Source organism: Sorex fumeus, unplaced genomic scaffold (assembly GCF_029834395.1).
Source record: "Sorex fumeus unplaced genomic scaffold, SorFum_2.1 ptg000043l, whole genome shotgun sequence".
Lineage (NCBI taxonomy): Eukaryota > Metazoa > Chordata > Mammalia > Eulipotyphla > Soricidae > Sorex > Sorex fumeus.
The window spans coordinates 17,834,575-17,906,663 of NW_026606100.1; positions in this window are offsets into that span (position 1 = coordinate 17,834,575).

A 72,089-nucleotide genomic window follows, 5' to 3' on the forward strand; every position below is an offset into this window, starting at 1 on the left:
CAATTCATAAATATCTAGTTATTAAATTGATTGAATGGTTTATTTAGCAAGATTCAAGGAAGAGGGATTTAGGAGTTTGGACTGGCAAGGGTAAAAAGGTAAAAGGGTAAAAGGGTAAAAACAAAGGGTAAAAACTAGAGAACAGAGACAGTTTCAGAATAGAAAAGGTGTCACTTGGTGAGAGACAGTCAATATTCTACCATCAGATTCCAAGCAGTTATTGGGAGTGGGGTGTGGTGTGTGTGTGTGTTTGTGTGTGTGATATCTGTGTGTGTGTCTGTGTGAGGCAGAGAAAGCAAGAGAGAGAGAAACTGGAAGAAAAAATACTTCATTTTAGAGAGGAAGCGGTACATATATATTAGAAGGGAACTTAAAAAGGGGTGCTGCAGGACAATTTTTGTTTATGTCATAATTTTGCCCCAACAAGATCTTGGCATAGTTCTCATATGTAAATTGGTCTCTATGAAAAGCTTCAGTGGGTATATTGGGCATTCCCATTTGCATTAGGAAAGCAACGAAGCAATTCTTGTATAGTTTTCTGAGGATCATGAAAGTGCATGCTTTAGCAAGGGTGACTCACTTGATGAGTCAGTTGTTTAATGTTGGCTCTTTATAAGTCATCACTCAAATCAAATTCCAGTTCATGCTAGTGATTGGAGCCTCATTTCAGTCCAATTCAGGAAGAATCTTTCAACTCAGCTATACTGGCCACCTGCCAAATTTATCCTTTACTTTGGGAGAAGGTATTTGGCATCTGTATACATGGAATATGACATTCTTGGGAATGACAACTAAAGAAATTAAAAATTGTCAGTTTCATATTTCTGTATTGTTTCCAGACAAGCAAAATGTCTTAGTATCTTCATTATGATTCTCCCTGATTCCCAAACATTTAAAACAGCAGGGGTGGGGCTGGAGCAATAGCACAGCGGGTAGGGCATTTGCCTTGCACTCGGCTGACCTGGGTTCAATTCCCAGCATCCCATATGGTTCCTCGAGCACCGCCAGGAGTGATTCCTGAGTGCATGAACCAGTAACCCCTGTGCATCTCCGGTGTGACCCAAAAAGCAAAACAAACAAAAAACAAAAAAAAGCAGGGGTACAATAAAGCAGACATTAAGTCGAACAGTGAGCTATTCTGGTTTGCCCAGTAAACAAGAACTAGATGTTAAATAAATGTCAATATTCATCAAACTCTTTTTACATTCCCAGACTGCAGAATTCTACTTTCCATAAAATCTTTAGAAGTGAAATTGTAGCCATAGAACTTTTATTAATACAACTCTTCAAATTGTCTCTTTCGATTTTGAGCTCTAACATTTCCTGAAAGAATGTACTTATTTTAAACCTATGTATAAGGATCTAATTCTAGTAGACAAAGGCAAATATGGCCCACCAGGATTGTAAAGAAAGATTAAAAATGCTATCTTCATATATGTAATTTTTAGATACTACAGGCTCTTACATTTATATTAACAACTATCTCTGGTATGGGAATTAGTCCTTCTGAAAAAGAAAAGTAACACGAATTCCTATATTATGTTAGGAAGAAAAATCATTTTTCCTCTTCTTGCTCTGTGTAAGAGCTTTCTAAAGCATAATTATACTCCACCCCAGGCAAGATAGAGAAATTGACTGTTTTTAAAAGACTGTGAGGAAACCAGAAAGGGGAAGAGCAATAAGAAATGGCTGACAAGCTTGATTAAGATGAAAACAAAGCAAAGACTGCTGAGGAGAAAGGGACCTTTTCAGAGCAGTTCTGCTATTAGCACTCAGATACAGAAATGAAGAATTTACTCTGGATTCTGAGAAACTTTGGGAGCTCAAAATATTGTAACCTCTAGCAATATGGATAAACATTCATTGTTCTTTTCCCTGCCATTGTATTCTTCAATAACTGAAAACCTGAACCTGCTCACTGCTTCCAGTCCCTGTGGGCTGAGAGGTGGGCCCCACTCCTAATCAATCATGGAAGTCTCGTGACCTCCAACCTAGTAACGTGATTTGTTTCCTAGTAACATGATTTGTAGATTTATTGTTTGGATTGGGGGTGGGTGTGCAATCCAAACAGAACCAACAAAACTCTTCAACTTGCCTCTTTTGATTTTGAACTAACAGAAGCCCAAGAACATCTTTGTTTCTATTAAAAAATATATCCAGTAGAGTTTTCTATCCATTTTCCTTCAGATTTCTAAACTGAAGACTGACTGTTGGGTGCAGCAATCATTTTCACTTCATGGGTCAAGTGCCTCATAGTGTTAACAATGGGAAGAAAAGTAGAACCAGTGATAAACACACAAAGACACAAACATCCTTCCAATCCTTGTACCAAACTTCACCTAGTTTCCCTTAAACTTCGTGGTTATGTAAGCAAGCAAATGACTCGCTTTTTGAGTAGTCTGAGTTGAGTTTTTTCATACCTACAAGAAACCTGATTCAAACAAGTTATGTATTCTCATTTTCATCCTTGATATAATAAGAAACTGGTAAAAGAGAAAAAAGAGGGAGGAAAAGGATAAAGAAGTTTTCTACATCAGTGCTAAGCAGCAGGGATCCTGCAAATAATCTTCTGCTTGGAAAAGTTAGATGTATATTTTTGCAGCAAGTGTTTTTCTTTCCCCCAAGCTATTGTGGGAGAATCATTATCCCCAGAGAATTTTATTCTGCACATCTTATTACTCATCACATCATCTAGTACACTCTCAGTTTGAATGAACCCGTACTTTGAGAGAACCGCTCCAATTTTTTATCTTCAAATACACGGTAGATTGTTAATAACACCTCAGTTAATGAGTCATAGTAATGGAAAAACTTATAATGAGTAATCATGATAGCTTTATCATGCCAATAATTCTTATTTTTGAAGTCTCTCATCTATAATCTTTCTTTCCAGAAATAGCTAGTGTCAATTTTCTCATATGTGTGAACTCAACAAAGACTTCTATTATTATAAAATCTAAGTAATGAAGATTTAAATGTTGATTTTTTTTTAAAAACAGTCTATCAGGTTTTTGTATTTTTGTTGCTGTTGTTTTTTTAAAAATGAAAGTGGATAAAACAATTGACCAGTTCTTTTTTTTTTTTTTTTATAATTTATTTATTTATTGAATCACTGTGGGAAAAGTTACAGAGCTTTCGGGTTTAGGTCTCAGTCATGTAGATACCAAACACATTTCCCTTTACCAATACTCATTTTTAACCCCGAACCCCAATAGACCCCCACCTCCCACCCCTCCCAATTCTTGTGAGGCAGATGAGTTCTAGTTAATACTCTACTACTTTGACTAGATAGATTATTTCGATAGAAGATGCACAATTATTGTTTAGAGTTTACGACCCACCTCCCCCCAATCAGACATGCTGAAACAGCGTTGTGAAATGATTTGCTTTCTACAACGTGGTTTAAGAATAAAATCATGTCGCGCGGCCACGATAGCGGTCGCGCGGTTTTGAATTTCTGCTATTTTACTTATTGACCCTGGAAGAATTTCTATTAAAAGTTAGCTAGTTAAGAGATTGGTTTCTGTGCCCTGGAGTCGTGGCCGTGCCGGAGAGCCGCTCGTGGGGGGCAGCTGGCGACCTCGGTGGGGCGTGGGGGACGGCCCACAAAGCCCCCCTTCCCATGAGGTCCCCGCCGCTCCCCCGAGCCCGGCTCAAACCCGCTTTCCACCAACAATTGACCAGTTCTGAATAAAAGCAAATCCTTCCTTGGATTCTTGCTTTTATTCCAAGAACAATGAGTCATGAAACAAATGAGATTATGAATCACTATCCCCAATACAGAGCACATTTTCTAACAAGATTGCCTTCAGTTGCATTTTGTAATTTATATGAAAATAATTTTCTTAGACTAATTAAAAACACTAACTATAACCTATGTACTACTCTGAAGCACCTGTTTAATTGATGTAGAAGAATTTTTATTATTTTGGACTAACAGCCAACAAAAATCTGAGAAAAATATTCAAGCCTTAGTTCTTGATAAGCTGCTTACCATCTCTGGATCTATTTTCTCTGTGAACATAATGGAAAAAAATTATGCTTGAATCTTCAGTTGTCCATGAAAAATATCACATATCACTAGTGACTAGTTTGGTTTGATTTTTATGTTTGAGATAGTCACTTTGGGAGGGTGGAGAGATAGTTCAGTGGGTACAGCTCTTTCCTTGTTTACCATATTTAATCACTGCCACACCATGTGGTCCCTGGAGCGTTATCGGAAGTAATGCCAGAGCACAAAGGCAGGAGAATGTCGTGAGCACTGTCGGTATAGTCCCCACCCCCAAAAGATAGTGATTTTTAGTAAAGAATATGTATTTTATGTTTCTTTTAAAATGGCTTTTAAAAGAATAGTTTGGGTAACATGGTTATAACAGTATTAATATTTACGGTCTTGTGTACAAAGTTATAGCACTTTCGCCAAAGTGCCTAAGACCCTACCACTGTCCATATGTTACTTCTAATCTGTCTCTTCTTTCCTTCCCACTCCTTCCCCAACTGCTTGGTAATTTTGTAACCCAAGACCAAGGGATTTTTATTATCTTGTTTCTCTCTCTACCACAATTTAGTGAGATTATCTGGTGTTTGTCCTCCTCCTGACTTATTTTGTTTACTGTGATTCTCTTTGCTCCCATCCAAGTTGCAGCAAACTAGAATAGAGCTGCATAGTATTCCCTCACAAATATGTGCCACATATTTGCATACCATACATCGGATAAAGGACTAATGCCCTGTACATCAAGCATATCATAAAACTGAATCAACAAATCAAGAATTCCATCAGAAAATGGGCAGAGGAGATGAACCGACATTTTCCCAGAGGACATACAGATGGCCAGTAGGCATATGAAAGAATGTGTGTTGTCATTTACAGTTAGGAAAATGCAAATAAAATGACAATGAATCATATATCAATGCCAGCGAGAAAGACGTGTGTCACAAAGACTGGAAGCAATCAGCATTGGCAAGAATAGAGGGCAAAAGAAACCCCCATTCACTATAGGGAGGAATGTTGTCTAGAACAGCTCTATGAAAAACAGTACAGAGACTTCTAAATAAAATAAGAATAGAGTGCCTATATGACCTGCGACTCTATGTTTTTGGTATCGACCCCAAAGATGGTAATGTTTAAATATTGTATTCTATTCATGCAGGAGGTCTGGGCTCAATCCTTTGCACTGCCTAGACTTTCCATCTGGGAGTGACCACTGGGCCAGCATATCTCTAAATGCCATTGAGTATGACTCCAAAACCCCAAACCAAAGTAAACAACAAAAAAATTTTTTTAAACCCAGTAGTTTTCATGGGTTCTTTTCCTCTCCTGGATTATACTGAAGAATGAGAATCTATGATAGGATCTAGGAAAGAATATAAAATATAAAAGTATGGTATGTAGCAAGTGAGTTTATTCACAAGAGCACATGAGGTTCACCATGAAAATAGTAGTGGTTTAAAATAGGATATGAAAAAAATGGTAGAGAAATAAACACTCAAAATTTATTAACTTTATATCAAGCTATAATTTTACATCTATTTTTGCTAAACAGAACAAAACAAAATTCTATGCAAACACAAATAGTGCATCAGAGAAATAATAATATCCTACTTGATTTGTTGTGCAGAAATTGTTAAAAGTCTTTTTGGAGAGCAATTTGGAAAAAAACATTTCAATAACCAATAAATACTCTCTCTTTTCTACCCATGTGATTTTAAATCCTAGAAAAATAACTGTAGGCTATAATCCAGAACTATATTTACCAAGCTGTTTACTAAAGCTAAATTTATAACCAGACAAATTGGACACCTCTGAAATGTGCAAAAATTGAGATCTGTCGAAGGATGAAACTCATTTAAAGTGCCCATGATGTACCAGATATGATGCTGGATAGAGTGACGTACAAAAGTAAACAAGGAACATGAAGTTCTGCCCTGTACAAATACTGTAAGATTATATGAACAAAGAAAACTGGAACATGAAAATCATTTTTATTCATAAATCTACTCCTCAAAGAATTGGAAGAGGTTCATAACACAAAAATAGAATAAACAAACACAGAAACAGATAAACATTTTGTTAAAAAAATCAAGTTCAGGGAAAAATAAAATATATATATAGGGTCCTACTGGTCACTAAACTTATATAATATTTGATTCTGTTTCCCAGAAGGATGAGGAAAATATGAACGTATTAATGACAGATTTATCATGTTTTTAAAGAGAAAAAAGAAGAGTTCCTCAGGAGAAATGAGTTATTCCTTGCATTTTATAATGAAAAGTTTATATTCCATATTAAGCATATATGGAAGTATTCATACATGCTTAATATGGAATATTATTGGCATATGTTAGGAGTGGTCACGATCACGACCACCCTGTTGTTCGTCGATTGCCTCGAGCAGGTGCCAGTAACGTCTTCTTCGTCCTAGCCCTGAGATTTTTTTTTTTTAAAGTGCCATATTCAAGGCTTTTTCAGGGTTAGGAGAATGAGACCCATCATTGTTACTGGTATTTGGCATATTGGATATACCACGGGGAGTTTGCCAGACTCTGCCGTGTGGGCATGTTACATTTGGTAGCCTGCCAGTTTGACCAAATTAGGAATGAGATGATAAGATGTCGCGCTTCCGGGAGCTGAGTGTGATGATCTCTGGATCCTGGCCGTTGTTGGAGTTACACGGCAGTTGGTGGGTGTAACTGTCTAGTTACTGGCAGGTCCAGTCCCATACTGTGCAGGCTTGGAGATCTCAGTCCCGGGTCCCACACACCTGGGTTCCTCTGTCAGTTCTTTTATGCGTGAGGCTCATCCAAGTGTGTGGAGAGTGCTCCCAGCATGGCCTTGGCTGGGCCTCGATGATCTTCAGCTGTTGGGCCCTGGTGGAGACAGTCAGGCATAGGGTAGGAGACTCTGTCTTGTTCTCTCCCAGGAGTGGTAGATTTTAGAAATAAAATATAAAAGTATGGTATGTAGCATATATAAAAAATATAGGATAACAATTGTATGCCTTTTCCACATATGATCTAAAAAAATGAAACATTTCTTAGTGCTCTTATTCATAATTATTTTTCTGATTTGGTTTTTTATTTTAATTCTACATAAGCAGTATGTATATATACATTGAAATATAAATAATTGTTTTTAGTAGTCCATAACACTTAAATGAATGAGATGTATGGGACCTCCAGTTCATTCACTTTAATATAGATAAATAATATTTTAAGCTATGATTATGCCACAATTTATCCACAATTCTTCTATTGATAGACACTTCTTGTTGTTATAAATCTGCAACAAACTTTCTTACATGCATCTTCTTGTTTTATGAGTAAAGTCTTCTCTGGTACCATATCTAAAGTAGTTGGTTAGAGAGTATTTGCATGTTCTTATTAACTTGACATGCTTCTCCAAGTGGGCATAACCAACACATATGGAGAAAATCAACTGTGAAGATATTCAGTGCTAGTATAGCTATGGAGATAATGATGGTCTATTACCACCATCTCTCTCTTTCCCCTGCAGGGTTTATACTCAATGGACAAGAGAGATTGAAATGTCCAGTCTCCTTCAAGTTAGCAGTGGTTAGAGAACCGTGACTGATTAGTGCAGACCTCCTGCTGAATCTGCTAAATTCTTTTTTTTAAATTTTTTTATTTTATAAAGTAGTTCGCAATATTTGATTACGCTTAATTTTCAGACACCAACTCTACCACCATTACACCTTCCCACCACCACCATATTTCAGATGTTTCCATCCTGAACCCCAAACCCCAATCTCTGCCTCAGAGCAAATCAAAATAATATACTTTGTATTGGTTGTTATGGAAAAATGCTGAAAATACTACTAAAAAGTATCCTCAGAGGAAAGAGTGTGAAGATTGTTATATTTCACCCAGGATCCATTAAGCCCTTCTATAAGTGGTAATTAATATGTTGTTGGGGGCATGGTGCCACCAGCAGGTCAATCTGTACCTGTGAGACGAGTGCATCAGCAGCCTGATGGTGCCTTCAGACTTCCAGATACCCCAAAATTGCTGCTGTGCCTTTGGTCAGACCCCAACAACTTGGGGCCAAATTTATTAAGAAAGTAAACAGCCAAAAGTTAGGTATGTGGGAGACACACCCACACACCACCTCCGGCTCAGCTATATAATTGGAGATATGGACACTCTGGTTCCTGATCGAACTGCTTAATGGCCATAATCCCAAAGACTCAGAAACAAATCTCAGAACCCAGCGGCTTTGGGCAGAAATGCGTCTGGTTCCTGCAGTAGGTTACCTGCGCCGAGCCACCCCAGGTAGGAATAAGTTTTGTGCCTTGCCCTGTTTCTCCTGGTGGCTCGGTGGCCGCCTTCCTCCACAGGCCACTGGACAGTCAGGTTTGGGCCCACAATGGCGAGACATATGGGGCCTCACAGGATGGGGGTGGAGCCGGCCCTTTCCTCCCCATCCAAACAAGACCCGAGTCATCACCCACGAATGGCCTTTCTGGCTCCTGATCAAGCTGCTTAATAGTCATGATCCCAGAGACTCAGAAACAAATCTTGAAACCCAGCGGCTTTTGGTGGAAATGCGTCCCGACTCCTCAGTATGTTACTGTCTCCGCAGGCCACCCCGGGGTGGGGGGAAGGTTTTTGTCCCTCCACCTGCTCCCCCTTGGCAGCTTGGTGGCCGCCATCTGTCAAAGGCCATTGGACAGTAAGGTTTGGGTCCGCAGTGACCAGACACGAGAGGCTTCATGGGATGGGGATGGAGCTGGCCCTTTCCTCCCCACCCCAACGAGATCTCAGGTTGCCGCCTACGAATGGCCTCTCTGGCTCCTGATCAAGCTGCTTAACGGTCATGATCCCAGAGACTCAGGAACAAATCTCAAAACCCAGAAGGTTTTGGCAGAAATCCCTCCAGATTTAATTGCTAAAATTTCAAAATTCCAAAATCATGCGGCCACTACTGCAGCTGTGCAACATCATATGTTATTCATAATCAGCAATAGAAAACAAATTGTCTATAGTTGCCTTTGCAGCAGATCTGAGTGTTGGGGTAAAATCCCAAAAAATAATGGTGGGTCTGGTGTCGAAATAATGAATTTAATCAAAGTAGAGAGAGAGTTTTTGGTGGTGGAAAGTGGGCACTGGTGAAGGGACGGGTGTTTCATCATTGTATGACTGAGTCTTAATCCTGAATGCTTTGTAACTGCTCTGTGGGTGATTCAATAAATAAATTTATAAAAAAAAAAGAAAAAAATGTTTTTAAAGGTTGAGCCTCGTTTGCTTGTGTGTGTGCATGTATGTATCTTTAAAAAATTATTTCCCTCTAAGATTGGTTGTCTCCTTCTCTGAATTCCATCAAATGTGATGCAGTATTCTTGGAGTATGGGTAGAGTGTGTGATATAAAGTGTCCAAGAATAGGTTCACTTGTGGGTGAGGCTTGGCCTGAGCTTGTGGAGAGCAGCCGTGAATGTGGCAGCAGTTGATTTCTTAGGTTTTTCGCTGCCACTGCTGGGTCCATTGGAGGGGGGAGGGGTCTCACCCGCCCACCTCCCGGTTGCCCCAAATAAAACAGCCTGGCATGTCATGCTATGCTCCCTTCCTAGAGAGAAGGATATGCAAACTGGATGGTGGTTGATGATGAGATTATCTGTCACCAGCCAGAGGTGGTTTATGGGCATGACTGCTGAGACAGAGAATACAGTCAGAGAATCTCCATTCCTGGTCCATTGAACCCAGAGTTCTCAGTCACAACACCCCACATACCTGGATTTTCTGGGTGAGTCTGCTAAATCCATAAACAAATGAGTATTACAGGAGAGGTCCTAACCGTATGAAAGAAAAGTCCAAGATTGGAGAGCAAAATTTCTCAAGTCTAACCACTTATTGAGAGCAAAATTTCTCAAGTCTAACCACTTATTGAGAGCAAAATTTCTCAAGTCTAAACACTTATAGTAGAAAGAGTAAAAAACACTTGTGCTTCTGCACGACCACAAAAACTATCATTAAACAAAAAGACCAGGGACACTTAACCAAAGAAAATATGCAGAGGCCATATGAAAAGTGAGGCCATATGAAAAGAGGCCATATGAAAAGACATATGAAAAGTGCTCATTGTCAACATCTGTGAGGTATCACATTGCACCTGTGAGAATGACCAATACTGAAAAGGTCAGAATCAGGAAATGCTAGCAGGATTATAGAGCAAAAGGAAACCTCATTGCTGGTAGGAATGTAAATTGGTTCAGCCTTAACAGAAAACAATGTGGAAATTTCTTTAAAAATTAAAAATAGAGTTTCCATATGATATAGCATGATATAGCAATTACTATCTTAACTTTAGTTTCTATCCCAATAGATTCCAACAAATTTGTCAGAAATTGAAATTTAAAAAAGGTCTTCACCATTGCAGCACAGTTTAGAATAGCCAAAATCTAGATATAATCCAAGTGCCCCAAAACAGAGTAGAGAAAGATGTGCGATAGGTGAGATACACACACACACACACACACACACACACACACACACAATGGAATACTGCCTAACTATGAGAAAAGATGAAATATTTCATTTTACTACAATATAAATAGAACTGAAGATTGCCATTCTTGGTGCCATTAGTCAGAAGGAAAAAGACAAATACTATATTATATGATCTCACTCATTGTTATTGGAATTAACAATGTCCAGTGAAAACAAACTCTTAGGAAATGGCCACCACAAAACTGAGGTTCTCAGTGGAGAGAGTAGAGTTATGTGAACAATGGGAAGGTTATATGGACAATAGTGTAAAGATATTGCATTTTGGTGGTGGTTATAGTGCGAGGACCCTATAACCTCAAGATATATCATTCAGAACCTTTGTACCATTAATAACTCATGTTACTTAAATCAAAAATAAACTTATAAACTGTGTGAGAAGGGCCCAGAGAGAGTACAGCTGGTAGGGCACTTGCCCTGAACCCTGGTTAAATCTCCAGCACCCAGAGCCTGCCAGGAGTAATCCCTGAGTACAGAGCCAGGAGCAAGCCCGAAGCACTACTGGTTGTGCCCCACTCCCACCCTCCAGAAACTGAGAAACTATAAAATGATGACCTTTGGCAAATTTGGTCTAACTGATAGTCTAAAAGTTAAGAACACCACATTCCCACTATCCTCCCCCCTCCCCACCCATACAGAAAATTAGCATTTAGGGCTTCAGGGAGAATATTAGAGAATTTGGTAATGCAGAATCCCCAAGTATTTGCAGATATTTTATTTGTGATTGTTAAAGTCAATATTTTAATCTTCTTGAAGTATGGTGGTGTCTGAAATGTCAGTGTTTTTTTCCCTAAAGATGTTACTAAGAGCAATCAGTGGTAAAAGAGATTGATTGGAGGTTCAGGGAGTGGTCTGCTGCTCTGAGATGCTTCCATTTTTTTTTTTATTTATTTTTATTTTTTTTTGTTTCTTTCTTTTTTTTTTTACAGTTGTAGATTTACAATTTTTTGTGCTTGGGTTTCGATTATACAATGATCAGATACCCATCCCTCCACCAGTGCCCATTTTCCACCACCATGGATAATATCCCCCCACCCCCATCTCCCCATCCCCCCCTGCCTCTGTGGCAGGGCAATCCCCCGTGTTCTCTCTCTCCTTTTGGGTGTTGTGGTCTGCAAAAGAGGCATTGAGTGGCAAACATGTTCAGTCCATAGTCTACTTTCGACATGCATCTCCCCTCCTGGGAGGATCCTCCAAACACCCTTTATTTGGTGCTCCCTTCTCTATCTGAACTGCCCTTTCCTCTAGGATACCCGGCTCTCCTCTAAGTTATGGAGTAATCCTCCTGGTGCTGATCTCAGCTATTCTTGGGTATTAATCTCATACTTTGTTACTTTATATCCCCCAGATGAATGCAATCTTTCTATGTCTATCCCTCTCTTTCTGACTCATTTCGCTTAGCATGATACTTTCCATATTGTACCACTTGTATGTAAATTTCATGACTTCATCTTTTCTAACAGCTACAGAGTACTCCATTGTGTAGATGTACCAAAGTTTCTTTAACCAGTCATCTGTTCTTGGGCATTCAGGTTTCTTCCAGTTTCTGGCTATTGTAAAGAGTGCTGCAATGAACAAACAAGTGCAGATGTCACTTCGACTATACATTTTTGACTCTCTGGGATATATTCCCAGGAGTGGTATTGCTGCATCAAATGGGAGCTCAATTTCTAATTTTTTGAGAATCGTCTATGCTGCTTTCCAGAAGGGCTGAACCAGTCGACATTCCCACCAACAGTGAAGGAGTGTCCCTTTCTCGCCACATCCACGCCAGCATCGGTTGCTTTTGCTCTTTTGAATGTGGGCCAGTCTCTGAGGTGTGAGATGGTATCTCATTGTGGTTTTGATCTGCATCTCCCTGATGATTAATGATGTAGAGCATTTTCTCATGTGCTTTTTTGCCATTCGGATTTCTTTTCTAACAGCTACATAGTACTCCATTGTGTAAATGTACCAAAATTTCTTTAACCAGTCATCTGTTCTTGGGCACTCAGGTTTTTTCCAGATTCTGGCTATTGTAAAGAGTGCTGCAATGAACAAACAATTGCAGATGTCACTTCGACTATACCTTTTTGCCTCTCTGGGATATATTCCCAGGAGTGCTATAGCTGGGTCAAATGGCAGATCAAATTCTAATTTTTTGAGAGTCATCCATACTGTTTTCCAAAAGGGTTGGACCAGCCGGCATTCCCACCAGCAGTGAAGGAGGGTCCCTTTCTCGCCACATCCACGCCAGCACCGGTTGCTTTTGTTCTTGTGGATGTGGGCCAGTCTCTGTGGTGTGAAATGATATCTCATTGTGGTTTTGATCTGTAGATGCTTCCATTTTTAAGTTACAGTTAAAAAGTGGTATTTCATGGTGTTTCACTAATAAAAAATTTTTAAAAAGAAACAGGAAAAAAGTGGTATTTAATGCTTTTAATATCCATATTTGCAATCCTGGAATATTTAGATGATAATCTATTTTTTAAAACTATAAATAATTTAAGAATTATTATCTTTTGGTAGTGTTTTTGCCTTGCATGCGGCTAACCCGAGTTCAATCCCCAGCATCCCATATGGCCCCCAAGTACCATCAGGAGTAATTCCTAAGTGCAGAGCCAAGAGTAATCCCTAACATCACTGGGTGTGACCCAAAAGCAAAAAAAAAAAAAAATTTTAACTTATATCTCCTTATTTGGGCATAGTTGTGAGAATTTAAGCTCTTATCTGTGCTATATAAGTTTGTCATATCTACAATGTCATTTCTGCTGTAGCAAGAACTTTAAAAAGATTTCTGACAGCTGTGTACAATTATTAAGGAAGAACATTTGTTTAAAAAGCCTTTTTACTCAATTTCCTGCCCATTTGTAACCACCAGACATGACCTAAAAGGCTCTCTTCTTTAATTCTCTTTTCTTAAGATATTAGGAGGGAAGAAATTATGATCATTAGCAAAATCATTATTATTAATAGACTCTAACAGCCATTACAAAACACATTCCCTCACCTCTCTCAACTCCAATTTTAGATAGAATCAATAGACAACAAAGATTTGAAAGGATAAAGACTATGTGATTAGTTAAGTCTTCAATTTATTGTTTGTTCTCTCTTCAAGGTCTTTCAAATTATGATAAGCACCTAACTGTTATTTGTTCTTAAGAAACACTTGAATATTGAAAAACAGAAATAAAAACCATTTTCCATCCCTTCACCTTTTGGTAGAGAAAAAAATTTGGCTCTCTTATTTTTTAATTTCTCCTTTATATTGATTTATTATTATTAATTTATAATATTATAAAATTTTACTGGTGTAGTGTAGTACCATTACCTGTGTATAAGACTCACCACAGCTGCTTCCAAATTTCCAAAACTATCCCATCACCAAAAAGACCTCCTTTTCTCTCTGACAACTAACATAGTTTTCAGTGAGCCTAGAACAAAATTTTGTTAGTTTTTTTTCCCAGTTTTTAAATTTTTTTGCTTTAGTTATTTATATTCCACATATGAGCGGAACCATCTGGTAATTGTCCTTATTTTAATCTTTATTTTAAAAAACTGATATGGTGCTCAGTAGCCTGATATTCTCATCTGCATTTCTGGTAAAATCATTGGTAAAAATGATTTTCTTTCTGAATTCAAGATACCTACCTTCAGTTTCCACAGGATAAATGAGACAACTTTAATTGCATAGACATTTCTATTACTTATAAATAAGTAACTACCAGTGTTAGCATACGCCGGCTTACAATGAGAGCTAGCCATTTGTTACTCAAGTTGTTCCAGCTTCTGCTTTGTCATTCTTCTGATCTCTACAACTAAAGCCAAAATTTTATCTTTTCATGGCTGGATTGCTGAAGCAATCAGAAAATTACCTCCAATGCTTCCTCTCTAGTTGTTCAGTATTAACTATATTGTCTTTTCAAATCTAAATCTCCTGTAATCACATCTTTCCACAGCCCTATAATGTTTAGTTCTAAAAGTGTGGTCTGATGTTGGCAGTTTGGGCATTGGTACTTCGGCACCAACCTGCCTCTCCACTCCATTTTTTACTATTCTTAGTGTCATACTCCTCCCATTCACACTTAATGTCTAATCAAAATCTCCAAAATAGATATTGTTCATTCTCAGATTTTTAGTTTTCCACGTGCCCTCCTCTCAATGTGGCAAATGGACGTTCACTACAGTCTATATATAGTTCTAAGCATGGAGAGAGCCAAGAGGATTAAATGCCAGTCTCTGAATCTTTCACAAGCATTGCTACAGGAGACCAAAAGGATGACAAGAAAAAATGGCCATGTCACAATGGAAGAAGATAGTAAAGTAAGGCAGTCAGGGTCAAGGAATGCCACAAACCTCTAAAAGCTACATGCAAGGAAAAGACTCAGTTCTGGAGCTGCAGGAGGAAAAACACAATTCTGCTAATATTTAAGTTTCATACCTATAAATTCGGGCTGGAGTGATAGCACAGTGAGTAGGGTGTTTGCCTTGCACTTGGCCGACCCAGGTTCCATTCCTCTGCCCCTCCTGGAGAGCCCAGCAAGCTACTGAGAGTACTCCACCCTCACAGCAAAGCCTGGCAAGCTACTTGTGACGTATTTGATATGCCAAACACAGTAACAACAAGTCTCACAACTTGTTGTGAGACATTACTGGTGCCTGCTTAAGCAAATCGATGAATAATGGGAGGAGATTGCTACAGAGCTACCTATAGATTCATTTAGGATATTTCATCATTGCATGAGACTTCCTTTATTTATTTATCGTTAATTCTTACTGCATCCCAGCTTTAGAAACACTAATCTATTTTGTCTCTATTTGCTTTTCCTAGATATATCATCTTCCCTATGAATCTTCACAGCACTGTAGCACTGTCCTCCCGTTGTTCATCGATTTGCTCAAGCAGGCACCAGTAACATCTCACAACAAATTGTGAGATTTGTTGTTACTGTTTTTGGCATATTGAATACATCACGGGTAGCTTGCCAGGCTTTGCTGTGCGGGCGAGATACTCTCAGTAGCTTGCTGGACTCTCCAAAAGGAGCGGAGGAATCGAACCCAGGTTGACCGCGTGCAAGGCAAATGCCCTGCCCTCTGTGCTATCGCTCCAGCCCAAGAATCTTCATAGAACTAACAATTGGGTTTTATATGAGGAATCCATAATTGATCTTAGGATCTCACATAATTCAAAACTAACATAGTACAAGTGAACAGTCTAGTGGAAAAGATATCATCATTAATATATGATGATACAAATCTACTGCATAGTATAGATTTGCAGATTTGCTCTAATTCTGCTTTACATCATATCAACATGCTCCCAATATTTATATGAAGTTTTAGAATGGTGGACATTGATTTACCTTTTCCCCCAGGTATTATATGTTTCATCTCTCATTCTCAGGGCTGGAGCAATAGCACAGTGGTAGGGCGTTTGCCTTGCACGCAGCCAACATGGCCGACCCGAGTTCGATTCCTCCGCCCCTCTCAGAGAGTATCTTGCCTGCACGGCAGAGCCTGGCAAGCTATCTGTGACATATTCTATATGCCAAACACAGTAACAACAAAGTCTCCAATGGAGACGTTACTGGGCCCGCTCGAGCGAATCGATGAACAACGGGAGGACAGTGACAGTGATCTCTCATTCTCAAGTCTTAATTTCTGAACATTTTTAAATATTAACATTTGTAACAGCAAGATTAATAATGAATAATTATATTATTGTTATAGAAAAGGGTTTTTATAATGGTAAGTGTAAAAATAGTACCGAAGCAGACACATACATATAAGCAGCTCTGATAAAAAAAAAAAAGTTGCATATTTCTAACTAAAGTTACACAAACATTTTGCCACAGTTAAAACATAATTTACAAAAGAGGAGCTGTGAAGTTTTGACACACTTTTTAGATTTTGTAGGGGAAAACATGAATGTTATTGACTATTTTGTATTGTGTTCAATCTCAAATAAAATGTGGGCTCATTTATTCCTTTTACAACTCATTTGATAGTTATAATAGCATGTTTTGTTTATTCTAATTGTCCAATCTCCTTAGGTATACCTGAATCATCTTTATATTTTATATTCTTTATCTTAAGTATCTTAAGTATGGGCTGGAGCAATAGCACAGTGGGTAGGGCGTTTGCCTTGCATGTGGTCAACACGGCAGACCCAAGTTCGATTCCTCCACCCCTCTTGGAGAGCCTGGCAAGCTAGCAAGAGTATCTCGTCCACACGGCAAAGCCTGGCAAGATACTTGTGATGTATTCGATATGATAAACACAGTAACAAGTCTCACAATGTTACTGGGCCCACTTGAGCAAATCGATGAATAACGGGAGGGCAGTGACAGTGACAGTGATCTTAAGTATCTTCTACCATAAAACAAAACTATCCTCCCGTTGTTCATCGATTTGCTCGAGCAGGCCCAGTAACGTCTCCATTTTGAGCTAGCACAGTGGTAGGGTGTTTGCCTTGTGTGCAGCCAGCCCAGCTGAGCCAGGTTCAATTCCTCTGCCCCTCTCAGAAAGCCCGGCAGCTACCAAGAGTATCTCGCCCACACGGCAGAGCCTGGCAAGCTACCTGTGACATATTCAATATGCCAAACACAGTAACACAGTTCTACCATAGTATGATCATAATTATCATATTAGCACTGTAGCACTGTAGCACTGTCCTCCCATTGTTCATTGATTTGCTTGAGCGGGCCCAGTAACGTCTCCATCGTGAGACTTGTTGTTACTGTGTTTGACATATCGAATATGTCACGGGGAGCTTAGACTTTGCTGTGAGGGCGAGATACTCTCAGTAGCTTGCCAGGTCTCCAAGAGGGGTGGAGGAATCGAACCCGGCTCAGCCGGGCCGGCTGTGCGTAAGGCAAACGCCCTACTGCTGTGCTATCACTCCACCCAATTATCATATTACCATAGGCTAATTCATTTTCTGTTATTAATAATGTGACATGTACTTTTACCTCATTTACAGTTGCCAGGTGTTGTCTTTGCTTCTGCTTTTACTTTTCTAATCTTTCTGAATCACTTTGTTTAAAAGTATGGAAGCAAAACAGACATATTGACCTTAGTCATTATAAGTGTACATCTTGATCCACCTTCAAAAAGGAAAAAGATCATTTTGTACTTTGAAAACCAAAAATAACAGGTCAGTTAGTCATGTTCTTGTACCTGACATTTTCATAGTTAGATGAAATAGTAACTATTTCATGTTCAAAGTGGCAACACCAAGGGAGAGGGGGGGAGTAGGTGGTCTCTGCAGGTAGGGGTGGGAGGGAGTGCTCTGACCTTTGTGACTATAAAAAAGGAGAAAATTTCTAGTTTTCTCCAAGGTGTCACAGATCATTATAATTAGTAACCCTTTGTGCTTTTGATTTGTTCAGTTTTGTTTTTGCATGGCAATCTAAATTTACAGAACTACTGTTGCTATGATGTACAAAATTTCCACTACTATAATTAAGGCTTTTAGTCTACATACATACACTGTCAGTCATTGTCAATTTAAATAGTGTGACTACCTGTTGCATAAAGTCAATAAAAAAAAACCAAGACATCATTGTTAAATAAAATAGCAAGCTACTGCAATTTAGGCCTTTTAGTTGGGTAACCAACTATGCATTATTAAAACTACTTCCCATTTTCACATCTTAACCAAAACGTGACACTGTTAGCAATGTGTGGAAATGCTGAACTTATGTATTTGGTATTGCACAGGCACTTATGCAAAAGCAAGCAGGGGATTCACAGTGAGGACAGACAATCTGGTTTATAAAAATTATAAAATCATTATTTCAAAATATAAAAATGTCCATTTCGAGTCAGAAAGAGAGGGACAGACATAGAATTACTTCACTCATTTGTGGAATATAAAATAACATAACATGTGACCGACTCCCAAGGAAGTAGACACAGGGGCTAGGAATATTGCTCCACAGTTGGAAGCCTGTCTCCATGAGCTGGGGGAGAAGGCAGCAGGAATAGAGAAGGGATCGCTAAGTCAATGATGGTTGGAGGAATCTTTCGGAATGGGAGATGTGTGCTGAAAGTAGATGAAGGACTAAATGTGATAGCTTCTCAGTAACTATACTGCAAACCATAATGCCCCAAAGTAGAGAGAGTGTATGTGGGAAATTGTCTGCCATAGAGGAAGAGGGAGGGTTGGTAAGGGAGGGATCCTGGGGACATTGGTGGTGCAGAATGTACACTGGTAGAGGAATGGGTGTTTGATCATTGTATGACTGAAACTCAAACATGAATGTTTTGTAACTGTATCTCATGGTGATTCAATTTTTAAAAAATGTCCGTTTCTTGTCTACCACCATGAAAACACAACTATAAATGTTGTTCCTTATGGAAAACAAAAATAAAATATACAATAATAGATTTGAAAAGTTTTTCCTTTAAATATATTTGCGGCAGCGTCAAAGAAATAGCTAAGAGGATGAAGAACCTCCAGCTCCGGGCACATCTTTTTGATTCCACTGTTCTTCCTGCATTAACATATGCCTCAGAGACCTGGGCCCTACAAAAACAAGAGGAGAACGCTATTCGGGGTCTCCCAAAGGGGAATCAAAAGAGCTATGCTTGAAGTATCACGCTTCACTCAAGTGAGAGAATCAGGAGTTCCAATCTCCGTTGATGGCCAAGAATCAGGGATGCTGTCTTATTTGCCAAGGTGTAGAAAATCAGATGAGCTGGACACGTAATGAGATTTGGAGACGACCGCTGGACTAGAGCCATTACCAACTGGATTCCACAGGACGTCAAAAGACCATGTGGCTTCCCACCTACGAGATGGTCAGACTTCTTCTTCAAGACCCTGAATGATCAGTTTGAGGCTGTTCATGTTCCTAGAACGAGCAGACACCATGGGGCTACACTAGCATGCATCAAGGATGAATGGAGATGTTACTGGCGCCCGGTTGAGCAAATCGATGAGTAATGGGATGTCAAGTGATCAAGTGATATTTGTGGGGGCTGGAGTGATAGTACAGCAGGTAGGGCATTTGCCTTGCACATGGCCAACTTGGGTTCGATCCCATATGATCCCCCCAAGCACTGCCAGGGGTAATTCTTGAGTGTAGAGCAAGGAGTAACCCCTGAGCATCACTGGGTGTGACCCAAAAATAAATAAGTAAATAAAATTTAAAAAATTTTAAAGATAAATATTTTTGATGAGACAAGATTTTTATTTCTCTGTTCCTTACATAATTTTTTCAAGTAACATACTTCTCATTTTAAAAATGATTTTGATGCTGCATTTTTCTTTGACACAGTGTCACTTGCTGTCCGTGTAGCTGATAGTCTTAATAAACTGTTTTTGGAACATTATGTATCTTTGACTTCTCTTTGCCAAAAAATTGGGAGTAGGGGACAAGGAGAGATAGTTCAAGGGTTATGGCGCTTGCCTTGTGTGAGTCTGACCCTGGTGTTATTACCCAACATTACCTGTGTTCTCTTAAACATGATCAGGAGTGAGCCCTAAGCCCAGAACCAGTAGAAATCCTGAGCAATGAAGGTGTGGTCCAATACTTTACTCCAGCCCAAATTTGGTATGCTATAGCGCAACGGTAGGGCATTTGTCTTGTGCACAGCCAGCCCAGCCAAGCCAGGTTCAATTCCTTCGTCCCTCTTGGAGAGCTTGGCAAGCTACCGAGAGTATTCAATATGCCAAACACAGTAACAAGAAGTCTCACAATGGAGATGTTACTGGGCCTGCTCAAGCAAATCGATGAACAACGGAAGGACTCTTTAAGCTGAATGAAGAAATTATGAAAGAATTTGAGAGGGGAAAAGCTTGTGGTCTTACAGGACTCCTTCTCTTACAACTTCCACCTTCACCATTTGTACAGCACAATTTTCATCTTAGTAATATACTAGTGAACTAAAAAATAAAAGTTTCTGGTCTTACTGTATTTCCAAGAGACAAACAATAAGAAGCAATGAAGTAAGTGATAATTCAGTTTATGTAAGCACTTTGAAGAAAAGTAAAGCAAGGATAGAGAATAGAATTACAGTAGAAGGCAAAGTATGTTTGATCTTGTGATCTCTCATAGGCGATAGAGTAATGAATGAGTAGTGCGGTGGTCCCTGGAGACACTTGGAAGTGAAAATGATCCAAGCAGAAAAAAAAGCAAAAGGAAGCAATGTTTCTCACAGCCTCCACAAGTAATAGTGCGAGATGACCAATCAGCCAACATATATTTATTAAGCACCTACTGTGAAATGAAAGAAGTTAGCTCAAAATAAATGGAGGTCAAACCATTCGGAACTTAAAATGTAAATCGATCTGAAACTCCCAGCACTGGCAAATGCATCTGTGTAATCCCTGAGCTGGTCTTCACTGTGGCTTGGTCTGTAAGGGAAACTTACTTAAAGAAATATTCATTTTTACTAGTTTCAAGGGCTTTGAGGAACAGTGTTTGTCATTGTGGTTGTTTTCCTTAATAAAATCACGGTATCACTTTTATCCCATTGTTCATTGATTTGCTCAAGCGAGCACCAGTAATAAATATCACCGTTCGTCCCAGCCCTGAGATTTTAGCAGCCTCTCCTTACTCATCCTGGTCCCAACAGAGCAGTATTGGAGGCTCTTTCAGGGTCAGGGGAATGAGACCCATTATTGTTACTGTTTTGGGCCTATCAAATACACCGTGGGGAGCTTGCCAGGCTCTCCCATGCGGGTGGGATACTCTTGGTAGCTTGCCGGGCTCTCCAAGTGGGACGGAGAATGTATATAAGAGAATACAAGCAAGTATGTTAAAACCAAACACATGTGTGCTGCTTTAGGTACATCAGAGGGCTAGACTAGAAGAGGCCATGCGGCCTCTTATTTACTTAATAAAATGAGTATGGAAATTTAATAAATCATCTCTGGAGAGTTTCCTCTTTTAAAAAAAGTTTTTGAGACACACGTTCCCCTTCTCAAATTATATTTTTACTTGGAAAGTGATTCCTTCTCCTCTCTGCCCACTTTGTCATTTGTCTCTCACACTGCACTGTGGACTGGTTTCACTTCCACTAACTCAAACACACAGGGTTCTGTGGACAAGTAAATTTCCTCTCATGGGCAACCTCCAAGCAACTTTTCTTTTGCTGTAATCAATTGTTTTGAGGATACCAGTAAAACGAATTGTTCAGCGTTCCTACTCACAGTGCCAATAACTTTTTGTTTAAAATTGATTAAAAGAAGTCATTAGGAACAGTACATTCATTCTTACAACAGGAATGTTTACTGCTCACAAATCACTTTCTCCCCAGCAGGAAGGCTGTAATTTTCTTCACAGAAGGAAATCTGGGTCTGTTTCAGTACCAAGGGAATTTCTTTGAATTTGTCTCCAGCTGCCATTTGGAATTTGGAAAATCCCATTTTCATATTTCCTACATATGTGTTACTGGGCCCGCTCGAGCAAATTGTGTCTGGTTGGAGACTCTGAGCTTATTACCATAATTTTTGTCTGCTAGTTTCTGCTTCTGTTTTAATCTAGTTTTTTATTTGTTTTTATTTAGTTTTGCCATTATCAGTTCTTTACATACAAATATTCATGGAAAGACAATTATGGTAAGAAAAAAGTGAAAGCTTTCTCTTTAACCCACAGCTCTCACTTACATATTGTTAATAATTTGGAATATATCTATGCATAGACCTCTACACATAAACACACACAGTCATAGACACTAAAGAAAGCAATATATTTATTAGTGAGCAAAGTCTTTGCTTCTCAGTAAATGATAAGTTTTATGGTAATAATCCCACACATTTATCTCATTTTCATTAATAATCTCTTGGAGTGAGGCACTTTACTCAGTTTCCTTCATTTTAAACTCTGTCTTTGTTAAACATACTGTTTTCATTCCCTCATCGTCTGTGTTCCTGGAACTCCATTAGCCTAGTTCTTCTCCTTTCCCACATTTAGCTCAGGGGCTTGCAAATCTCTGTGGGGAACAAAACAGCGGTGGGACGGATTTGTGTTTAACTGTCTCTTGAGAGCCAACTACTAAAATTTCACGACTTTGAAAAAGCTGGGTTTTAAATTCACATTATTAAAAATTAAATTTACCAACTTTAAATTAATTAATGAAATTATCCTACAATAAGGACAAAAGAAACTGTTTCTACTGAAAACACAAACCCAAGACTGATGACAAAATTGAAGTTACCAAGGGATGGGGAGTAGATGAGAAGGGTTTGTGGACAGTGGTGGAGGAATGTTGGCATGTCAGTAGTAAACATGGTGTGGTAACTTTATACATCTATTCCTTATAAACATTTACACTCATGTAAACCAGTGTTACATTAACAAGTTAAAAAAAACTTTAGGGAGTGGAGGCACACCTGGCAATGCTTAGCGGTTACTCCTGGCTCTACACTCAGAAATTACTCCTGGTAGTTCTTAGAGAACCAGATGGGATGCTGGAGATTGAACCTAGGTGAGCCACGTGCAAGGAAAATGCCATACCCACTTTACTATCACTCTGACCCCATAAGTAAAAAAAATTTAAATAATAAGTTAAAATGAAAGTTAGCACACCATTTGGATAATGGTGAATACTATTTTTAAAAAATGACTGGAGGGGCTGGAGCAAGAGCACAGTGGGTAGGGCGTTTGCCTTACACGTGGCTGACCTGGGTTCAATTCCCAGAATTCCATATGGTTCCCTGAGCACTGCCAGGAGTAATTCCTGAGTGCATGATCCAGGAGTAACCCTTGTGCATCACCAGGTGTGACCCAAAAAGAAAAAAAAAAGGAACTGGAATAAGTACAAAATATAATAGTACATTTAGACAAATAAACAAAATAGTAAATGAGATAAATATCCCCAAATATAATAGTTAAGTAAGCTGATACATACAAAGGAGAAACACAATACTTTACTGACAAATAGCATCTAAGCTCATGGACACTAAACCAGAGCTTCAAGACACATTTAAAGAAATTTTTTTAAAAAGTAAACAAAAGACCAAAGAAAGATTACACTAACATACAGAATCCACATTAAAATGGTAATAAATAACTTTATTTCAATAATTTTACTATCAGTGTCCTGAACTCACCAAAGACACAGAACAGCTCGATGGATTAGAGAGCTAAACCCAATGTTTTACTACTTGCAAGGGTTACCTCTTAGCCATCATGATAAACAAAGACTCAAAATAAAAGGCTAGGAAAGCATCAGACAGGCAATCACTTACTTCCACATTCTTTCCAATGCACATGAGTTATTACCTAAAATTAATACATGCCGGGTCACAAACAAGTCTACATTAAATCAAGAAAATAGAAATCACACTGTTATTCGTCGATTGCCTCGAGGAGGCCCCAGTAATGTCTCCTTCATCCTAGCCCTGAGATTTTTTAAAAAGTGCCATATTTAAGGCTCTTTCAGAGTTAGGAGAATGAGACCCATCATTGTTACTGGTATTTGGCATATTGGGTATGCCACGGGGAGTTTGCCAGACTCTGCCGTATGGGCAGGTTACATTCAGTAGCCTGCCAGGTTGTCCAAGTAAGAATGAGATAATAAAATATATTCCAGGAGCTGGGTTTTATAGTCTCTGGGTCTTGGCTGTTGATGGAATTACATGGCGCCAGGGGGCCAGTTGGTGGGTGTGACCTCTGCCTACTGGAATTTGGAGGATCTGGGTGGAGGATGCTCAGCCCCAATCCGAACAGGCTTGGAGATCTCAGCCCCGGGACCTGCATGCCTTTGTTCCTCTGCCGGTACTTTCATGCGTATCACACTAAGTATTATAATTAACCATTTGTAGAAATTAATAATAAGTTGAAAAGCAGGAAATTCATACATGGAAAAATGCAAAAATATACTACTTAACAATCACAGGTCGAAGAGGAAATCAAAGGAGAAATCAAAGGAACACATGGGACACAGCAAAAACTGGGCTTTGAGGAAAATTAACAGCACTACAAGCTTCAGGTGGAAGAGACAGGATCCCTCCAGACAGAATATGAGAATAACCTCAAAACCAAAAGTTTACAAATATTACTAAAATACAAACAGAAAAAAATGATCAGGCACAAATAAATGACTAACCTAAAACCTATTATTCGTCGACTGCCTCGAGCAGGCCCCAGTAACGTCTCTTTCATCCTAGCCCTGAGATTATATTCAAGGCTCCTTAGGAGAATGAGACCCATCATTGTTACTGGTATTTGGCATATTTGGTATGCCACGGGGAGTTTGCCAGACTCTGCCCTGTGGGCAGGCTACATTCGATAGCCTGCAAGTTTGTCCAAAGTAGTAATGAGACAATAAGATGTCAAAAAAAAAAAGTTCTGATAAGATGTCGCGCGGCCGCGAATGCGGCCGCGCGGTTCCGGGATCTGGATTTTATAGTCTCTGAGTCTTGGCCACTGATGGGATTACACGGCGCCAGGGGGCCAGGTGGTGGGTGTGACCCCCGCCTACTGGAGTTTGGAGGATCTGGGTGGAAGATGCTCGACTCCAATTCGAGTAGGCTTGGAGGTCTAGGCCCCGGAACCCGCGTGGCTTTGTCCCTCTGCCAGTAACTTCATGTGTGCGGAGAGTGGTCTCAGCATGGTGGTGGCTGGTCCTGGAGGTCTTTGGCTGCCAGAGCCCTGGTCAGGGCGGGGAGGAAAGCTCAACCCGCTCCGCTCCAAGGGGCTCCGGGAAGGAACACCCAGGCGCGGGTGCAAAAGACTGCTCTGTTCTCGTCCGGGATCTGGATTTTATAGTCTCTGAGTCTTGGCCACTGATGGGATTACACGGCGCCAGGGGGCCAGGTGGTGGGTGTGACCCCCGCCTACTGGAGTTTGGAGGATCTGGGTGGAAGATGCTCGACTCCAATTCGAGTAGGCTTGGAGGTCTAGGCCCCGGAACCCGCGTGGCTTTGTCCCTCTGCCAGTAACTTCATGTGTGCGGAGAGTGGTCTCAGCATGGTGGTGGCTGGTCCTGGAGGTCTTTGGCTGCCAGAGCCCTGGTCAGGGCGGGGAGGAAAGCTCAACCCGCTCCGCTCCAAGGGGCTCCGGGAAGGAACACCCAGGCGCGGGTGCAAAAGACTGCTCTGTTCTCGTCCGGGATCTGGATTTTATAGTCTCTGAGTCTTGGCCACTGATGGGATTACACGGCGCCAGGGGGCCAGGTGGTGGGTGTGACCCCCGCCTACTGGACTTTGGAGGATCTGGGTGGAAGATGCTCGACTCCAATTCGAGTAGGCTTGGAGGTCTAGGCCCCGGAACCCGCGTGGCTTTGTCCCTCTGCCAGTAACTTCATGTGTGCGGAGAGTGGTCTCAGCATGGTGGTGGCTGGTCCTGGAGGTCTTTGGCTGCCAGAGCCCTGGTCAGGGCGGGGAGGAAAGCTCAACCCGCTCCGCTCCAAGGGGCTCCGGGAAGGAACACCCAGGCGCGGGTGCAAAAGACTGCTCTGTTCTCGTCCGGGATCTGGATTTTATAGTCTCTGAGTCTTGGCCACTGATGGGATTACACGGCGCCAGGGGGCCAGGTGGTGGGTGTGACCCCCGCCTACTGGACTTTGGAGGATCTGGGTGGAAGATGCTCGACTCCAATTCGAGTAGGCTCGGAGGTCTAGGCCCCGGAACCCGCGTGGCTTTGTCCCTCTGCCAGTACCTTCATGTGTGCGGAGAGTGGTCTCAGCATGGTGGTGGCTCGTCCTGGAGGTCTTTGGCTGCCAGAGCCCTGGTCAGGGCCGGGAGGAAAGCTCAACCTGCTCCCCTCCAAGGGGCTCCGGGAAGGAACACCCAGGCGCGGGGGCAAAAGACTGCTCTGTTCTCGTCCGGGATCTGGATTTTATAGTCTCTGAGTCTTGGCCACTGATGGGATTACACGGCGCCAGGGGGCCAGGTGGTGGGTGTGACCCCCGCCTACTGGAGTTTGGAGGATCTGGGTGGAAGATGCTCGACTCCAATTCGAGTAGGCTTGGAGGTCTAGGCCCCGGAACCCGCGTGGCTTTGTCCCTCTGCCAGTACCTTCATGTGTGCGGAGAGTGGTCTCAGCATGGTGGTGGCTGGTCCTGGAGGTCTTTGGCTGCCAGAGCCCAGGTCAGGGAGGGGAGGAAAGCTCAACCCGCTCCCCTCCAAGGGGCTCCGGAAGGAACACCCAGGCGCGGGTGCAAAAGACTGCTCTGTTCTCGTCCGGGATCTGGATTTTATAGTCTCTGAGTCTTGGCCACTGATGGGATTACACGGCGCCAGGGGGCCAGGTGGTGGGTGTGACCCCCGCCTACTGGAGTTTGGAGGATCTGGGTGGAAGATGCTCGACTCCAATTCGAGTAGGCTTGGAGGTCTAGGCCCCGGAACCCGCGTGGCTTTGTCCCTCTGCCAGTAACTTCATGTGTGCGGAGAGTGGTCTCAGCATGGTGGTGGCTGGTCCTGGAGGTCTTTGGCTGCCAGAGCCCTGGTCAGGGCGGGGAGGAAAGCTCAACCCGCTCCGCTCCAAGGGGCTCCGGGAAGGAACACCCAGGCGCGGGTGCAAAAGACTGCTCTGTTCTCGTCCGGGATCTGGATTTTATAGTCTCTGAGTCTTGGCCACTGATGGGATTACACGGCGCCAGGGGGCCAGGTGGTGGGTGTGACCCCCGCCTACTGGAGTTTGGAGGATCTGGGTGGAAGATGCTCGACTCCAATTCGAGTAGGCTTGGAGGTCTAGGCCCCGGAACCCGCGTGGCTTTGTCCCTCTGCCAGTAACTTCATGTGTGCGGAGAGTGGTCTCAGCATGGTGGTGGCTGGTCCTGGAGGTCTTTGGCTGCCAGAGCCCTGGTCAGGGCGGGGAGGAAAGCTCAACCCGCTCCGCTCCAAGGGGCTCCGGGAAGGAACACCCAGGCGCGGGTGCAAAAGACTGCTCTGTTCTCGTCCGGGATCTGGATTTTATAGTCTCTGAGTCTTGGCCACTGATGGGATTACACGGCGCCAGGGGGCCAGGTGGTGGGTGTGACCCCCGCCTACTGGACTTTGGAGGATCTGGGTGGAAGATGCTCGACTCCAATTCGAGTAGGCTCGGAGGTCTAGGCCCCGGAACCCGCGTGGCTTTGTCCCTCTGCCAGTACCTTCATGTGTGCGGAGAGTGGTCTCAGCATGGTGGTGGCTCGTCCTGGAGGTCTTTGGCTGCCAGAGCCCTGGTCAGGGCCGGGAGGAAAGCTCAACCTGCTCCCCTCCAAGGGGATCCGGGAAGGAACACCCAGGCGCGGGGGCAAAAGACTGCTCTGTTCTCGTCCGGGATCTGGATTTTATAGTCTCTGAGTCTTGGCCACTGATGGGATTACACGGCGCCAGGGGGCCAGGTGGTGGGTGTGACCCCCGCCTACTGGAGTTTGGAGGATCTGGGTGGAAGATGCTCGACTCCAATTCGAGTAGGCTTGGAGGTCTAGGCCCCGGAACCCGCGTGGCTTTGTCCCTCTGCCAGTACCTTCATGTGTGCGGAGAGTGGTCTCAGCATGGTGGTGGCTGGTCCTGGAGGTCTTTGGCTGCCAGAGCCCAGGTCAGGGAGGGGAGGAAAGCTCAACCCGCTCCCCTCCAAGGGGCTCCGGGAAGGAACACCCAGGCGCGGGTGCAAAAGACTGCTCTGTTCTCGTCCGGGATCTGGATTTTATAGTCTCTGAGTCTTGGCCACTGATGGGATTACACGGCGCCAGGGGGCCAGGTGGTGGGTGTGACCCCCGCCTACTGGAGTTTGGAGGATCTGGGTGGAAGATGCTCGACTCCAATTCGAGTAGGCTTGGAGGTCTAGGCCCCGGAACCCGCGTGGCTTTGTCCCTCTGCCAGTAACTTCATGTGTGCGGAGAGTGGTCTCAGCATGGTGGTGGCTGGTCCTGGAGGTCTTTGGCTGCCAGAGCCCTGGTCAGGGCGGGGAGGAAAGCTCAACCCGCTCCGCTCCAAGGGGCTCCGGGAAGGAACACCCAGGCGCGGGTGCAAAAGACTGCTCTGTTCTCGTCCGGGATCTGGATTTTATAGTCTCTGAGTCTTGGCCACTGATGGGATTACACGGCGCCAGGGGGCCAGGTGGTGGGTGTGACCCCCGCCTACTGGAGTTTGGAGGATCTGGGTGGAAGATGCTCGACTCCAATTCGAGTAGGCTTGGAGGTCTAGGCCCCGGAACCCGCGTGGCTTTGTCCCTCTGCCAGTAACTTCATGTGTGCGGAGAGTGGTCTCAGCATGGTGGTGGCTGGTCCTGGAGGTCTTTGGCTGCCAGAGCCCTGGTCAGGGCGGGGAGGAAAGCTCAACCCGCTCCGCTCCAAGGGGCTCCGGGAAGGATCACCCAGGCGCGGGTGCAAAAGACTGCTCTGTTCTCGTCCGGGATCTGGATTTTATAGTCTCTGAGTCTTGGCCACTGATGGGATTACACGGCGCCAGGGGGCCAGGTGGTGGGTGTGACCCCCGCCTACTGGACTTTGGAGGATCTGGGTGGAAGATGCTCGACTCCAATTCGAGTAGGCTCGGAGGTCTAGGCCCCGGAACCCGCGTGGCTTTGTCCCTCTGCCAGTACCTTCATGTGTGCGGAGAGTGGTCTCAGCATGGTGGTGGCTCGTCCTGGAGGTCTTTGGCTGCCAGAGCCCTGGTCAGGGCGGGGAGGAAAGCTCAACCCGCTCCGCTCCAAGGGGCTCCGGGAAGGAACACCCAGGCGCGGGTGCAAAAGACTGCTCTGTTCTCGTCCGGGATCTGGATTTTATAGTCTCTGAGTCTTGGCCACTGATGGGATTACACGGCGCCAGGGGGCCAGGTGGTGGGTGTGACCCCCGCCTACTGGACTTTGGAGGATCTGGGTGGAAGATGCTCGACTCCAATTCGAGTAGGCTCGGAGGTCTAGGCCCCGGAACCCGCGTGGCTTTGTCCCTCTGCCAGTACCTTCATGTGTGCGGAGAGTGGTCTCAGCATGGTGGTGGCTCGTCCTGGAGGTCTTTGGCTGCCAGAGCCCTGGTCAGGGCCGGGAGGAAAGCTCAACCTGCTCCCCTCCAAGGGGCTCCGGGAAGGAACACCCAGGCGCGGGTGCAAAAGACTGCTCTGTTCTCGTCCGGGATCTGGATTTTATAGTCTCTGAGTCTTGGCCACTGATGGGATTACACGGCGCCAGGGGGCCAGGTGGTGGGTGTGACCCCCGCCTACTGGAGTTTGGAGGATCTGGGTGGAAGATGCTCGACTCCAATTCGAGTAGGCTTGGAGGTCTAGGCCCCGGAACCCGCGTGGCTTTGTCCCTCTGCCAGTAACTTCATGTGTGCGGAGAGTGGTCTCAGCATGGTGGTGGCTGGTCCTGGAGGTCTTTGGCTGCCAGAGCCCTGGTCAGGGCGGGGAGGAAAGCTCAACCCGCTCCGCTCCAAGGGGCTCCGGGAAGGAACACCCAGGCGCGGGTGCAAAAGACTGCTCTGTTCTCGTCCGGGATCTGGATTTTATAGTCTCTGAGTCTTGGCCACTGATGGGATTACACGGCGCCAGGGGGCCAGGTGGTGGGTGTGACCCCCGCCTACGGGAGTTTGGAGGATCTGGGTGGAAGATGCTCGACTCCAATTCGAGTAGGCTTGGAGGTCTAGGCCCCGGAACCCGCGTGGCTTTGTCCCTCTGCCAGTAACTTCATGTGTGCGGAGAGTGGTCTCAGCATGGTGGTGGCTGGTCCTGGAGGTCTTTGGCTGCCAGAGCCCTGGTCAGGGCGGGGAGGAAAGCTCAACCCGCTCCGCTCCAAGGGGCTCCGGGAAGGAACACCCAGGCGCGGGTGCAAAAGACTGCTCTGTTCTCGTCCGGGATCTGGATTTTATAGTCTCTGAGTCTTGGCCACTGATGGGATTACACGGCGCCAGGGGGCCAGGTGTTGGGTGTGACCCCCGCCTACTGGAGTTTGGAGGATCTGGGTGGAAGATGCTCGACTCCAATTCGAGTAGGCTTGGAGGTCTAGGCCCCGGAACCCGCGTGGCTTTGTCCCTCTGCCAGTAACTTCATGTGTGCGGAGAGTGGTCTCAGCATGGTGGTGGCTGGTCCTGGAGGTCTTTGGCTGCCAGAGCCCTGGTCAGGGCGGGGAGGAAAGCTCAACCCGCTCCGCTCCAAGGGGCTCCGGGAAGGAACACCCAGGCGCGGGTGCAAAAGACTGCTCTGTTCTCGTCCGGGATCTGGATTTTATAGTCTCTGAGTCTTGGCCACTGATGGGATTACACGGCGCCAGGGGGCCAGGTGGTGGGTGTGACCCCCGCCTACTGGAGTTTGGAGGATCTGGGTGGAAGATGCTCGACTCCAATTCGAGTAGGCTTGGAGGTCTAGGCCCCGGAACCCGCGTGGCTTTGTCCCTCTGCCAGTAACTTCATGTGTGCGGAGAGTGGTCTCAGCATGGTGGTGGCTGGTCCTGGAGGTCTTTGGCTGCCAGAGCCCTGGTCAGGGCGGGGAGGAAAGCTCAACCCGCTCCGCTCCAAGGGGCTCCGGGAAGGAACACCCAGGCGCGGGTGCAAAAGACTGCTCTGTTCTCGTCCGGGATCTGGATTTTATAGTCTCTGAGTCTTGGCCACTGATGGGATTACACGGCGCCAGGGGGCCAGGTGGTGGGTGTGACCCCCGCCTACTGGAGTTTGGAGGATCTGGGTGGAAGATGCTCGACTCCAATTCGAGTAGGCTTGGAGGTCTAGGCCCCGGAACCCGCGTGGCTTTGTCCCTCTGCCAGTAACTTCATGTGTGCGGAGAGTGGTCTCAGCATGGTGGTGGCTGGTCCTGGAGGTCTTTGGCTGCCAGAGCCCTGGTCAGGGCGGGGAGGAAAGCTCAACCCGCTCCGCTCCAAGGGGCTCCGGGAAGGAACACCCAGGCGCGGGTGCAAAAGACTGCTCTGTTCTCGTCCGGGATCTGGATTTTATAGTCTCTGAGTCTTGGCCACTGATGGGATTACACGGCGCCAGGGGGCCAGGTGGTGGGTGTGACCCCCGCCTACTGGACTTTGGAGGATCTGGGTGGAAGATGCTCGACTCCAATTCGAGTAGGCTCGGAGGTCTAGGCCCCGGAACCCGCGTGGCTTTGTCCCTCTGCCAGTACCTTCATGTGTGCGGAGAGTGGTCTCAGCATGGTGGTGGCTCGTCCTGGAGGTCTTTGGCTGCCAGAGCCCTGGTCAGGGCCGGGAGGAAAGCTCAACCTGCTCCCCTCCAAGGGGCTCCGGGAAGGAACACCCAGGCGCGGGGGCAAAAGACTGCTCTGTTCTCGTCCGGGATCTGGATTTTATAGTCTCTGAGTCTTGGCCACTGATGGGATTACACGGCGCCAGGGGGCCAGGTGGTGGGTGTGACCCCCGCCTACTGGAGTTTGGAGGATCTGGGTGGAAGATGCTCGACTCCAATTCGAGTAGGCTTGGAGGTCTAGGCCCCGGAACCCGCGTGGCTTTGTCCCTCTGCCAGTACCTTCATGTGTGCGGAGAGTGGTCTCAGCATGGTGGTGGCTGGTCCTGGAGGTCTTTGGCTGCCAGAGCCCAGGTCAGGGAGGGGAGGAAAGCTCAACCCGCTCCCCTCCAAGGGGCTCCGGGAAGGAACACCCAGGCGCGGGTGCAAAAGACTGCTCTGTTCTCGTCCGGGATCTGGATTTTATAGTCTCTGAGTCTTGGCCACTGATGGGATTACACGGCGCCAGGGGGCCAGGTGGTGGGTGTGACCCCCGCCTACTGGAGTTTGGAGGATCTGGGTGGAAGATGCTCGACTCCAATTCGAGTAGGCTTGGAGGTCTAGGCCCCGGAACCCGCGTGGCTTTGTCCCTCTGCCAGTAACTTCATGTGTGCGGAGAGTGGTCTCAGCATGGTGGTGGCTGGTCCTGGAGGTCTTTGGCTGCCAGAGCCCTGGTCAGGGCGGGGAGGAAAGCTCAACCCGCTCCGCTCCAAGGGGCTCCGGGAAGGAACACCCAGGCGCGGGTGCAAAAGACTGCTCTGTTCTCGTCCGGGATCTGGATTTTATAGTCTCTGAGTCTTGGCCACTGATGGGATTACACGGCGCCAGGGGGCCAGGTGGTGGGTGTGACCCCCGCCTACTGGAGTTTGGAGGATCTGGGTGGAAGATGCTCGACTCCAATTCGAGTAGGCTTGGAGGTCTAGGCCCCGGAACCCGCGTGGCTTTGTCCCTCTGCCAGTAACTTCATGTGTGCGGAGAGTGGTCTCAGCATGGTGGTGGCTGGTCCTGGAGGTCTTTGGCTGCCAGAGCCCTGGTCAGGGCGGGGAGGAAAGCTCAACCCGCTCCGCTCCAAGGGGCTCCGGGAAGGATCACCCAGGCGCGGGTGCAAAAGACTGCTCTGTTCTCGTCCGGGATCTGGATTTTATAGTCTCTGAGTCTTGGCCACTGATGGGATTACAAGGCGCCAGGGGGCCAGGTGGTGGGTGTGACCCCCGCCTACTGGACTTTGGAGGATCTGGGTGGAAGATGCTCGACTCCAATTCGAGTAGGCTCGGAGGTCTAGGCCCCGGAACCCGCGTGGCTTTGTCCCTCTGCCAGTACCTTCATGTGTGCGGAGAGTGGTCTCAGCATGGTGGTGGCTCGTCCTGGAGGTCTTTGGCTGCCAGAGCCCTGGTCAGGGCGGGGAGGAAAGCTCAACCCGCTCCGCTCCAAGGGGCTCCGGGAAGGAACACCCAGGCGCGGGTGCAAAAGACTGCTCTGTTCTCGTCCGGGATCTGGATTTTATAGTCTCTGAGTCTTGGCCACTGATGGGATTACACGGCGCCAGGGGGCCAGGTGGTGGGTGTGACCCCCGCCTACTGGACTTTGGAGGATCTGGGTGGAAGATGCTCGACTCCAATTCGAGTAGGCTCGGAGGTCTAGGCCCCGGAACCCGCGTGGCTTTGTCCCTCTGCCAGTACCTTCATGTGTGCGGAGAGTGGTCTCAGCATGGTGGTGGCTCGTCCTGGAGGTCTTTGGCTGCCAGAGCCCTGGTCAGGGCCGGGAGGAAAGCTCAACCTGCTCCCCTCCAAGGGGCTCCGGGAAGGAACACCCAGGCGCGGGTGCAAAAGACTGCTCTGTTCTCGTCCGGGATCTGGATTTTATAGTCTCTGAGTCTTGGCCACTGATGGGATTACACGGCGCCAGGGGGCCAGGTGGTGGGTGTGACCCCCGCCTACTGGAGTTTGGAGGATCTGGGTGGAAGATGCTCGACTCCAATTCGAGTAGGCTTGGAGGTCTAGGCCCCGGAACCCGCGTGGCTTTGTCCCTCTGCCAGTAACTTCATGTGTGCGGAGAGTGGTCTCAGCATGGTGGTGGCTGGTCCTGGAGGTCTTTGGCTGCCAGAGCCCTGGTCAGGGCGGGGAGGAAAGCTCAACCCGCTCCGCTCCAAGGGGCTCCGGGAAGGAACACCCAGGCGCGGGTGCAAAAGACTGCTCTGTTCTCGTCCGGGATCTGGATTTTATAGTCTCTGAGTCTTGGCCACTGATGGGATTACACGGCGCCAGGGGGCCAGGTGGTGGGTGTGACCCCCGCCTACGGGAGTTTGGAGGATCTGGGTGGAAGATGCTCGACTCCAATTCGAGTAGGCTTGGAGGTCTAGGCCCCGGAACCCGCGTGGCTTTGTCCCTCTGCCAGTAACTTCATGTGTGCGGAGAGTGGTCTCAGCATGGTGGTGGCTGGTCCTGGAGGTCTTTGGCTGCCAGAGCCCTGGTCAGGGCGGGGAGGAAAGCTCAACCCGCTCCGCTCCAAGGGGCTCCGGGAAGGAACACCCAGGCGCGGGTGCAAAAGACTGCTCTGTTCTCGTCCGGGATCTGGATTTTATAGTCTCTGAGTCTTGGCCACTGATGGGATTACACGGCGCCAGGGGGCCAGGTGGTGGGTGTGACCCCCGCCTACTGGAGTTTGGAGGATCTGGGTGGAAGATGCTCGACTCCAATTCGAGTAGGCTTGGAGGTCTAGGCCCCGGAACCCGCGTGGCTTTGTCCCTCTGCCAGTAACTTCATGTGTGCGGAGAGTGGTCTCAGCATGGTGGTGGCTGGTCCTGGAGGTCTTTGGCTGCCAGAGCCCTGGTCAGGGCGGGGAGGAAAGCTCAACCCGCTCCGCTCCAAGGGGCTCCGGGAAGGAACACCCAGGCGCGGGTGCAAAAGACTGCTCTGTTCTCGTCCGGGATCTGGATTTTATAGTCTCTGAGTCTTGGCCACTGATGGGATTACACGGCGCCAGGGGGCCAGGTGGTGGGTGTGACCCCCGCCTACTGGAGTTTGGAGGATCTGGGTGGAAGATGCTCGACTCCAATTCGAGTAGGCTTGGAGGTCTAGGCCCCGGAACCCGCGTGGCTTTGTCCCTCTGCCAGTAACTTCATGTGTGCGGAGAGTGGTCTCAGCATGGTGGTGGCTGGTCCTGGAGGTCTTTGGCTGCCAGAGCCCTGGTCAGGGCGGGGAGGAAAGCTCAACCCGCTCCGCTCCAAGGGGCTCCGGGAAGGAACACCCAGGCGCGGGTGCAAAAGACTGCTCTGTTCTCGTCCGGGATCTGGATTTTATAGTCTCTGAGTCTTGGCCACTGATGGGATTACAAGGCGCCAGGGGGCCAGGTGGTGGGTGTGACCCCCGCCTACTGGAGTTTGGAGGATCTGGGTGGAAGATGCTCGACTCCAATTCGAGTAGGCTTGGAGGTCTAGGCCCCGGAACCCGCGTGGCTTTGTCCCTCTGCCAGTAACTTCATGTGTGCGGAGAGTGGTCTCAGCATGGTGGTGGCTGGTCCTGGAGGTCTTTGGCTGCCAGAGCCCTGGTCAGGGCGGGGAGGAAAGCTCAACCCGCTCCGCTCCAAGGGGCTCCGGGAAGGAACACCCAGGCGCGGGTGCAAAAGACTGCTCTGTTCTCGTCCGGGATCTGGATTTTATAGTCTCTGAGTCTTGGCCACTGATGGGATTACACGGCGCCAGGGGGCCAGGTGGTGGGTGTGACCCCCGCCTACTGGAGTTTGGAGGATCTGGGTGGAAGATGCTCGACTCCAATTCGAGTAGGCTCGGAGGTCTAGGCCCCGGAACCCGCGTGGCTTTGTCCCTCTGCCAGTACCTTCATGTGTGCGGAGAGTGGTCTCAGCATGGTGGTGGCTCGTCCTGGAGGTCTTTGGCTGCCAGAGCCCTGGTCAGGGCCGGGAGGAAAGCTCAACCTGCTCCCCTCCAAGGGGCTCCGGGAAGGAACACCCAGGCGCGGGGGCAAAAGACTGCTCTGTTCTCGTCCGGGATCTGGATTTTATAGTCTCTGAGTCTTGGCCACTGATGGGATTACACGGCGCCAGGGGGCCAGGTGGTGGGTGTGACCCCCGCCTACTGGAGTTTGGAGGATCTGGGTGGAAGATGCTCGACTCCAATTCGAGTAGGCTTGGAGGTCTAGGCCCCGGAACCCGCGTGGCTTTGTCCCTCTGCCAGTAACTTCATGTGTGCGGAGAGTGGTCTCAGCATGGTGGTGGCTGGTCCTGGAGGTCTTTGGCTGCCAGAGCCCTGGTCAGGGCGGGGAGGAAAGCTCAACCCGCTCCGCTCCAAGGGGCTCCGGGAAGGAACACCCAGGCGCGGGTGCAAAAGACTGCTCTGTTCTCGTCCGGGATCTGGATTTTATAGTCTCTGAGTCTTGGCCACTGATGGGATTACACGGCGCCAGGGGGCCAGGTGGTGGGTGTGACCCCCGCCTACTGGACTTTGGAGGATCTGGGTGGAAGATGCTCGACTCCAATTCGAGTAGGCTCGGAGGTCTAGGCCCCGGAACCCGCGTGGCTTTGTCCCTCTGCCAGTACCTTCATGTGTGCGGAGAGTGGTCTCAGCATGGTGGTGGCTCGTCCTGGAGGTCTTTGGCTGCCAGAGCCCTGGTCAGGGCCGGGAGGAAAGCTCAACCTGCTCCCCTCTAAGGGGCTCCGGGAAGGAACACCCAGGCGCGGGGGCAAAAGACTGCTCTGTTCTCGTCCGGGATCTGGATTTTATAGTCTCTGAGTCTTGGCCACTGATGGGATTACACGGCGCCAGGGGGCCAGGTGGTGGGTGTGACCCCCGCCTACTGGAGTTTGGAGGATCTGGGTGGAAGATGCTCGACTCCAATTCGAGTAGGCTTGGAGGTCTAGGCCCCGGAACCCGCGTGGCTTTGTCCCTCTGCCAGTACCTTCATGTGTGCGGAGAGTGGTCTCAGCATGGTGGTGGCTGGTCCTGGAGGTCTTTGGCTGCCAGAGCCCAGGTCAGGGAGGGGAAGAAAGCTCAACCCGCTCCCCTCCAAGGGGCTCCGGGAAGGAACACCCAGGCGCGGGTGCAAAAGACTGCTCTGTTCTCGTCCGGGATCTGGATTTTATAGTCTCTGAGTCTTGGCCACTGATGGGATTACACGGCGCCAGGGGGCCAGGTGGTGGGTGTGACCCCCGCCTACTGGAGTTTGGAGGATCTGGGTGGAAGATGCTCGACTCCAATTCGAGTAGGCTTGGAGGTCTAGGCCCCGGAACCCGCGTGGCTTTGTCCCTCTGCCAGTAACTTCATGTGTGCGGAGAGTGGTCTCAGCATGGTGGTGGCTGGTCCTGGAGGTCTTTGGCTGCCAGAGCCCTGGTCAGGGCGGGGAGGAAAGCTCAACCCGCTCCGCTCCAAGGGGCTCCGGGAAGGAACACCCAGGCGCGGGTGCAAAAGACTGCTCTGTTCTCGTCCGGGATCTGGATTTTATAGTCTCTGAGTCTTGGCCACTGATGGGATTACACGGCGCCAGGGGGCCAGGTGGTGGGTGTGACCCCCGCCTACTGGAGTTTGGAGGATCTGGGTGGAAGATGCTCGACTCCAATTCGAGTAGGTTTGGAGGTCTAGGCCCCGGAACCCGCGTGGCTTTGTCCCTCTGCCAGTAACTTCATGTGTGCGGAGAGTGGTCTCAGCATGGTGGTGGCTGGTCCTGGAGGTCTTTGGCTGCCAGAGCCCTGGTCAGGGCGGGGAGGAAAGCTCAACCCGCTCCGCTCCAAGGGGCTCCGGGAAGGAACACCCAGGCGCGGGTGCAAAAGACTGCTCTGTTCTCGTCCGGGATCTGGATTTTATAGTCTCTGAGTCTTGGCCACTGATGGGATTACACGGCGCCAGGGGGCCAGGTGGTGGGTGTGACCCCCGCCTACTGGACTTTGGAGGATCTGGGTGGAAGATGCTCGACTCCAATTCTAGTAGGCTCGGAGGTCTAGGCCCCGGAACCCGCGTGGCTTTGTCCCTCTGCCAGTACCTTCATGTGTGCGGAGAGTGGTCTCAGCATGGTGGTGGCTCGTCCTGGAGGTCTTTGGCTGCCAGAGCCCTGGTCAGGGCGGGGAGGAAAGCTCAACCCGCTCTGCTCCAAGGGGCTCCGGGAAGGAACACCCAGGCGCGGGTGCAAAAGACTGCTCTGTTCTCGTCCGGGATCTGGATTTTATAGTCTCTGAGTCTTGGCCACTGATGGGATTACACGGCGCCAGGGGGCCAGGTGGTGGGTGTGACCCCCGCCTACTGGACTTTGGAGGATCTGGGTGGAAGATGCTCGACTCCAATTCGAGTAGGCTTGGAGGTCTAGGCCCCGGAACCCGCGTGGCTTTGTCCCTCTGCCAGTACCTTCATGTGTGCGGAGAGTGGTCTCAGCATGGTGGTGGCTCGTCCTGGAGGTCTTTGGCTGCCAGAGCCCTGGTCAGGGCCGGGAGGAAAGCTCAACCTGCTCCCCTCCAAGGGGCTCCGGGAAGGAACACCCAGGCGCGGGGGCAAAAGACTGCTCTGTTCTCGTCCGGGATCTGGATTTTATAGTCTCTGAGTCTTGGCCACTGATGCGATTACACGGCGCCAGGGGGCCAGGTGGTGGGTGTGACCCCCGCCTACTGGAGTTTGGAGGATCTGGGTGGAAGATGCTCGACTCCAATTCGAGTAGGCTTGGAGGTCTAGGCCCCGGAACCCGCGTGGCTTTGTCCCTCTGCCAGTACCTTCATGTGTGCGGAGAGTGGTCTCAGCATGGTGGTGGCTGGTCCTGGAGGTCTTTGGCTGCCAGAGCCCTGGTCAGGGCGGGGAGGAAAGCTCAACCCGCTCCGCTCCAAGGGGCTCCGGGAAGGAACACCCAGGCGCAGGTGCAAAAGACTGCTCTGTTCTCGTCCGGGATCTGGATTTTATAGTCTCTGAGTCTTGGCCACTGATGGGATTACACGGCGCCAGGGGGCCAGGTGGTGGGTGTGACCCCCGCCTACTGGAGTTTGGAGGATCTGGGTGGAAGATGCTCGACTCCAATTCGAGTAGGCTTGGAGGTCTAGGCCCCGGAACCCGCGTGGCTTTGTCCCTCTGCCAGTAACTTCATGTGTGCGGAGAGTGGTCTCAGCATGGTGGTGGCTGGTCCTGGAGGTCTTTGGCTGCCAGAGCCCTGGTCAGGGCGGGGAGGAAAGCTCAACCCGCTCCGCTCCAAGGGGCTCCGGGAAGGAACACCCAGGCGCGGGTGCAAAAGACTGCTCTGTTCTCGTCCGGGATCTGGATTTTATAGTCTCTGAGTCTTGGCCACTGATGGGATTACACGGCGCCAGGGGGCCAGGTGGTGGGTGTGACCCCCGCCTACTGGAGTTTGGAGGATCTGGGTGGAAGATGCTCGACTCCAATTCGAGTAGGCTTGGAGGTCTAGGCCCCGGAACCCGCGTGGCTTTGTCCCTCTGCCAGTACCTTCATGTGTGCGGAGAGTGGTCTCAGCATGGTGGTGGCTCGTCCTGGAGGTCTTTGGCTGCCAGAGCCCTGGTCAGGGCCGGGAGGAAAGCTCAACCTGCTCCCCTCCAAGGGGCTCCGGGAAGGAACACCCAGGCGCGGGGGCAAAAGACTGCTCTGTTCTCGTCCGGGATCTGGATTTTATAGTCTCTGAGTCTTGGCCACTGATGGGATTACACGGCGCCAGGGGGCCAGGTGGTGGGTGTGACCCCCGCCTACTGGAGTTTGGAGGATCTGGGTGGAAGATGCTCGACTCCAATTCGAGTAGGCTTGGAGGTCTAGGCCCCGGAACCCGCGTGGCTTTGTCCCTCTGCCAGTACCTTCATGTGTGCGGAGAGTGGTCTCAGCATGGTGGTGGCTGGTCCTGGAGGTCTTTGGCTGCCAGAGCCCAGGTCAGGGAGGGGAGGAAAGCTCAACCCGCTCCCCTCCAAGTGGCTCCGGGAAGGAACACCCAGGCGCGGGTGCAAAAGACTGCTCTGTTCTCGTCCGGGATCTGGATTTTATAGTCTCTGAGTCTTGGCCACTGATGGGATTACACGGCGCCAGGGGGCCAGGTGGTGGGTGTGACCCCCGCCTACTGGAGTTTGGAGGATCTGGGTGGAAGATGCTCGACTCCAATTCGAGTAGGCTCGGAGGTCTAGGCCCCGGAACCCGTGTGGCTTTGTCCCTCTGCCAGTACCTTCATGTGTGCGGAGAGTGGTCTCAGCATGGTGGTGGCTGGTCCTGGAGGTCTTTGGCTGCCAGAGCCCTGGTCAGGGCCGGGAGGAAAGCTCAACCCGCTCCCCTCCAAGGGGCTCCGGGAAGGAACACCCAGGCGCGGGTGCAAAAGACTGCTCTGTTCTCGTCCGGGATCTGGATTTTATAGTCTCTGAGTCTTGGCCACTGATGGGATTACACGGCGCCAGGGGGCCAGGTGGTGGGTGTGACCCCCGCCTACTGGAGTTTGGAGGATCTGGGTGGAAGATGCTCGACTCCAATTCGAGTAGGCTCGGAGGTCTAGGCCCCGGAACCCGCGTGGCTATGTCCCTCTGCCAGTCCTTCATGTGTGCGGAGAGTGGTCTCAGCATGGTGGTGGCTGGTCCTGGAGGTCTTTGGCTGCCAGAGCCCTGGTCAGGGCCGGGAGGAAAGCTCAACCCGCTCCCCTCCAAGGGGCTCCGGGAAGGAACACCCAGGCGCGGGTGCAAAAGACTGCTCTGTTCTCGTCCGGGATCTGGATTTTATAGTCTCTGAGTCTTGGCCACTGATGGGATTACACGGCGCCAGGGGGCCAGGTGGTGTGTGTGACCCCCGCCTACTGGAGTTTGGAGGATCTGGGTGGAAGATGCTCGACTCCAATTCGAGTAGGCTCGGAGGTCTAGGCCCCGGAACCCGCGTGGCTTTGTCCCTCTGCCAGTACCTTCATGTGTGCGGAGAGTGGTCTCAGCATGGTGGTGGCTGGTCCTGGAGGTCTTTGCCTGCCAGAGCCCTGGTCAGGGCCGGGAGGAAAGCTCAACCCGCTCCCCTCCAAGGAGCTCCGGGAAGGAACACCCAGGCGCGGGGGCAAAAGACTGCTCTGTTCTCGTCCGGGATCTGGATTTATAGTCTCTGAGTCTTGGTCACTGATGGGATTACACGGCGCCAGGGGGCCAGGTGGTGGGTGTGACCCCCGCCTACTGGAGTTTGGAGGATCTGGGTGGAAGATGCTCGACTCCAATTCGAGTAGGCTTGGAGGTCTAGGCCCCGGAACCCGCGTGGCTTTGTCCCTCTGCCAGTACCTTCATGTGTGCGGAGAGTGGTCTCAGCATGGTGGTGGCTGGTCCTGGAGGTCTTTGGCTGCCAGAGCCCTGGTCAGGGCGGGAAGGAAAGCTCAACCCGCTCCCCTCCAAGGGGCACCGGGAATGAACACCCAGGCGCGGGGGCAAAAGACTGCTCTGTTCTCGTCCGGGATGTGGATTTTATAGTCTCTGAGTCTTGGCCACTGATGGGATTACACGGCGCCAGGGGGCCAGGTGGTGGGTGTGACCCCCCCTACTGGAGTTTGTAGGATCTGGGTGGAAGATGCTCGACTCCAATTCGAGTAGGCTTGGAGGTCTAGGCCCCGGAACCCGCGTGGCTTTGTTCCTCTGCCAGTACCTTCATGTGTGCGGAGAGTGGTCTCAGCATGGTGGTGGCTGGTCCTGGAGGTCTTTGGCTGCCAGAGCCCTGGTCACGGCGGGGAGGAAAGCTCAACCCGCTCCCCTCCAAGGGGCTCCGGGAAGGAACACCCAGGCGCGGGTGCAAAAGACTGCTCTGTTCTCGTCCGGGATCTGGATTTTATAGTCTCTGAGTCTTGGCCACTGATGGGATTACACGGCGCCAGGGGGCCAGGTGGTGGGTGTGACCCCCGCCTACTGGAGTTTCGAGGATCTGGGTGGAAGATGCTCGACTCCAATTCGAGTAGGCTCGGAGGTCTAGGCCCCGGAACCCGCGTGGCTTTGTCCCTCTGCCAGTACCTTCATGTGTGCGGAGAGTGGTCTCAGCATGGTGGTGGCTCGTCCTGGAGGTCTTTGGCTGCCAGAGCCCTGGTCAGGGCGGGGAGGAAAGCTCAACCTGCTCCCCTCTAAGGGGCTCCGGGTAGGAACACCCAGGCGCGGGGGCAAAAGACTGCTCTGTTCTCGTCCGGGATCTGGATTTTATAGTCTCTGAGTCTTGGCCACTGATGGGACTACACGGCGCCAGGGGGCCAGGTGGTGGGTGTGACCCCTGCCTACTGGAGTTTGGAGGATCTGGGTGGAAGATGCCGACTCCAATTCCAGTAGGCTTGGAGGTCTAGGCCCCGGAACCCGCGTGGCTTTGTCCCTCTGCCAGTACCTTCATGTGTGCGGAGAGTGGTCTCAGCATGGTGGTGGCTGGTCCTGGAGGTCTTTGGCTGCCAGAGCCCTGGTCAGGGCGGGGAGGAAAGCTCAACCCGCTCCCCTCCAAGGGGCTCCGGGAAGGAACACCCAGGCGCGGGTTCAAAAGACTGCTCTGTTCTCGTCCGGGATCTGGATTTTATAGTCTCTGAGTCTTGGCCACTGATGGGATTACACGGCGCCAGGGGGCCAGGTGGTGGGTGTGACCCCCGCCTACGGGAGTTTGGAGGATCTGGGTGGAAGATGCTCGACTCCAATTCGAGTAGGCTCGGAGGTCTAGGCCCCGGAACCCGCGTGGCTTTGTCCCTCTGCCAGTACCTTCATGTGTGCGGAGAGTGGTCTCAGCATGGTGGTGGCTGGTCCTGGAGGTCTTTGGCTGCCAGAGCCCTGGTCAGGGCCGGGAGGAAAGCTCAACACGCTCCCCTCCAAGGGGCTCGGGGAAGGAACACCCAGGCGCGGGGGCAAAAGACTGCTCTGTTCTCGTCCGGGATCTGGATTTTATAGTCTCTGAGTCTTGGCCACTGATGGCATTACACGGCGCCAGGGGGCCAGGTGGTGGGTGTGATCCCCGCCTACTGGACTTTGGAGAATCTGGGTGGAAGATGCTCGACTCCAATTCGAGTAGGCTCGGAGGTCTAGGCCCCGGAACCCGCGTGGCTTTGTCCCTCTGCCAGTACCTTCATGTTTGCGGAGAGTGGTCTCAGCATGGTGGTGGCTCGTCCTGGAGGTCTTTGGCTGCCAGAGCCCTGGTCAGGGCCGGGAGGAAAGCTCAACCTGCTCCCCTCCAAGGGGTTCCGGGAAGGAACACCCAGGCGCGGGGGCAAAAGACTGCTCTGTTCTCGTCCGGGATCTGGATTTTATAGTCTCTGAGTCTTGGCCACTGATGGGATTACACGGCGCCAGAGGGCCAGGTGGTGGGTGTGACCCCCGCCTACTGGAGTTTGGAGGATCTGGGTGGAAGATGCTCGACTCCAATTCAAGTAGGCTTGGAGGTCTAGGCCCTGGAACCCGCGTGGCTTTGTCCCTCTGCCAGTACCTTCATGTGTGCGGAGAGTGGTCTCAGCATGGTGGTGGCTGGTCCTGGAGGTCTTTGGCTGCCAGAGCCCTGGTCAGGGCGGGGAGGAAAGCTCAACCCGCTCCCCTCCAAGGGGCTCCGGGAAGGAACACCCAGGCGCGGGTGCAAAAGACTGCTCTGTTCTCGTCCGTGATCTGGATTTTATAGTCTCTGAGTCTTGGCCACTGATGGGATTACACGGCGCCAGGGGGCCAGGTGGTGGGTGTGACCCCCGCCTACTGGAGTTTGGAGGATCTGGGTGGAAGATGCTCGACTCCAATTCGAGTAGGCTCGGAGGTCTAGGCCCCGGAACCCGCGTGGCTTTGTCCCTCTGCCAGTACCTTCATGTGTGCGGAGAGTGGTCTCAGCATGGTGGTGGCTCGTCCTGGAGGTCTTTGGCTGCCAGAGCCCTGGTCAGGGCGGGGAGGAAAGCTCAACCTGCTCCCCTCTAAGGGGCTCCGGGAAGGAACACCCAGGCGCGGGGGCAAAAGACTGCTCTGTTCTCGTCCGGGATCTGGATTTTATAGTCTCTGAGTCTTGGCCACTGATGGGACTACACGGCGCCAGGGGGCCAGGTGGTGGGTGTGACCCCTGCCTACTGGAGTTTGGAGGATCTGGGTGGAAGATGCCGACTCCAATTCGAGTAGGCTTGGAGGTCTAGGCCCCGGAACCCGCGTGGCTTTGTCCCTCTGCCAGTACCTTCATGTGTGCGGAGAGTGGTCTCAGCATGGTGGTGGCTGGTCCTGGAGGTCTTTGGCTGCCAGAGCCCTGGTCAGGGCGGGGAGGAAAGCTCAACCCGCTCCCCTCCAAGGGGCTCCGGGAAGGAACACCCAGGCGCGGGTGCATAAGACTGCTCTGTTCTCGTCCGGGATCTGGATTTTATAGTCTCTGAGTCTTGGCCACTGATGGGATTACACGGCGCCAGGGGGCCAGGTGGTGGGTGTGACCCCCGCCTACTGGAGTTTGGAGGATCTGGGTGGAAGATGCTCGACTCCAATTCGAGTAGGCTCGGAGGTCTAGGCCCCGGAACCCGCGTGGCTTTGTCCCTCTGCCAGTACCTTCATGTGTGCGGAGAGTGGTCTCAGCATGGTGGTGGCTCGTCCTGGAGGTCTTTGGCTGCCCGAGCCCTGGTCAGGGCGGGGAGGAAAGCTCAACCTGCTCCCCTCTAAGGGGCTCCGGGAAGGAACACCCAGGCGCGGGGGCAAAAGACTGCTCTGTTCTCGTCCGGGATCTGGATTTTCTAGTCTCTGAGTCTTGGCCACTGATGGGACTACACGGCGCCAGGGGGCCAGGTGGTGGGTATGACCCCTGCCTACTGGAGTTTGGAGGATCTGGGTGGAAGATGCCGACTCCAATTCCAGTAGGCTTGGAGGTCTAGGCCCCGGAACCCGCGTGGCTTTGTTCCTCTGCCAGTACCTTCATGTGTGCGGAGAGTGGTCTCAGCATGGTGGTGGCTGGTCCTGGAGGTCTTTGGCTGCCAGAGCCCTGGTCAGGGCGGGGAGGAAAGCTCAACCCGCTCCCCTCCAAGGGGCTCCGGGAAGGAACACCCAGGCGCGGGTGCAAAAGACTGCTCTGTTCTCGTCCGGGATCTGGATTTTATAGTCTCTGAGTCTTGGCCACTGATGGGATTACACGGCGCCAGGGGGCCAGGTGGTGGGTGTGACCCCCGCCTACGGGAGTTTGGAGGATCTGGGTGGAAGATGCTCGACTCCAATTCGAGTAGGCTCGGAGGTCTAGGCCCCGGAACCCGCGTGGCTTTGTCCCTCTGCCAGTACCTTCATGTGTGCGGAGAGTGGTCTCAGCATGGTGGTGGCTGGTCCTGGAGGTCTTTGGCTGCCAGATCCCTGGTCAGTTCCGGGAGGAAAGCTCAACACGCTCCCCTCCAAGGGGCTCGGGGAAGGAACACCCAGGCGCGGGGGCAAAAGACTGCTCTGTTCTCGTCCGGGATCTGGATTTTATAGTCTCTGAGTCTTGGCCACTGATGGCATTACACGGCGCCAGGGGGCCAGGTGGTGGGTGTGATCCCTGCCTACTGGACTTTGGAGGATCTGGGTGGAAGATGCTCGACTCCAATTCGAGTAGGCTCGGAGGTCTAGGCCCCGGAACCCGCGTGGCTTTGTCCCTCTGCCAGTACCTTCATGTTTGCGGAGAGTGGTCTCAGCATGGTGGTGGCTCGTCCTGGAGGTCTTTGGCTGCCAGAGCCCTGGTCAGGGCCGGGAGGAAAGCTCAACCTGCTCCCCTCCAAGGGGCTCCGGGAAGGAACACCCAGGCGCGGGGGCAAAAGACTGCTCTGTTCTCGTCCGGGATCTGGATTTTATAGTCTCTGAGTCTTGGCCACTGATGGGATTACACGGCGCCAGGGGGCCAGGTGGTGGGTGTGACCCCCCCTACTGGAGTTTGTAGGATCTGGGTGGAAGATGCTCGACTCCAATTCGAGTAGGCTTGGAGGTCTAGGCCCCGGAACCCGCGTGGCTTTGTTCCTCTGCCAGTACCTTCATGTGTGCGGAGAGTGGTCTCAGCATGGTGGTGGCTGGTCCTGGAGGTCTTTGGCTGCCAGAGCCCTGGTCAGGGCGGGGAGGAAAGCTCAACCCGCTCCCCTCCAAGGGGCTCCGGGAAGGAACACCCAGGCGCGGGTGCAAAAGACTGCTCTGTTCTCGTCCGGGATCTGGATTTTATAGTCTCTGAGTCTTGGCCACTGATGGGATTACACGGCGCCAGGGGGCCAGGTGGTGGGTGTGACCCCCGCCTACTGGAGTTTCGAGGATCTGGGTGGAAGATGCTCGACTCCAATTCGAGTAGGCTCGGAGGTCTAGGCCCCGGAACCCGCGTGGCTTTGTCCCTCTGCCAGTACCTTCATGTGTGCGGAGAGTGGTCTCAGCATGGTGGTGGCTCGTCCTGGAGGTCTTTGGCTGCCAGAGCCCTGGTCAGGGCGGGGAGGAAAGCTCAACCTGCTCCCCTCTAAGGGGCTCCGGGTAGGAACACCCAGGCGCGGGGGCAAAAGACTGCTCTGTTCTCGTCCGGGATCTGGATTTTATAGTCTCTGAGTCTTGGCCACTGATGGGACTACACGGCGCCAGGGGGCCAGGTGGTGGGTGTGACCCCTGCCTACTGGAGTTTGGAGGATCTGGGTGGAAGATGCCGACTCCAATTCGAGTAGGCTTGGAGGTCTAGGCCCCGGAACCCGCGTGGCTTTGTCCCTCTGCCAGTACCTTCATGTGTGCGGAGAGTGGTCTCAGCATGGTGGTGGCTGGTCCTGGAGGTCTTTGGCTGCCAGAGCCCTGGTCAGGGCGGGGAGGAAAGCTCAACCCGCTCCCCTCCAAGGGGCTCCGGGAAGGAACACCCAGGCGCGGGTGCAAAAGACTGCTCTGTTCTCGTCCGGGATCTGGATTTTATAGTCTCTGAGTCTTGGCCACTGATGGGATTACACGGCGCCAGGGGGCCAGGTGGTGGGTGTGACCCCCGCCTACGGGAGTTTGGAGGATCTGGGTGGAAGATGCTCGACTCCAATTCGAGTAGGCTCGGAGGTCTAGGCCCCGGAACCCGCGTGGCTTTGTCCCTCTGCCAGTACCTTCATGTGTGCGGAGAGTGGTCTCAGCATGGTGGTGGCTGGTCCTGGAGGTCTTTGGCTGCCAGAGCCCTGGTCAGGGCCGGGAGGAAAGCTCAACACGCTCCCCTCCAAGGGGCTCGGGGAAGGAACACCCAGGCGCGGGGGCAAAAGACTGCTCTGTTCTCGTCCGTGATCTGGATTTTATAGTCTCTGAGTCTTGGCCACTGATGGCATTACACGGCGCCAGGGGGCCAGGTGGTGGGTGTGATCCCCGCCTACTGGACTTTGGAGAATCTGGGTGGAAGATGCTCGACTCCAATTCGAGTAGGCTCGGAGGTCTAGGCCCCGGAACCCGCGTGGCTTTGTCCCTCTGCCAGTACCTTCATGTTTGCGGAGAGTGGTCTCAGCATGGTGGTGGCTCGTCCTGGAGGTCTTTGGCTGCCAGAGCCCTGGTCAGGGCCGGGAGGAAAGCTCAACCTGCTCTCCTCCAAGGGGCTCCGGGAAGGAACACCCAGGCGCGGGGGCAAAAGACTGCTCTGTTCTCGTCCGGGATCTGGATTTTATAGTCTCTGAGTCTTGGCCACTGATGGGATTACACGGCGCCAGGGGGCCAGGTGGTGGGTGTGACCCCCGCCTACTGGAGTTTGGAGGATCTGGGTGGAAGATGCTCGACTCCAATTCAAGTAGGCTTGGAGGTCTAGGCCCCGGAACCCGCGTGGCTTTGTCCCTCTGCCAGTACCTTCATGTGTGCGGAGAGTGGTCTCAGCATGGTGGTGGCTGGTCCTGGAGGTCTTTGGCTGCCAGAGCCCTGATCAGGGCGGGGAGGAAAGCTCAACCCGCTCCCCTCCAAGGGGCTGCGGGAAGGAACACCCAGGCGCGGGGGCAAAAGACTGCTCTGTTCTCGTCCAGGATCTGGATTTTATAGTCTCTGAGTCTTGGCCACTGATGGGATCACACGGCGCCAGGGGGCCAGGTGGTGGGTGTGACCCCCGCCTACTGGAATTTGGAGGATCTGGGTGGAAGATGCTCGACTCCAATTCGAGTAGGCTTGGAGGTCTAGGCCCCGGAACCCGCCTGGCTTTGTCCCTCTGCCAGTACCTTCATGTGTGCGGAGAGTGGTCTCAGCATGGTGGTGGCGGGTCCTGGAGGTCTTTGGCTGCCAGAGCCCTGGTCAGGGCGGGGAGGAAAGCTCAACCCGCTCCCCTCCAAGGGGCTCCAGGAAGGAACACCCAGGCGCGGGGGCAAAAGACTGCTCTGTTCTCGTCCGGGATCTGGATTTTATAGTCTCTGAGTCTTGGCCACTGATGGGATTCCACGGCGCCAGGGGGCCAGGTGGTGGGTGTGACCCCCGCCTACTGGAGTTTGGAGGATCTGGGTGGAAGATGCTCGACTCCAATTCGAGTAGGCTTGGAGGTCTAGGCCCCGGAACCCGCGTGGCTTTGTCCCTCTGCCAGTACCTTCATGTGTGCGGAGAGTGGTCTCAGCATGGTGGTGGCTGGTCCTGGAGGTCTTTGGCTGCCAGAGCCCTGGTCAGGGCGGGGAGGAAAGCTCAACCCGCTCCCCTCCAAGGGGCTCCGGGAAGGAACACCCAGGCGCGAGGGCAAAAGACTGCACTGTTCTCGTCCGGGATCTGGATTTTATAGTCTCTGAGTCTTGGCCACTGAGGGGATTCCACGGCGCCAGGGGGCCAGGTGGTGGGTGTGACCCCCGCCTACTGGAGTTTGGAGGATCTGGGTGGAAGATGCTCGACTCCAATTCGAGTAGGCTTGGAGGTCTAGGCCCCGGAACCCGCGTGGCTTTGTCCCTCTGCCAGTACCTTCATGTGTGCGGAGAGTGGTCTCAGCATGGTGGTGGCTGGTCCTGGAGGTCTTTGGCTGCCAGAGCCCTGGTCAGGGCGGGGAGGAAAGCTCAACCCGCTCCCCTCCAAGGGGCTCCGGGAAGGAACACCCAGGCGCGGGGGCAAAAGACTGCTCTGTTCTCGTCCGGGATCTGGATTTTATAGTCTCTGAGTCTTGGTCACTGATGGGATTCCACGGCACCAGGGGGCCCGGTGGTGGGTGTGACCCCCGCCTACTGGAGTTTGCAGGATCTGGGTGGAAGATGCTCGACTCCAATTCGAGTAGGCTTGGAGGTCTAGGCCCCGGAACCCGCGTGGCTTTGTCCCTGTGCCAGTACCTTCATGTGTGCGGAGAGTGGTCTCAGCATGGTGGTGGCTGGTCCTGGAGGTCTTTGGCTGCCAGAGCCCTGGTCAGGGCGGGGAGGAAAGCTCAACCCGCTCCCCTCCAAGGGGCTCCGGGAAGGAACACCCAGGCGCGGGGGCAAAAGACTGCTCTGTTCTCGTCCGGGATCTGGATTTTATAGTCTCTGAGTCTTGTCCACTGATGGGATTACACGGCGCCAGGGGGCCAGGTGGTGGGTGTGACCCCCGCCTACTGGAGTTTGGAGGATCTGGGTGGAAGATGCTCGACTCCAATTCGAGTAGGCTTGGAGGTCTAGGCCCCGGAACCCGCGTGGCTTTGTCCCTCTGCCAGTACCTTCATGTGTGCGGAGAGTGGTCTCAGCATGGTGGTGGCTGGTCCTGGAGGTCTTTGGCTGCCAGAGCCCTGGTCAGGGCGGGGAGAAAAGCTCAACCCGCTCCCCTCCAAGGGGCTCCGGGAAGGAACACCCAGGAGCGGGGGCAAAAGACTGCTCTGTTCTCGTCCGGGATCTGGATTTTATAGTCTCTGAGTCTTGGCCACTGATGGGATTACACGGCGCCAGGGGGCCAGGTGGTGGTTGTGACCCCCGCCTACTGGAGTTTGGAGGATCTGGATGGAAGATGCTCGACTCCAATTCGAGTAGGCTTGGAGGTCTAGGCCCCGGAACCCGCGTGGCTTTGTCCCTCTGCCAGTACCTTCATGTGTGCGGAGAGTGGTCTCAGCATGGTGGTGGCTGGTCCTGGAGGTCTTTGGCTGCCAGAGCCCTGGTCAGGGCGGGGAGGAAAGCTCAACCCGCTCCCCTCCAAGGGGCTCCGGGAAGGAACACCCAGGCGCGGGGGCAAAAGACTGCTCTGTTCTCGTCCGGGATCTGGATTTTATAGTCTCTGAGTCTTGGCCACTGATGGGATTACATGGCGCCAGGGGGCCAGGTGGTGGGTGTGACCCCCGCCTACTGGAGTTTGGAGGATCTGGGTGGAAGATGCTCGACTCCAATTCGAGTAGGCTTGGAGGTCTAGGCCCCGGAACCCGCGTGGCTTTGTCCCTCTGCCAGTACCTTCATGTGTGCGGAGAGTGGTCTCAGCATGGTGGTGGCTGGTCCTGGAGGTCTTTGGCTGCCAGAGCCCTGGTCAGGGCGGGTAGGAAAGCTCAACCCGCTCCCCTCCAAGGGGCTCCGGGAAGGAACACCCAGGCGCGGGGGCAAAAGACTGCTCTGTTCTCGTCCGGGATCTGGATTTTATAGTCTCTGAGTCTTGGCCACTGATGGGATTACATGGCGCCAGGGGGCCAGGTGGTGGGTGTGACCCCCGCCTACTGGAGTTTGGAGGATCTGGGTGGAAGATGCTCGACTCCAATTCGAGTAGGCTTGGAGGTCTAGGCCCCGGAACCCGCGTGGCTTTGTCCCACTGCCAGTACCTTCATGTGTGCGGAGAGTGGTCTCAGCATGGTGGTGGCTGGTCCAGGAGGTCTTTGGCTGCCAGCGCCCTGGTCAGGGCGGGGAGGAAAGCTCAACCCGCTCCCCTCCAAGGGGCTCCGGGAAGGAACACCCAGGCGCGGGGGCAAAAGACTGCTCTGTTCTCGTCCGGGATCTGGATTTTATAGTCTCTGAGTCTTGGCCACTGATGGAATTACACGGCGCCAGGGGGCCAGGTGGTGGGTGTGACCCCCGCCTACTGGAGTTTGGAGGATCTGGGTGGAAGATGCTCGACTCCAATTCGAGTAGGCGTGGAGGTCTAGGCCCCGGAACCCGCGTGGCTTTGTCCCTCTGCCATTACCTTCATGTGTGCGGAGAGTGGTCTCAGCATGGTGGTGGCTGGTCCTGGAGGTCTTTGGCTGCCAGAGCCCTGGTCAGGGCAGGGAGGAAAGCTCAACCCGCGCCCCTCCAAGGGGCTCCGGGAAGGAACACCCAGGCGCGGGGGCAAAAGACTGCTCTGTTCTCGTCTGGGATCTGGATTTTATAGTCTCTGAGTCTTGGCCACTGATGGGATTACACGGCGCCAGGGGGCCAGGTGGTGGGTGTGACCCCCGCCTACTGGAGTTTGGAGGATCTGGGTGGAAGATGCTCGACTCCAATTCGAGTAGGCTTGGAGGTCTAGGCCCCGGAACCCGCGTGGCTTTGTCCCTCTGCCAGTACCTTCATGTGTGCGGAGAGTGGTCTCAGCATGGTGGTGGCTGGTCCTGGAGGTCTTTGGCTGCCAGAGCCCTGGTCAGGGCGGGGAGGAAAGCTCAACCCGCTCCCCTCCAAGGGGCTCCGGGAAGGAACACCCAGGCGCGGGGGCAAAAGACTGCTCTGTTCTCGTCCGGGATCTGCATTTTATAGTCTCTGAGTCTTGGCCACTGATGGGATTACACAGCGCCAGGGGGCCAGGTGGTGGGTGTGAGTCCCGCCTACTGGAGTTTGGAGGATCTGGGTGGAAGATGCTCGACTCCAATTCGAGTAGGTTCGGAGGTCTAGGCCCCGGAACCCGCGTGGCTTTGTCCCTCTGCCAGTACCTTCATGTGTGCGGAGAGTGGTCTCAGCATGGTGGTGGCTGGTCCTGGAGGTCTTTGGCTGCCAGAGCCCTGGTCTGGGCGGGGAGGAAAGCTCAACCCGCTCCCCTCCAAGGGGCTCCGGGAAGGAACACCCAGGCGCGGGGGCAAAAGACTGCTCTGTTCTCGTCCGGGATCTGGATTTTATAGTCTCTGAGTCTTGGCCACTGATGGGATGACATGGCGCCAGGGGGCCAGGTGGTGGGTGTGACCCCCGCCTACTGGAGTTTGGAGGATCTGGGTGGAAGATGCTCGACTCCAATTCGAGTAGGCTTGGAGGTCTAGGCCCCGGAACCCGCGTGGCTTTGTCCCTCTGCCAGTACCTTCATGTGTGCGGAGAGTGGTCTCAGCATGGTGGTGGCTGGTCCTGGAGGTCTTTGGCTGCCAGCGCCCTGGTCAGGGCGGGGAGGAAAGCTCAACCCGCTCCCCTCCAAGGGGCTCTGGGAAGGAACACCCAGGCGCGGGGGCAAAAGACTGCTCTGATCTCGTCCGGGATCTGGATTTTATAGTCTCTGAGTCTTGGCCACTGATGGGATTACACGGCGCCAGGGGGCCAGGTGGTGGGTGTGACCCCCGCCTACTGGAGTTTGGAGGATCTGGGTGGAAGGTGCTCGACTTTAATTCGTGTAGGCTTGGAGGTCTAGGCCCCGGAACCCGCGTGGCTTTGTCCCTCTGCCAGTACCTTCATGTGTGCGCAGAGTGGTCTCAGCATGGTGGTGGCTGGTCCTGGAGGTCTTTGGCTGCCAGAGTCCTTGTCAGGGCGGGGAGGAAAGCTCAACCCGCTCCCCTCCAAGGGGCTCCGGGAAGGAACACCCAGGCGCGGGGGCAAAAGACTGCTCTGTTCTCGTCCGGGATCTGTATTTTATAGTCTCTGATTCTTGGCCACTGATGGGATTACACGGCGCCAGGGGGCCAGGTGGTGGGTGTGACCCCCGCCTACTGGAGTTTGAAGGATCTGGGTGGAAGATGCTCGACTCCAATTCGAGTAGGCTTGGAGGTCTAGGCCCCGGAACCCGCGTGGCTTTGTCCCTCTGCCAGTACCTTCATGTGTGCGGAGAGTGGTCTCAGCATGGTGGTGGCTGGTCCTGGAGGTCGTTGGCTGCCAGAGCCCTGTTCAGGGCGGGGAGGAAAGCTCAACCCGCTCCCCTCCAAGGGGCTTCGGGAAGGAACACCCAGGCGCGGGGGCAAAAGACTGCTCTGTTCTCGTCCGGGATCTGGATTTTATAGTCTCTGAGTCTTGGCCACTGATGGGATTACACGGCGCCAGGGGGCCAGGTGGTGGGTGTGACCCCCGCCTACTGGAGTTTGGAGGATCTGGGTGGAAGATGCTCGACTCCAATTCGAGTAGGCTTGGAGGTCTAGGCCCCGGAACCCGCGTGGCTTTGTCACTCTGCCAGTACCTTCATGTGTGCGGAGAGTAGTCTCAGCATGGTGGTGGCTGGTCCTGGAGGTCTTTGGCTGCCAGAGCCCTGGTCAGGGCGGGGAGGAAAGCTCAACACGCTCCCCTCCAAGGGGCTCCGGGAAGGAACACCCAGGCGCGGGGGCAAAAGACTGCTCTGTTCTCGTCCGGGATCTGGATTTTATAGTCTCTGAGTCTTGGCCACTGATGGGATTACACGGCGCCAGGGGGCCAGGTGGTGGGTGTGACCCCCGCCTACTGGAGTTTGGAGGATCTGGGTGGAAGATGCTCGACTCCAATTCGAGTAGGCTTGGAGGTCTAGGCCCCGGAACCCGCGTGGCTTTGTCCCTCTGCCAGTACCGTCATGTGTGCGGAGAGTGGTCTCAGCATGGTGGTGGCTGGTCCTGGAGGTCTTTGGCTGCCAGAGCCCTGGTCAGGGCGGGGAGGATAACTCAACCCGCTCCCCTCCAAGGGGCTCCGGGAAGGAACACCCAGGCACGGGGGCAGAAGACTGCGCTGTTCTCGTCCGGGATCTGGATTTTATAGTCTCTGAGTCTTGGCTGCTGATGGGATTACACGGCGCCAGGGGGCCAGGTGGTGGGTGTGACCCCCGCCTACTGGAGTTTGGAGGATCTGGGTGGAAGATGCTCGACTCCAATTCGAGTAGGCTTGGAGGTCTCGGCCCCGGAACCCGCGTGGCTTTGTCCCTCTGCCAGTACCTTCATGTGTGCGGAGAGTGGTCTCAGCATGGTGGTGGCTGGTCCTGGAGGTCTTTGGCTGCCAGAGCCCTGGTCAGGGCGGGGAGGAAAGCTCAACCCGCTCCCCTCCAAGGGGCTCCGGGAAGGAACACCCAGGCGCGGAGGCAGAAGACTGCGCTGTTCTCGTCCTAAAACCTAAAAAAATATAAAAAGAACAACAAGAAGAGCCCAAAGCATGTAGAGAAAGAAAAATATTTTAAAATCCAAGGAGAAATCAATGAGAAAGAGTTAAATATGCAAAAGATCAATGAAAATAAGGGTTGGGGATTTGTTTGGAAAGAATCAACAAGATTGATACCCCCAGCTAGACTCATAAAAGAGAGAGAGAAAGAGAGAGAGAGAGAGAGAGAGAGAGAGAGAGAGAGAAATCCCTGATATGTCAAATCAGGCCATTGATGATCCCATCAACATGTAATTCCATCAACGGTCAAGACCCAGAGACTATAAAACTCAGCTCCCGGAATAACAGAATATCCTGCCCCCGCGCCTCGCTGTCCTCGCGGAGGCCTCTTCGAGGGGGGCGGGTTGACTTTCCCTTCCCGCCCCGAGCAGAACTCCAGCAGTCAAAAGTCTCCAGAACCAGCCACCATGCTGAGACCACTCTCCACATGCATAACAGTACCAGTAGAGGAACAATGGCATGCAGGTCCCAGGGCTGAGATCTCCAAGCCTGCTCGGATCGGGGATGAGCATCCTTCACCCAGATCCTCCATGTTCCAGTAGGCAGGGGTCACAACCACCAACTGACCCCCACCCCCAGCGCAGTGTAATCCCATCAATGGCCAAGACCCAGAGACTATAAAACCCAGCTCCCAAAGCGACATCTTATTATCTCATTCTTGCTTTGGACAACCTGGCAGGCTACCAAATGTAACCTGCCCACACGGCAGAGCCTGGCAAACTCCCCGTGGTGTACCCAAATGCCAAATACCAGTAACAATGATGGGTCTCATTCTCCTAACCCTGAAAGAGCCTTGAATATGGCACTTTTTAAAATCTCAGGGCTAGAGCGAAGGAGACATTACTGGTGCCTGCTCAAGGCAATCAACGAACAACAGGATGATCGTGATCATGATCAAATCAGGAATGAAAGGGGAGAAATTACAATAGTAAATCTCAGAAATGCAACAAATCATAATAATTACTATGAACAATTTTATGTTACTAAATTGGAAAATCTGGAAGAATTTCTAGATTTCTACAATATCCCAAAACAGTCAGGAGAAAGTAGGAAAACTGTATGCATATTACCTGAAATCTATTAGCATCAAGGAAGTTAAGACAGTTAGGGCAATAACCTTTTCAAGAACAAAAGCCCAAAGATAAATGGGTTCACAAGTGAGTTCTCCCACATTTGTACAAAAAGTATATCAAAGAGGATCTACAATCCGTCCTTCAATAAATGGACAAAACAAGATCTCTCCAAAACAGTTTCTATGAGACTAACCTCAATACCAAATGCTGACAAATATTACTGTCCTCCCGTTGTTCATTGATTTGCTTGAGCGGGCCCAGTAATGTCGTTATTTTGCCTGCGCAGCAAAGCCTGGCAAGTTACCCTTGACGTATTCAATATGCCAAACACAGTAACAACAAGTCTCAAAATGGAGACGTTACTGGGACAAATATTACTAAAACAGAAAATTTCAGAGCAATATCCCTGATTAACATAAATTAACATCTATGATTAACATAGATGCAAGGATCCTCAATAAAATTCTTATTAATCAAATACAATATACTAAATGCATTATGCAAATGACCAAGTGGGTTTTATCCCAGGAATGCAAGGATACTTCAATATTCGCAAATCATTTAGCATGACACACAACACTAAAAAAAGATAGGCAAAAACAATATGATCATCTCCTTAAATGTAAAAAAAGATTCAGCACTCATTGAGGACTAGAACCCTCAACAAGATGGTAATTGAGGGAACTTATCTTCATAAAAGCAGTATATAACAAACCTATAGCAAAAGTTATCTTTAATGGGAAAAATTTAAAACTCGTTCCTCTAAAATAAGGCAGAAGTGAAGGACATCTATTTTTCACTGCTATTACTCAACAAAGTACTGGAAGTCCTATTGACTAAAATTAGAAAAAGAATAAATTAAAAGAACCCAAATTGGTGAAGAAGTTATGATATCTATACAGATAGGAAACCTTAAATACTCCACAAAAAATCTCATCAAGATTAAAAACCTATATAGTAAAGTACCAAACTACAAAATCAATTCACAGTAATCTGCCATATTCTTATATTCTAACAATGATGCAGAAGATTTTTTAAAAATTTTAATCACCCCATTTATCATTGTTTAGAAAAACCAAATACATAGGAATCAATTAACAAAGGGTTAAAAGACCTATTCTGTGAAATTGTAATTTATTTCTTAAATGTAGCACTGTAGCATTGTCCTCCCATTCTTCATCAATTTGCTCAAGTGGGCCCAGTAACATCATCATTGTGAGACTTTGTTGTTACTGTGTTTAGCATATCGAATATGTCACGTGTAGCTTGCCAGGCTTTGCCGTGTGGACAAGATACTCTCGGTAGCTTGCCAGGCTCTCCAAGAGGGGCAAAGGAATCGAACTTGGGTTGGCCAGGTAGGCTGCATGCAAGGCAAATGCCCTACCTGCTGTGCTATTGCTCCAGCCCTATTTCTTAAATAAAATCATAATATACAAGGAAATGGAAGCACATTCCTTGCTCAGGTGTTGGATGTATCAATATAGTTAAAATGACCATGTTACCCAAAGTAATTTATAGATGCCATGCAGTTCCAAAAGAATTCCCATGGCATTCTTTAAGGACGTGGAACAAACACTCCTAACATTTCGTTGCAATCATAAAACTCCCTGAGGAAAAAAAACAATTCTGAATAATAGAAGATGGAAAACATTAGATTCCCAGAATTTAATCTTAACTACAAAGTTATATTAATTAACACTGCATGGGACTAGAACAAAGATAGAGTCTCAGATCAATGGAATAAAATTGAGAGCCCAGAGATAAACCCTCAAATGAATGAACAGCTAATATATGACAAAGGGACTAAGTGTATAAAGTGGAGCAAGGACATTGTAGCCTCTTCTACAATGTATTGGGAAAATTGATTAGTCACATGCAAAAAAATAAAATAATAACTTAGGCCCTCTCTCATCTCATACACAAATACCAGTTCAAAATAGATTTAGGACTTTAATATCAAATCTACCTTCATAAAATACTTTGGAAAAACATAGGCAGGACTCTGCAAGATCTTGACCTCAGAGAATTCTTCAATGATGCAACCTCGTTGACAATGAAAACAAAAAAGAGACAAACAAATAAACTTCATCAAATGATAAAGTTTCTGCACTGCAAAAGAAATGAGATCTAGAATTAAAAGACTATAGTTGATTTGGGATGAAAATATTTGAATATCATACATCAAAAATACAATATCTAAGCTATATAAAACAACTTCAAAGTTCAACAACAACAATAAAATAAATATAAAAAATAAAGAAACAATGGCAACAAATATTCACATTGGGGCAAACGTCCTACCACTGTGCTATCGCTCCAGCCCTTTGATTAAGTTGTATTTATAAATATTTGTGTAATTTTTGTTAAACATTGGCGTGAAAACCACTACACAAAGTTCTGGATGGTAAGGACTTTACTGGCCTAGACAGAGAATTTAGAATTATGGTGCTACAGCTTATTTTTTAAATTTTTTTATTTTTATTTGTTTTGTTTTATTTGGGAGCCACATCCAAGCCTTGTGTTCAGGGCTGTGTTCAGGACTTGCTCTATGCTCAGGGATCACATCTGGCAGACACCACATGCAAGGCAAGCACCCGACCTGCTACCCTATCTATCCAATCCCATTACTGTAATTTTTTGTTTGATTTTTAAGTCCAGCAGTATTCAGGGATTACTCCTGGCTCTGCATTCAGTGTTGCTCCTGTGGGGTACTTTATGGGATGCCACAAATCAAACCCAGGTCAGCCATGTGCAAGGCAAACACCCTACCTGCTATATTATAGCTCTGACCTTTCTACAAACAAAAGCACACACATTTGCAGATTATTTCTGGGGCTTAAGAACTCCTTCAATTTCTTTTACTATAGAAGTTAGAAAAGTGTTCTTTCAAGAAGCAGTCCAATACAATGTTTAGTGGAACTAGTTTTTCCTCCTGCTTCAAGCAGCAAAATCAGAGTGATGCAAGTTAGATTTAAATCAGCAAATGAATTTACTTCCAAAAAAAGATAATTGAAGATCAACCCACAAGCTGAATACACATGGCAAGTCTTACTGCAGACGATTCCTTGTTCCAAAAATTGAAATGTCCCACTCCTACTGCACATAAGATAATATTATTATTAGCAGCAGAAAATTCATCGTGACATGGATTTCAACAAATATTTATTTGGTATTTCTGGAAAGTGGGATGATTCTGTGGAAAAGTAAGAGCTATGTATATAAATTTTAAAGGATCTCAGAGTCCTCTGGGTAAGCAGGATATGTAGCTGAGTGTGGGAAGCAAGAGGAAATTTTTTTTTCTTCAAACTGCCTGAAAAACTAATTTCAGTCTCTTCAAGAGAACTATTCTCTGTGGGAAGGACAGAGTATTCCTTCCCGAAGAAGAAAATAACTAGAATCAGTAACAACAACAACCTATAGTGTGATCATGTAGTAATTATAAATTCCGCTGGACATCCTTTCTTATAAGTCCCAAAGTATATTCCGGGATCTGCTAGAGCAAGAAGTTTTTACAAATGTTATGTCAAGCACACAAAACTGTATCCAAATAGGGTGATTCCAAATATTATGTCACACAGTGCCCATCAGTTTCAATTCACCTTTTAACTGAAATTTTCACTTGATTACTAAGATTACTGTCAACATGGAAAGACAAGTACAAATAGGACAAACAAGTGTGGCATCAGTCAAAAAAAAAAAAAGCATGCATTTTTATCATGATGACCTTGGAAAAAAGGCAATTCCCAATTTAGGAAAAGGTTTTGTACTTGTTAAACAGAAATTTAGCAAGTCAAACATGGCTTTCTGCTCTAGGGATTAATGACATTTTGAATAATTTAACATTATCCACAAATAAATTATAACAATCATCATAAATCCTTCTTCTGATTTGGGAGGTTAGGGTGAAAGGCACTTTAATTTATGAATCAAGAAGGCTCTTAAAAATGATTTTGGAATGATGTGGTAAAATTGCTCGCTTTGCATAAATTTATCATATTGTTACAAACTACAGAGAATTAAACATAGTCTTGACCCACTTAGTTTCAACTGACCTCATGTTATTGACCAAAGTACCCCTGAATTCAGCTAACTTTCTACTCATCTCTGGTCCAGCCCAAAGAACAATACACAAAAGTTATACATTAAATAAAATAATAACAGAAATAAAATTCTAAATTTAATTTAGAGTTTAGTTTTAAATTCAAATATAAAATTTAAGTTTAATTTAATTCTAATTTAATTCTAGATTTTCTGACTATATAAAGGTTAGGCAAAAAAAGTTTAAAAGTCTCTGAAATGTATTACTTATTCTTAAAAATAGAAACATGGTGAATGGAATTAAATGTTTTATGGGTTTTGGATCATCCTATAATTTTTCAGCAGTGAGTTCTGAAAATAGGCTGGTAGACTATGCAAAACATCGGACTAATGCTGAACTGATGTTAAAACTGTATCTAAAACTATATCCCTAGACTTAGCTTTAAAGCTGTAGGCAACAGTGATATCATTCGTTAATTTGCGTAAAGGATTCAGTTATATTTCAGATTAGAGGTTCTGTTTAGTAAGATTTAATTTAGGTAATCTGCCTATCTTCTATGTATCTAGTCTGGTGCCTACTATCGTAAGATGATCAAAGTTTTACAGCCATTTCCCTCCTCCACCCTTAATACTTTGAATTTTATATACTTATTCTTATTCTAATCTGAATTTCCGACTAGATCTTAGCCTGTATTTGTGAGAGGCGTCTGTGAAGTTTGAAAAAGAAGAACCATCTGTAGTACGTTGGTTTGGCATAAAGGACCATTTGGAAAGTTTTGTTGGTATTTAATACTTAACTTCCAAGTGCTGCCCTTTGCATCCAAAGAAATCTAGCAGAAGAAACCAGAGTCATTGTCCCTACAGTCTCTGTTATTTCTCTGGAATTTCATTGCTTTCACAGAGCCTATCTGAATATCCATGCAGACTGATAGATTTTATTTCTCACTGGTAGTACTACAAAGATATTTCTGAACAAATGAGAGTAATCAGTTTTTTACTAGTGTTTTAAGATTGCATACTTGTGGAAATTTGCCAGCCAGTAAGCTTGGGTATATGCCAAAAGTTCAGATGTGCCTTTATTTTCTATTTTCATGATAAGCAATTAATCCATAAACATCAATAATTCCCTAATGATACTTGTGCTATAGAAATAACCAGGTGTTACAAAGGCTTTGTTTTTTTTTTTTTTTAAAAAAAGATAAATCCTATTATATGCTGCAGAAAAAAAAATCTCACTTAAGGCCAAAGAGGTAGTACTTTGGGTAAGACAGATGCCTACATGCAATCGACCCAGGTTCAATCTCTGTATCTACATATGGTCCCCCAAGTTCACCAGGAATGATCCTTGAAAACAGCCAAGAGTAATTCTGAGCATAGCCCAGTGTGCCTCCCCATCCCCCAATAGAAACAAAACAAAACTCACTTCAGCTTTAAATGATCAAAATTTCCCCCAAAGGATATACAAATAGCTAGCAGGCATATAAAAAAAAGTGTTCATCATCACTTTTTATCAGGGAAATTGAAATCAAAACAATGAGATATCATCTCAGTGAGAACGACATGTATCAAATAGACTAGAATAGGCAGAATTTCCTGACACTGCCAGGCTGTCTTCACCAAGGCACCTTGAAGGGGAGGTTGAGTTTCCCTCCCCACCCCAAGCAGAACCCTGGCAGCCGAAAGCCTTCAGAACCCAACCAATGCCACGCTCAATGAAGCCACCTTCCACATGCTCAGACAAGCCTCACCCAAGTGGGATCTAGCAGAAAAACCCCGGTATGTGGGCCCCGTTACTGAGACCTCCAAGCCCGCTCAGATCAGGACTGGGCCTCCTCCCCACAGGTCCCCAGTTTTCCAGTAGCTTGGCAGTCACACCCAGAAGTAGCCTACGGTGCCATGTGATCTCATCAATGGCCAAGATCCAGAGACTGTAAACCTAGTTCCCAGAAGAGAGGAATGCAGAATTTCCTGGAGCTCTTACACTCTAGCGCACTTACGTACCAAAAGTAGCACACATTCGTTTGGTTTTAAAATACTTGCTTGTATTCTCTTATACACAGGCTTAAATGGCTCCATAATGAAATACAACATACAGCAACCTTCACCCTCCTATTGTGGTGGTAAGGTGCTCAGTGGTGGGATAGATGTTTGAATATTATCTGCAATGAACTATTGTGAGCTACTTTATAAAAATAAAATACTAAAAAATTGCAAAAGAATACTAGAAGATGCTGGAGAGATAGTACAGCAGATAAAATGTGTGCCTTGTATGTAGCTGACTGAGATTTGAGAACCAGTATCCCAAATGTTCCCCAGAGCCTCACCAGGAATAATCACAGAGCCAGGAGTAAGCCCTGAGCACCATTGCGTGTAGAAAAAAAAATTAAAAGAAAAGAACAAATGGAAATAATCAGTATGGATGCAGACATAGTGAAAAAGAAAATTGGCAATTTAACATAAGGCAAATTTTAAAAACAATTATTTTGGACCTTTAAAATTGGCCATAGTTTCTAAAAAGAGTTCATGACCATCTTACATTGAATGCTTACCCACCCAAGTAAGAAACAGGCTTATTGACATACAGTCTGTCTCATCCTATATAGCCCCAAATGCCCTTCCAATTTCACTACCATACAGTTTACTAAACTAGAACTTTGCTCAGGAAAAATTCACATTTTCCTTTGGTAGTGCATCAGGTTATGTGCTTATTACTCATTTTGATATATATTTTTAAAATAGATCTGCTAAATTTCAACAGCTATATTACTGATTGACAATCCTTAGTATTTTTCTCAACAAGCAATAAAAAATATATTCTTTCATCCTTTCTCAAATATGAGTGGTTTAAGAGTAACATAATTGAAAATACCTGACATCAAGTACAATTATTAATAATTTAGTTTGAAGTTGAAATATCATCATTTCTTTTATTTTCATTTTTTTATAATTTTATTTATTGAATCACCGTGAGAGCAGTTACAAAACTTTTGGGTTTAAGTCTCGGTCATACAATGAAACACCCATACCTTCACTAGTGCCCATTCTCCTCCACCATAGTTGGTATACCCCCATCCCACACCCTCCCCCTACCTGTGGGGCAGATGATTTACACATTACTCTCTCTACTTTGATTACATTCAATATTTTGACATCAGACTCACCATCATTACTTGGGATTTTACCCCAACCCTCAGATCTGCTGAAAAAGCAACAGTAGACTATTTGTTTTCTATTGCTGGAATATGAATAACATATGATGTCGCGCAGCTGCAGTAGTGGCTGCACAATTTTGAAATTCCGAAATTTTAACAAATAAATCTGGAGGGATTTCTTGCCAAAACCTGCTGGGTTCTGAGATTTGTTCCGGAGTCTCTTGGATCATGGCTGTTAAGCAGCTTGATCAGGAGCCAGCGAGGCCGTTTGTGGGCTGTGACTCGGGGTCTTGTTGGGACAGGGAGGAAAGGGTTGGCTCCACCCCCATCCTGTGAGGCCCTGCGTGTCTCATCACTGCGGGCCCAAACTTGACTGTCCAGTGTCCTCTGGAGGATGGTGGCCACTGGGCCGCCAGGGAGAACAGGCCAAGGCATGAAACCTATTCCCTCTTAGGGTGGTTAATTGCTGGTAACCTACTGCAGGGACCAGACGCATTTCTGCCAAAAGCTGCTGGAATCCGAGATTTGTTTCTGAGTCTCTGGGATCATGGCCATTAAGAAGTTCAATCAGAAACCAGAGAGGCCATGCCTCCAATTACATAACTGAGACAGAGGTGGTTTGTGGGTGTGTCTCCACATACCTAATTTTTGGCCGTTTACTTTCTTGGTAAACTTTGCCCCAAGTTTTTGGGGTCTGGTCAAAGGCACAGCAGCAATTTTGGAGTATCTGGAAGTCTGAAGGCGCCATCGGGATGCTGATGCACTCGCCTCACAGGTACAGATTGACCTGCTGGTGACACCATACTCCCTGGAATGTCATCATTTCTTTATTGAAAAGTTTCGAGAAAATAGGAGCCCAGTGGCTTGGTGGTTTTAGAGTAACACTCGGTGATGGTGGGTCACTAAATTTGGTCCCCGCACAATTCTGGTTAGTCTGAAACATAAAATGTAAGGTGGGACTAGGTAAGATAAATTTTCAATTTTGATTATTTGTAAAGCTTTTATTCTTCCATTTTGCATGGTCTGACATATAGCTACTGCTGAGGTATAAGCGTGTCCTCTTCCCCTATTCAAATAAACACCCTTCACAGGAATTCTGATTTCTAGTCTTTTGTCTATTGAGCTAGTGTTCTTACCAAATTTCTAATGGATGGGCTGTTTTGTCTGTTTTTTTCAAGCCGGCAGAATTTCTTCTACCTGTCTTCTCCCTTGTTGTCAAGCCCAGGACAATAGCTGGTGCTTTCTGATTGATCCTTTCCTCTATTTCATTACATATATTCCACAGGCTGATCTACTGAGTTCAGCCTGGAAGCTGAGACAAGTATCTGAGGGTCCTAAGCACACAGGTTTGAGAATTCTAGTGACTTCAAACTTGGAATTACTGCTATAGCAGCTCTTACTCCTTACCCTTAAGTATAAGTTAATTTGAATATTTACTTATTCAAATGGTCAGAGACCATTTCCCTTCCAGGGAGAGACAGTCACAGATGAACAAAGGCCAGGGACATGAATGACCTAGATGCTGACTATTCCAGCTCCTCAAACTCTGCTTCCTTCTGTTTCCAACAACAAAATGTATTTCTGGACTTTCGGATGTAGGCTATTATCACAGGTGCCAGGTGATATATCTCATTGTCATTTTGATTTGCCTTTTCCTGACCATCTGTGATGTTGAACACTTATTCTGTATGTTTCTTTTTGAGAAAGTATCTCTCTAAAGTTATACTTTTTTTGACTGGGGCTGTTTTATTTTTGTTTTTGAGCTTAGGATAGTTTTATATATCTTGGATTAACCTTTTGTAAAATGTATGGTGTGCAAAATTTGGTTTGGTTTCATATCCTAGCTCTTGAACTTGCTGCTGCAATAAGCATAACGTGTGTCTATATCTTTTTGAAACAGTGTTTTTGGGTTTTGGAAGTAGATGCCAGTAAGTGGGATCACTTTATTATACTATTATTATTTTATCATCATATTATTTATTAGGCCTGGAGCAATACCACAGCGGTAGGGCGTTTGCCTTGCACTCAGCCAGCATGCACAGCCGAGCCGGGTTCAATTCCTCTGCCCCTCTCAGAGAGCCCATCAAGCTACTGAGAGCATCTTGCCAGCATGGCAAAGCCTGGCAAGCTCCCCATGACGTATTCGATATGCCAAACACAGTAATAACAAGTCTGACAATGTAGACGTTACTGGGCCCGCTCGAGCAACTTGATGAACAACGGGAGGACAGTGCTACAGTGCTATTATTTATTTATTTGAGGAAGCTCTATACATACTCTATGAGACAACATTCTCATCAACAGTGCCTTATGTTAAAGTGCCAATACACATAGTAGTTGTAAAGTATTTGAAAGAAAATCCTGGTATAATAAGTCTTTTATAACTAAAATGTTTTGAGTTGCTAAAAACACGTCTGTTTTAAAAGACATGTAAAATGTAGTACAGAACTATTTAAATTTTTCTTCATTAAGCCTACAGAGTAATGATCAGAGGGTCCTTCAGTTGTAGATCACGTTTTGATTTTTACTAATTTTGTGCTCTAATTTTGAGTAAATTTATTATGCTTTGTGGTAAGTATAAACCAGGGGTCTACCTAAAACATGTTATCTCTTGCATAATTTCCTTGGTAATGTGCCTTACTACTTTAAATATATGTTACTAAAACAGTTTATGTTATAACAAACTTTAAAATATGTGTGATTACTGATAAAATATTCTGATTAAAAGCATCCTATTTTCCAATCAGGCTGTGTTTTTTATATTTTTAAATAGAAGAGATAAGCAACAGTTTTCCAACACTGTTTTGATGTTCATTTTTTTCCGATTTGATCTAAAGATTTATTATTGGGGTCTCTCTGGAGTGGAGATGTATGCTAAAAGATACCTGGGGTGCAAAAAACATACAGCAGAAATGACATCTGAACTTGTATGTTCATTGCAGCACTTTCACAATAGCCAGACTCTGGAAACAATCCAAGTGCCCAAAGAACAGATGACAGGTTAAAGAAACTATGGTACATCTGTACGATGGAATATTATACAGTTGTTAGAAAAAAATGAAGTCATGAAATTTGCTTACAAATGGATGGACATGGAGAGTATCATGCTGAATTAAATAAGTAAGAAGGAAAGGGACAGAATAGAATAATTACATTTGTTTGGTATATTAAAATAAAAACATAGTATGAAACTAATACCCAAGGTCAGTAGAAACAAGGGCTCGGAGGATTGGTCCATGGTTGGAAGCCTTGCCACGAGGGCTGGGGGACAAGACATCTGGGATAGAGAAGGGATCATCATAACATAGTTGGAAGGGATTGATCTTGATGAGAGATGTGGGCTGAAAGTGGGTAAAGGACCAAATACAAGGGCCTCTCAGTATCTGTATTATAAACCATAATTCCCAAAAAGGAGAGAGAGAGAGAGAGAGAGAGAAAGAGAGAGAAAGAGAGAGAGAGAGAGAGAGAGAGGTGAAAAGTTCCTGCCATAGAGGTAAGCTGGGAGGGTGGGGGAGTTGGTGACAGGAGGGATACTGGGGACACTGGTGGTGACTTGGGTGTTGTAACATTGTATGACTGAAACTGGATCATGAAAGCTTTGTAACTGTGTACCTCAGGATGATTCAATTTTTTAAAATTTTAATTTAAAATACAAAGATTTATTATAATGACAAAATCTCAGAAAACTATTTTGTAAGTAGGGAAAATTTGGCTCCAAAGTTTATTTGGAAATGCAAAGGACAGTAAACATAATAATGAACAAAATATTAGGAACTGACATACTTCAAATCCTACTATAAATCTATCACAATAATGATTGTATGTTACCAAAAGAATTGACAAATAAACCCAAAAAGCAGAACAGAGAGCTCAGAAATGATTCACATAATAAACAGAAATGCACATAATAGCTCAGAAATGATGGACATAATAAACAGAACTCTGACAAAGGATCAAAGACTTTTTGGTGGAGAAAGCATTTCAACAAATGCTTCTGAAACAACTACAAATTTATATGGAAGGAAATAATCTAGACACTGACCTGTCATCATCCACAAAATTTAACTCAAAATAGAACATAGACATAACCATAAACACCAGACTATAAAACTCATAGGAAAAAACCTCTTATTAATGTTGAAAAGCAGGGGAAAAAAATCTATTGACCTTGAACTTGGTTAACATTTTTAGATACAATGAAAAGAAAAACAAGGGACTGGAGCGATAGCACAGTGGGTATGGTGTTTGCCTTGCGTGCAGTCAGGCATAGAAACATATTGTTTCTATGTTGCAACAATAATGACAGCATTAATGCACATAGCATTTATTATGTGGATATAGATACTATATAAATAATCATTTATTTAGTACTTGCAAAACACCTAAAAGATAATGCCTTTATGATAGACAATTTATGCCGAGGAAACTGAGGAATGAAAAAGCTAAGTAGTTAGTAAAACAGAGCCAGAATCTATATCCAAAATCTGTTATCTCTTCTGTCTTTTAGCTGGTTTTTCACTGCTGGATTTCTAAAATAGAACCACGATCACGATCACGATCATCTTGTTGTTCGTTGATTGCCTCGAGCAGGCACCAGTAACATCTCCTTCTTTCTAACCCTGAGATTTTAAAAGAGCCATATTCGATGCTCTTTCAGGGCTAGGAGAATGAGACCTATCGTTGTTATTGAGTACAACCCGGGAAGTTTGCCAGACTCTGCTGTACGGGCAGGATACTTTTGGTAGCCAGCCATATTTGGCCGCATGGTTTTTATAGTCTCTGGTTTTTATAGTTTTTATAGGAGCTGGATTTTATAGTCTCTGGGTCTTGGCCATTGATGGGACCACCTGGTGCCAGCGACAGCTGGTGGGTGTAACACCTACCTACTGGAAGATGGGGGATCTGGGTGGAGAAGGCCCAGTCCTGATCCGAGCAGGATCCGAGATCTCCAAGATAAAATAAGAATAGAACTTTATATTTATTTCTCTTTATTTTATCTTGTTATATTTTAATATTCATTTATCTTAACCTCTTAAATATGTCTTCTTTGGTGTCATCCTTTGCATTCTTGGCTACCTAATATAAAACAACAATTATATTAATATAATACCAATCTTTTACTCCATCAAAATATGAATGATCTAACAATTTTGCTTTATCCTTGAGAAAATGTATTTAAGGCACAGAGGAAGGAAAATGTATTTAAAGCACCAGAGACTTATTTCCTAGTTATCTTTCTTGGTTAACCAATAACAAATTTCACATAAGAATAACAGTCCTAATCTATTCATCTCTTTTGTAAGGAAAGCAAGAAAGACATGGTCACTCACCTCATTAATGTTCAGACATGTTACTCTGGAGCACTCTTTGAACCTATTGTTTTAATATTCTTGTCATGAGAGGAACTTCGTTTAATATTTAGTATATAGTATATATAGTATATATTTCACTCTTGGTAAATTCATTTTGGCTCTGAGTGAGCGTCTTCTTTCTTTTATTTTTTTGTTTTGGTATCTTTTTTCTTCCAAAAACCATCAAATTTAATTTTTCTTTTCAGTTTTACTTTCGGTAAATTCTTATATCCCCAAATGTAGTTATTGAAATCCTAATGTACAATATGATATTACAAGGAGGTGGGTCACTGGGAGATTATCAGGTCATGAGGTGAGAAGCCTTGTGAAAGAGACCCCAGAATACTCTCTTACCCTTTCTGCCATGAGAAATTCACTTAATCACTTAATCACTTAATCCCCGTTATTCATCGATTTATTTGAGCGGGTGCCAGTAACGTCTCCATTCATCCCGGTTGCATGCTAGCGTAGCCCAATGGTATCTGTTCGATCTAGGAACATGCAGAGCCTCAAACCAATCATTCAGGGTCTTGATGAAGAAGTCTGACCATCTTGTTGGTGGGCGTCCACGTGATCTTTTGATGTCCCGTGGAATCCAATCAGTAATGGCTCTAGTCCAGCGGTTGTCTGTAAACCTCATTACATGTCCAGCCCATCTGATTTTTGATGCCTTGGCAAATGAGACAGCGTCCCTGATTCTTGAGCATTGACGAAGATCAGAATTCCGGATTCTATCTCTCATTTGAGTGAATCGTGATATTCCAAGCATAGCTCTTTCAATTCCTTTTTGAGAGACACGAATAGCGTTCTCATCCTGTTTTCGTAAAGTCCAGGTCTCTGAGGCATATGTTAATGCAGGAAGAACAGTGGAATCAAAGAGATGTGCTCGTAGCTGAAGTTTCTTTGTCCTCTTAGTTATTTCTTCAACGCTCTTGAAGGCATTCCAAGCCACTCTCTTCCTCCTGCGCAACTCAGGTGCCAGGTCATTCATCATGTTGATTTCTCGACCTAGGTATATATAACTGTTGCATTCGGAGATGGTGGTTCCGTTGAGAGCGAATGGAGCATCAGGAACAAGGCTGTTTCTCATAATCATTGTCTTCATGAGATTTAGCTGTAGTCCGACCTTTCCACATTCACGGTCAAAGTCGTTCAGCATTTGTGCCGCTTGACTGATGTTTGGTGTTATTAGAACGATGTCATCAGCAAAGCGGAGGTGGTGTAGTTGCCAGCCATCTATATTCACTCCCATGCTTTCCCATTCCAGTCATCGCATGATGTTCTCGAGGGTGGCACTGAAGAGTTTTGGTGAAATGGTATCACCCTGCCGAACCCCTCTCTTTATATGGATGATTACTTCTTCGTAGAATGGTGAGATCCTGGTAGTGAATCCGCAATAGAGCTCACAAAGGATCCTGATGTATTGAGTTTGTACGCCCTGATTGGCTAGGGCTTCCATGACCACTTCCATCTCAACAGAATCAAAGGCCTTCTTTAAATCAATGAACGTTAGACAGAGCGGCATCTTGAACTCCCGAGAAACCTTAAAGAGCTTAGTAATCGTGTGGATATGGTCGATGGTACTGAATCCTTTTCGGAATCCAGCTTGTTCACTTGGTTTTCCTTCATCTAGTGTTCTGCTAATCCTATTCAGGATGACTCGAGTGAACAGTTTGTAGATGACAGACAATAGGTAGATTGGGCGATAGTTGCCAATGTCGTGGATGTCTCCCTTCTTGTATTGTAGTACAGTCCTGCTGGTTTTCCATTGGGATGGAACCTTGCATTCAGACAGGTAGCGTGTGAAGAGCCGAGCCAGTGTATTGATGAGTACTGATGGTAAGTTCTTCAGGTGTTCAGGTCTGATCTTGTCTGGGCCAGGTGCTCTTTGTTTCTTTACCGACGAGATGGCATGTTGGATTTCGGAAGGGAGAACATTGGGAACGACATATCCATCATGTGGAATGTGGTATGTGGGCAAGTGGACGTGGCTATTAAAGAGATCTGAGTAGAACTCATGAATAATCTTCTCCATTGCCCTTCTGGAAGATGTGGTAGATACATCATGATGTCGGAGGGCAGACATCTTGGTCTTGTAGTTGGTGAAGGACAGGTGGGCATTACATGAGAAATTACAGTATGAAATCTGTGAACCCCAAGTGTGCCCTCACTTAACATGTTGCCACACTGATCTCAGACTTTCAGTCTCCGAAACTGTAAGAAATAAATTTCTGTTGTTTATAAATTGCTGGTCAATAGTACACTTTTACAGTAATATACATGGGTTGTTTCACTGTCTTTTTAGACATCTCTAGGTCTCTTGGATTCCATAAAGACTACAGAAAATGATTCTTCCTGCCAAATTCTCTCTGAGTCTTATAGGATCATTTCTTAAGAGTCTTGCATTTATTTCCCACATGATATTTAAGATAGATATTCTTTTTACTTCTCTCTCCACAAGTTGGTTCTGATCATTCTGTTCTTTTTTTTCTGAATATAAGTCAAGAAGAACGAGTATAGGTTGGTCATCTTCAGAATTCTGTTATCACAAATACAATACTAGGGACTCTTTAAATTTTAGTTCTCTCAACTTCTTTTACATTTCGTTAAGACACTTCACTATCAGTAAGATTCTTCTCCAACCACAGGATGATAATCTAAAAAATACTAGCTTCTACCAAAAACATTATTCCAATACTCCTAGAGAAAAAAAAGAGGTAAAGGCCCTCCCGTTGATCGTCGATTTGCTCGAGCAGGCCCAGTAATGTCTCCATTGGAGACTTTGTTGTTACTGTGTCTGGCATATCGAATACTCTCGGTAGCTTGCCAGGCTCTCCGAGAGGGGCGGAGGAATCGAACTCAGGTCGGCCATGTTGGCCGCTTGTAAGGCAAACGCCCTACCGCTGTGCTATCGCTCCAGCCCTAGAGAAAAAAGAACATGCATTTTCAGAATATATATAGAGAAAATTTTTCTTCTTATATTTTACTTTTTAAAATCCTTATACTTTATAAAATTTTTATAATTCACATTCTATTTCCAAATAACTTTCTATGCTCAATAACCAAGTACATAATTTCAAATAAATGTCCAACCTGACACTGTCATCCATATTCAAGTAAAGTCACTTCTCCAGGCAGCAAACATAGAAGTGGTATCAATATAAAGTATGCAAAGCACAAAAGTGTTAGCCCAGCATGTTAAGATGCTATAAATGACCCATTCCCTTTTTGATTCCTTAAGTGGTATGTAAGAACCATAAATCAAGCTAATTACTTCCCAAGGCAGTATTCCTTCTCCTGGACCATGATCTGCTCTTGAGTGTTTTTCTAATTTTATCATCACTTAGGAGCAGGATTAAAGTAGTGTCAATGCTCATGACACTGATAAAGTTTCCACCACTACCACTGATATCCTTATGTAATTACTTCTAATCCCCATCTCCAACTCCTCCTACCATGCCTACACAGCCTGATAATTCAAGCTTTTCAATCCAATGTCAATGTTTTGTTACTGTTTGATACTATCAATTTCTGTTTTTGGGTAAACAATGGAATGATTGTATCTGAATGACTTTTGCAGTTTCTGTTTGTTTTGTTATTCAAGAATGAGTACATGATATATACAAATTATGCCCTTCTGAAAGCCTTTCTTCCTAAAACCTTTCCACTAGAGTACACAGTAAGTAGTGCACAGGAAAATTAAAAACGGATTGACTTTGCAAAGACAAAGCCAAGACTACTTCTTATTGGTGCAACTGGTTCCAGAAAGTCATTCACTCTTAGTGGCATTGTGAGTAAATATGAGGTGGTAAGTTAATTTTAGTTATTAAAACATTCCTACCTCAATGGAAATAAAGTTTGGCAACAACTAAGCACTCAACAAGTGTTCAAAATTATGTTCATTATACAAATTTATAATGGTGGGGTTATGGGAGTAATTAGGCCATAACCCATGGTGCTCTGGGATTACTTTTGGCTCTGTTTTCTGGGCTCAGTCCTGTTGGAGCTCCAGGGACTATGGGCAGTTCATTGGATTGAACCCCGGTCAGTTAGGTTCAAGGCAAGTACCTAATGATGATACAGTCTCTCTGGTTTCAAACTTTCTTTAAAAAAAAAAAAAGAATTGGGAGTCACTACTAAATCACAATCACAATCATCCTGTTGTTCGTCGATTGCCTCGAGCAGGCACCAGTAATGTCTCCTTCATCCTAGCCCTGAGATTTTAAAAAGTGCCATATTCAAGGCTCTTTCAGGGTTAGAAGAATGAGACCTACCATTGTTACTGGTATTTGGCATATTGGGTATGCCACAGGGAGTTTGCCAGACTGTGCCGTGTGGGCAGGTTACATTCAGTAGCCTGCTAGGTTCTCCAAAGTACCCGGGAGCTGGGTTTTATAGTCTCTGCGTTTTGGCCATTGATGGGATTACATGGTGCTGGGGGCAGTTGGTGGGTGTAACCCCTGCCTACTGGAAGATGGAGGATCTGGGTGGAGGATGCTCAGTCCCAATCTGAGCAGTCTTGGAGATCTCAGCCCCGGAACCCGCATGCCTTTATTCCTCTGCCGGTACCTTCATGCGTGTGGAGAGTGGTCTCAGCATGGTTGTGACTGGTTCTGGAGGTCTTCAGCTGCCGGAGCTCTGCTTGGGGTGGGGAGGGAAACTCAACCCGCCCCCCTCCAAGGGGTCCTGGCAAGGACAGCCAGGCATGGGGGCAGGAGACTCTGCCCACTACTAAATGATCATAAAAATAAAATCTTCTCTCTGCTGATTGTTATCACTTTCTCTGGTTCAGGGCCTTCATCCCAGTCCATGTACCTTTGTCTCCATGGGGAACTTGGTCTCAAATTTCTATTATGTACAGGCAC